The sequence below is a fragment of the Zea mays genome, chromosome 9 (genome assembly GCF_902167145.1).
Source record: "Zea mays cultivar B73 chromosome 9, Zm-B73-REFERENCE-NAM-5.0, whole genome shotgun sequence".
NCBI classification, from domain to species: Eukaryota; Viridiplantae; Streptophyta; class Magnoliopsida; order Poales; family Poaceae; genus Zea; species Zea mays.
The window spans coordinates 41,776,694-41,848,782 of NC_050104.1; the positions used below are offsets into that span (position 1 = coordinate 41,776,694).

At 42.5% G+C, this 72,089-nt stretch overlaps 1 protein-coding gene and 1 long non-coding RNA gene across 4 annotated transcripts in view; both read left to right on the top strand.

Moving 5' to 3' along the window:
• The first annotated feature begins 46,327 nt into the window (after positions 1–46,327).
• LOC103638293 (C2 and GRAM domain-containing protein) lies at positions 46,328–56,660 on the top strand. 3 transcript variants are annotated; one of them, XR_002265046.2, is made up of 10 exons: positions 46,500–47,039; positions 47,203–48,474; positions 48,808–48,987; positions 49,212–49,498; positions 49,585–49,701; positions 50,089–50,351; positions 50,526–50,694; positions 50,798–51,070; positions 55,461–55,910; positions 56,260–56,660. XR_002265046.2 is itself a non-coding variant. In XM_008661246.2 (9 exons), exons 1-9 carry the CDS (start codon positions 46,691–46,693, stop codon positions 55,653–55,655), a joined length of 3,105 nt encoding a protein of 1,034 aa, XP_008659468.1. In that variant the 5' UTR covers positions 46,328–46,690; the 3' UTR covers positions 55,656–56,014. The 3 variants fall into 3 exon arrangements, 1 of the variants encoding a protein (XP_008659468.1); XR_002265045.2 differs by having other exon boundaries at positions 56,018–56,283; XM_008661246.2 differs by lacking the exon at positions 56,260–56,660 and having other exon boundaries at positions 46,328–47,039; positions 55,461–56,014.
• A 14,346-nt stretch (positions 56,661–71,006) lies between these two features.
• Positions 71,007–72,089, top strand: part of LOC109942274 (uncharacterized) — a 3,460-nt gene continuing 2,377 nt past the window's right edge. Inside the window, exon 1 of the long non-coding RNA XR_004852610.1 lies at positions 71,007–71,504. This is a non-coding gene — a long non-coding RNA (uncharacterized lncRNA). The remainder of the gene's footprint in view (positions 71,505–72,089) is intronic.

Sequence of the window (72,089 nt, forward strand, 5' to 3'; positions counted from 1 at the left end):
TGATGCTTGTGCGCGATCAATAGGAGAACTAATAAAAAGCCGTATCTCAATAAATAAAATGTGCGTGTACTTGTCATATCGTATTTGTGTTGCGTAAATAAATAAAATGTGGTCATCTTGTTAATGGTGTTAATGATGAACGCCGATAACATACGAATAGCTAGCGCTTGCGTATAGTCGTTGCGGTGTCTTACAATTAAATGTTAGTTTGCTACCATGTATTTATATAGCTTGTGATATTTTTCATTGTATTCATACATATGCATCCTGCATCTCATTTAGGACCGAGAGGTGACGACCGTGCAAGTGATGTGGTGCCAACCACAAGATGCAGTTGGTGGATGTACTGAAGGATGGTGGACTTAACCAGTGGATGCTCGCCAAGCGAGTACCTCCCCCAGCAAACACTATATAAGTGTTAAACTAAAGGCAAGCCCCGGTTTATGCATAACCTGTTATTTATGCTATTTTACTACACTTATTGATTGTAGGATTGAATGTGCACTTAAGTGTAGGAGTTGTTTGAAACCCTAGTTGCATGATCTCAGGAATCCTGTTGAGATGAATACTAGTATGCTAGGTCGAGTAGCTGCTTTATTAATTAGGATCTCGGTAGAAGTCGAGTGATTTTTCTAGCACTCGCGCGAGGTCAGGAAATTGATTGTATCCACTTTCTTATCATAATGATGCTGGTTTGTGGACAACATTCCATGGGGATTGGTTGTCCACGGGATAAAAATTGGAATAAGGATTAAGGTGTGGTACCGTGAGTCAAGCGTTTGAACGTACTAAACACATACCGAGAAATATGGTAAATCGGTAAGCCTAGTACCTGAGTTAACCTACCCGCAGACATATCCCCTCACGCGACCTGAGACGTGGTCTCCCAATCCGGTTATGGTGGGTACAAGTGCGGTCACTGCACGACGGCAGTCGGGGTCAGTGAGGCATTGTACGCCAAGGCGGTGAGCCCTGATCTATTGCCAGGGAATCGATGGGGACGGTTGATGTGTGTGGGGACGGAGTGCCCCTACATGTCGTGTGTTTAGGTTTACCTTGCAAGGTTTAAAAACTCGATTCGAATCGTCTGCTTCTCGCAGCTAATGAGACTGCTTGATCCATGCTGCTACATTGAGTAATAAGTGGAAATGAGATGATTGGCAAAAGATATTGATTGATAAAATGTTTGATACCATGTATGAATAGCTAGGTACACATCTAGTTTAAAAGGATCATACTAAAACTTGAAAAGCTAAAACATGATTTTAGACTCAGCTAGTGCTTTTGGCAAACCAAACCCCTCAGCTAAACAGCTGCATGTCTAGAGGTAGAGGAGTAGACTCCTCACACCGGGTAAGTCTAGGTGAGTATTAGTATACTCAGCCTTGCTTGTGGCATAATTTTTGCAGGTACTTCTTAGGCTGATTGGTTGATGCTGTGACTTGGCCTTCATCCCTGCCACCGGGATAGACGGTCGAGTGGGTTATTGCTTCCGCAGGAGAGGACCAGGAGGAGTAGCATGGCCAGGCTTCGCCATGTTACTCGGTTTTCTCCGTTAGTTATTTCCGCTGCATTAAAATTTATGGTTATTATTTCTGAAACTCCGATAATGTAATCACTAATGATACTTATTAAATTTGTGGTATTATGTTTTATTGTATTTCTCTGTGCCTCACCCTCGAGTGAGCTAGTGGTATTCGATCCTGGTAAGTGGCTTTATCGGACTAGATCCGAGGGACTGACGGGTTATTCCTGGTTAAGTGTGTTGCTGCCCTTAAGGGTGCGACTTGGGCACTTAAGCTGGAATAATTCGGGCGGTTCCGCCACAGCTGGTATCGGAGCGAATACCACCACAGAGGAATCAATAAGTCATGATTACCAACCTTTTCTAAAGTAAAACTTGTTAGAAACCAAAGTTGGATAGATCGTCAGGACGATAAGGATAGACTTAGGACGTGAAGCCTTAGGAAATAGATGGGTAGCTAGGTGGCTATATTTATATAGGCCGTAAAGGCTACTATTGCTACTATTAGGATGCTGTAGAAGCATCCGAGAAAAGTAGCTAGGTCTGAGAAGACGACTAGAATGAGCATGCATCATGATTGTCGCATTATAATTGTCTCTTGTGCACCAACCTGCTTCTCTCACCTTTATTCCAATAATAAAAACTTGTGAATAATGTGATGTCCTGCTATGTTAGAAATGCCTTACCCCGTGTCAGATTGGTAAGTCTTGTTAGTTCGTGCTATGTGTTTGTCTTGTCTTGCTAGCTAGGTGGTATTGTAATTGTTCAACCCTCTTTGCCAATAAAAAAAATTGTTGCCTATTTTGCCCATAAAAGACCCCCCTCTCCAAACAACCTTGATTTAGCAAGTGAAATCTCTTAAAAAGAAATCATGCTTGTGTTGATGTTTTCTAACCCTTGCGTGTTTTACCCTTGAATTTACACCTGTACAACTTATAAAACCCCCATGACTTGACCGTTAGACCAACCCAAGTCCCCTTGTGCACTTGTTGTGTCAAAAAAAAATTGTTGTTGGTGTCTAGTTGCGCAAACCCTATCAAGGCCATGTTTCTTTCCATAAATCCTTGCCCCTAAAACTTCATAGCATTCCTGTTGATCATCCAGCTGATCTTGTTGCCTACCTCTCCTTTCGCATGGACCTGGTGATCTCTTTCCTTGTGAATCATGTTGTGGCTTTATCATCCGAATCTCTGGATCCCTTAATGATTCTGCCCCGTCACCTGGTTATCTGCTATAACCTGTTCTCAAGTATCGAATGTTGATCTGCCTAAATCTCTCAATTCTAATAATGCTCATACTCGTTCTCCAAGGATCACGACGCTTGTTTTATCAACTTATCTCTAAATGGCATATCCATTTGGTTCAATGGATTTGATTCTTGTCTTTAGTTCTCTCATGTCTCTACAAGCTCTTCAATCTTGATCTCATGGTTGGTTTGTCCTCATATCAAATCTCGTGCTAATATCTGATCTGATAATCTCCATGTTGATCATCAAATGGTTCTCTGAGTTGAAGAAAATTCTCATGTGATGCTCTTTTGCCAACAATCTTTGCCTCAACTTCAGTCACATTTTCTGAGCCATATTCTCATGGGCTCCATCTAATTTAAGCCACATAAATTTTTCATTGGTTATGTTTGGTAATGGTGTCATGACTAACGATTGATGGTGCCGCGACGAAACCGAGAGCCTACTATGGTGCACACATGGTTCAGCTGCTCGGTACGCGCTGGTATCACGGTTAATAGTTGTGATCCATTATAAGACTACACCGATGTGCTATCTTTTGTGGACACTCTTAGAATGATCGTTGCATTTTGTCTCGATATGTCGCGATATTCTAACCAAATCTGTCTTCAGTATCTTGTCAGATACCCTCTCATGAATTTGCATCTATCTTCAGTCTGGGAGTTACATGCTTCTCCACCCTTAAATATCCTCATTCGAATCTCGGGACGAGATTCTTTTTAAGGGGGGGAGGCTGTGACACCCCAGGTGTCTATTTCGGGTTATGTCGGAAGAATTATCCTAATCTTGAATGCTCAGTAAAAATTTCTATTTCTCGATCGTTCCTATCTCTGTTTATCAGGCTTTCTCTTGGAAGTTCACCGAATTCAGAGTTAATCGATCGCGAGAAACAACCAATTTTGGAGCGTGTTAAAACTTTTAATTCTCGGAACTAATGCAGACTCGAAGATCATTCTCGAATTATAAATCTCATCTGAAGCTCTTTAAAATCAAATTCTCGACGACTGTTATCTGATCTGAGCCGAATCTAATTCCTCGAAACTTTGATCTATGTTCAACTATTTTATCCGGGTCCGTACTCTCAAACGGAATACTCAATATGTCGTCCTCTAATCAATTTTATTCGACTCGGCTAAATATCTCATGTTCGAACCGAATTCAAAACCCCGTATCGACAACAATTTTAAAATATCACGGTTCGCCTTCTCCGACTAAAAATCCAAAGCCGATCAAATCTCAGGACGGTTTATTTTCGAATCACACGTAGGGAATTATTTCCGAGCGAATTCAAGTCAAACTCTCGGCCAAATTAATTGCTCAATCGTCCGTACGCCGAAATCTATTTCGCTCTGTTCTGTGTATAGACAAATTTCGCGGGAACATTTTATTCCGGAAAATGTTTAGCGCAGCCCGATTCGTGTTTTGGGCCAGCCCAACCCAGCCCAGTTGAAACCCTAACCCTAGGGTTTCTCTATAAATACAGATCCCTCTCCCTTGCCCTTGGCTGTTTTGCACTCCCACCCCTATTCTTTTCCCAGCCGCCACTCTCTCTTCCTGTCTTCTCCTACGCGCAGCAGCAGGTGCCTCTCTTCTACACGGTAGCGCACAGGGAGCTCAGCTCCTCCCCTTCCTCCCCTCGGCCAGCCAAGGCGCTCGGCACCCTGGTGGCAGGGACAGCGCCCTTCCTCCCTCCCTTTTTCTATCCATGGCGAACAGGAGCTTTTCCCTCCCAGGGCCGACGGCTTCCATCTCCATCAGCCGCCATGGCCGAGCTCCCTTGGAGCAGGCGCTCTCCCGCCATGGCGCGACGCCCTACTCTCCTCCATGGCCGGCGCTCGAGCTCCACTCCTCCCCATGGTGCCGGCGTATCTCCAGCCGCCCCCTCGGCTCCTTCCTGCATGGACGAGCTCCATCTCTGCAGCAGCCGAGCACCTCCACAGCCATGGCGTCCCCTGCCCTTCTCCTCCCATGGGCGCGAGCTCCACTTCCCCTGCAGGTGAGCAGCAACTTCGGCCAGCAGAGGACAGCGACTCCCCTCTCCTAGCTCGGCCTCGCCATCACGCAGGGAGTGGCTGGCACCCAGAAAATCCCCCAGGGAGTGGCTGTGCACTTAAGCTGGAATAATTCGGGCGGTTCCGCCACACTATCGAAAGCAATATTGTCATGATTAAGATCTTCATACCACATATCTTCGTAATTGGGGCCTTCCTGTCGAAGATCTCTTTGGTGTTGTCGATGTTCTTAGTGCTCATTATCATGCGTGATATGACACATCTCCTCAGCTGCTTCGTCGGTCTTCTTTTGCAACTTGGATAGTCGAAGCATCTTTTCCCTTCTCTTCTCCACCTATTGGTGTATAGCTTCAAGGTTGCTGATCTCTTTATCCAGCTCCTCGTCTTGTGGGATTGGGCTAGTAGCTTTCCTTTGCTGGCTTCGGGATTATCTTAGGAGGATTCCATCTTGGTTGGTATCTAGAGGAGCAAGGACAACCCCTGTCCCCGTTGTCTTCTTCAGCGGCATGATGAAGGTGGTTGTGGTCGAAAGTGAGTTCACCGGAGGTGGGTGCCAATGTTGGTCACTAGTTCTCAATTGCTATATACATTTGAAAAACAAGGCAACACAATGTTAAAGAGATCAACACCCTTTGTCTTCAAAGTAGTTATCCCTTCGGGATAACACCTTCGAAGACGAAGGTTAAAGCAGTTGTATGAGATCGTACTTATATATAAATTTGCTGGAAATATAAAGAAGTTAAACATGTTAACTCATCTTGTAAATATCTATATCACATCTCTCCTCTTTCATATAATAGATTTACAATTGTACCTTCGGTTCTACAAAGTGGTAAGATCGAAGATGTTCTAGGAGAGAGATTACATGAGGTAATTAGTCAGTCCAGCAAAATGTACTTTATGCAGGGTATTGTTCATCTATTTATAGGGAATCGTGCAACTTCATACTAAATTACATTTACACCCACAAGGATTACACACAGGATTTACAAATAATACAAGGGCAACATTGTCTTTTGCTTTCAACATTCAAGATGACACCTTCTTACATCGCTTCATTGTGTTGTTATGACGAAGCTAGCTTCGTCACCCCTCCATGGTCCTACATTGAAGGTGTCCTGGTGCCGAAGCTCTTGCAATACTTGACAACATATTGATAACTAATGGTTAAACATGTTTTTGAGGACCTAAGACTGAGACAGTGGAAGACAATTATGTGGTGTCAAAATTCCCAGATATATTCACCAAGGAACTACCTAGAATGTCGACATAGCGAGAGATCGAGTTCTCGATCAAAGTATTTCCTAGAACGGTGCCTATCACCAAGGGAGCCTAGAATGCATCTGCAATAGAAATGGAAGAGGTCAAGAAATAGATTAACAAGTTGTTGGAGAAATGGTTCATCTGACCTAGCACTTCAAAATGGGTAGCCCCAACAATATTTATGGAGTAGAAGGACGTTACGCTACGAATGTGTATAGACTATTGAGCGCTCAATGCGGTAACTATCAAGAACAAGTACTCATTGCCATGGACCGATGATCTATTTGGCCAGATGAGAGTATAATGTGTCTTCTCCAAGATAGATTTATTTCGATATACCATCAACTAAGGATTATAACATCCGATATACCCAAGATCGCCTTCATCTTGAGGTATGGTCTCTGTGAGTATATGGTCATGTCCTTTGGGCTCAACAATTCTCCAACGTTCTTTATGTACCTGATGAAGGGTAAAAAATGGTTGAAAGCTCAAGCTCCTGAAGTGAAGAAGAGTAATATGAAGAAGATAAAGATGATGATGATGAAGATGATGATGAATATGATCAACCATCCAACTCATCCTCCAAGGATGAAGATACAATTTGATAGGTTAGAAAGGTAATGAGGATGATTTACAAGATTAATCTCATGGTTATGCCCTTGCAAGTAGAAGACACCTTTTTAACATTGACAAAAAAACAAAGAAAAAGGAGATGCTTCTTTTATGGGGAGAAGGGTCACTTTAGGGATAATTGCCCAAATAAGACTGCACCCAAGAGGAGGAGGAGCAAAGGCTAAGCCCCACCAAGGATCCATGACCATCGTTACTCTTCATCATGCTCATCGCACAAGTGCCTTATGGCATGAGGTAACACTAATGATTCATCCTCTAGTGAGTATGATAGTGATAGTGATGATGACAAACCCTCCACAGAAGAACTTGTGCACATCGTCCAATTTTTTGAGGAGGTTTGTACTAAACAAAAGGCTCAATTAAAATTGCTGAAATCTAAATTGATTAGCTCACAAAAAGATTATAAAATTTTGGTAGGAAAATTTGAAGAAAATTTTAACATTGAGCCAACAACTAAAATTGAGTAATTAGAATCAAGTGCACCATCCTCAACTACTGATGAGAGCTTAATAAAAAATAATGAAAAAATAAAGGCTAAACTAGCTGTTGAGGGCCTTTCTCTTCCGAAGGTCCTCAAAACATTAACTCAACAATTATTCTTTAGCTTGTTTTAAGTGTAATATGATGATTGTTGAAGGACACCTTCAACTAAGGTTGTCGTGCAAACATCACAACAAAGACGAAGTTACCAGCTTCGGACTAATGACGTGCGTGCATGACAAAGGAGCAAGCTGAAGCTATGCGAAGTCCCCAAACTTATTCAGCAAGACTACAAAAGGAAAAGGCAGGCTTAAGGGCATAATTGTAATTTTGACAAAGTTGTACCTGACACCTATAATAGAGGAATAGCGACATGCATTAGACCTGGTTTTTTGGCTAGAGAAATATGAATTGCTCTACCTGTGAAGCTGTATTTCCTTACCTTCGTATTGTAACTCCGAGGAGTCAAAGGTATATTTGTAATCTTTTGTTCAATAAGAAAGGAAGGGAGAAAATAATGTCCAATAAGGTTGACTTATGTGCTCTAAAAATAGATTAAAGGATGAAGATGAAGCTTAACTTAATTATGTTGCCGTATTTTTGATATCCCGAAGGAATCAAAAGCAAGTGATCAACATTGGCACCCACAATACTACCACAAGGAGCTTCATCATTCCTCCAAAGAAGACCACACAGACTGGCTCTATCCTCATTCCCTTGGATCAGAATCAAGATGAAAACACAATTTTTCAAGACGCACGAAACTAGAAGAGGAAAGTCATCGACCCCACCACATGATGATGAACTTGATCAAGAGATCCGCAACCTTAAAACCATCCATCAGCAAGTCGAGAGATGCAAAGAAATAAATGCTTAAGCAAATCAATGAAGCATCTAAGCAAATCTATAACATTATGAAGCACATTGACCAATCAAAGCACCAACACTACCAGAGGGAACTTCGGCATGATGAGCACAACCATGATGATCTTCGGCATGAGGCTCACAACTATGATGATTTCTTGTGTGATGATGTTTCTCCATTGGTCGTAAGAACTACATGCCATGCCTTGGCACCATTTTACAAGCCACCCCAGTTACCAATGTATGATGATCATTTAGATCCGAAACAATTTCTGATGGGTTATGAGGCCACAATATCATCATATGGTGGAACCACAGTAGTAATGGAAAAATCATTTGTCATGGCAGTGAGAAGTGTCGCTCAGACATGGTATTCTTCTCTTCGGCCAAGCACATTGACTTCATGGCAGAAGCTTAAGGATATGCTACTCACAAGTTTTCAAGGTTTCTAGATGAAGCCTATCACTGCCCAGGCCCTATTCCAGTGCACCCAAGACCATGATGAGTGTATTTAGGCCTTAGTCCGAAGGTTACTTTGGCTTCGAGCTCAGGCACCAGTGGTCCCAAATCAGATCGTCATTGAGTCAATGATCAAGGGGCTTCGGTTAGGACCAGGTGCCCAATACTTTGCTAGAAAGCCTTCCCAATCCTTAGAAAAGTTGCTTCAAAAGATGGATGAATACATAAGAGTATACAATGATTTTTGCCAAAGAAGGGAGGAGGCCTAAAGGTACTTAGAGATCATTAGGGGCTTCGAAGGAAGGTTTCACCCAAGACATATCAGAAGCATTCATAATTCAGAGCCAGCACAACGACAAACCTGGTGAGTCTTAAGGTCAATGTAATCAGCTTCAGGACTCAGGAACCTAATAGCAACCCTCTCAGAGCAGCTTGCACCTACTAGTACCAAGAGGGGGGACAAGAGGCCAAAGCTTTGGAGTGAGATACAACGCTCAACCAAGAAAGCATTTTTCCTCTTTGGTGGGGACAACAAGGGCCACACTGCGAAGAGTTGTCAGGTGAACATACAAAAGCAAAAGGAGCTTGTCGAAACATGGAAAAACTAGTTGGAGGAGGTTTTCAATACATCTTCGTATTATTTCCCCTATATTCTAGAACATTTCTATCATCAGCAACCAAATCCACAACCGTTCGGCTCCATTGCTTTGACAAATCCGCCACTAGATCAATGGACAATGTCTCTGCCATTCATTTCAGAACCCCACCATACGAGTAGTTGCCTATAAGTCAACCACAATTCTCGGCACAAAACATGTCACAACACGATAGGAGGGAGCCATCTAGTGAAGTGTAGCATGCATGTATTTGCATTTATGTGATTTATCTTCTGAAGGCATGTCTTTAGTAGGCATAGGCTTAATTCTTGTGTCATTTGAGACAAATAGCTTCTTTGAGTGATCTCATATAGTCTCAAGGTGGGAAAGAGGATTAAGTGAGCTACAAGGAGGAAATTCATACATGACATTCTAGGTTCACAATCGGTATCTTAGTGAGTATTATCAATTGGTAGTAGTACTCCTGTGTCTTGAGATTTATTGCATATCCATGAATGCCCTGATCGCTGCTTATTTTAATTTGAGTAGCTTCCATGATCATTAATGCTAATTAGTGTTTCCAGCTTCATGATAGATGGACAATTCTCTTTGTGTGATTTTTGTTGGGCATTCATCACTTTTCGATGCACTATCATGATAGGAAGCTCTTTAATTTGATATTTTGAGATTTAGGTGACTCATGCTTATTGCTTTAAATTGGTACTGCTACATGATCCATGCTTAATTCAATTGTTGTGTTTAATTGGTATTGCATGATGTTCACATCTAGTGTCTCACCATGTGGTATTGAGTGTCAATTAATATTTGTTTCAAATTGGTATATTAAGGTGATCACTAGCTTTAGGAATATTCTCTTGTGCCATTAATGCTATAGCTTGTTTTAGCTTGTTGGCTAAGTTACAATTATAGGTCGAGATGGAGGATCAGGCACAAAGGGAATCTCCTAAGAGAACACTCTCAATTAGTGTCATTAAAAAGGAGTCTCCACCTGGTATCAACGAAAAGGTACCAAGGGAGGTAAATCACTTGTAGCTTTTATCCTTGTAGCTAGATCCCTGGAGTATAAAATTGCTTATCTGAAGGTGTAAGGGGGAGTATGTTAGATTTTTGTATGCATTTCCCTGCTTCATACCCCACTCATCCCTTATCATTCTCATGTTGTTTTATCATGATGTATGGTGTTTTGGTGTTTGATGTCAAAGGGGGAGAAGTTATTCTTAAAGCTTACTTTGCTTGAGAGGGAAGCTTATTGTCACACCCGGTTTTGGAAGGTACACCGAATGCGAACAATGTACGTGTCAGGATCAGAAACTCACGTACACAGCGATTACATAGTTGGACATCATCACACATTGCTCAAAATAAATAGCGGAAATAGTACTTTATTACATCAAGATGTCCAAGACATCCACAATCATTAACTTGACATAGTCATTAACATAATCAAAGTGCGAAATATGAAACATAGAAGATAAGGCCGCTGACTGGGGGTTTGCCACTAAACACGACTAGAACTCATCGTAGTCCTAAAACTCTTCAAAGTCCTGCATGTTGCCTTCATCTCCTCCTGAGCACTGATTGCAATGGGAATAATCTGGGGCTAGGGGGGTTTTAAAGAAAGGGTGAGTACACATCAACGTACTCAGCAAATGTCCCGTTTGGCTGAAGTGGACTAGCTGTATGTGGAGTTTGGGTTAAAGCAGTTGCTTTGAGTTGGTCAAATATTTATTACTAGTAGTAAGCCAAGTTTTAGTAATCAACCTAGTTATTACCCAAAAGTACTCCCTCCAAGAGGAATACTAGAAACCATAGTTATAATCATCATCATTAATCATCATCATAAAGTATCCAAAGTTACAATAATCAAAGAGGATCCCAAGGCTGCTCTTAACCGTGACCACGGCTGATATATCAGTTTCTAATACTCTGCAGAGGTTGCACACTTTACCCACGAGTCATGATCCCTTCTCAGCCTGGGTTTGCAAGACCCAATCTTCACAACCGAGGTGAATGGCCAGGGATACACTATGTAGCCTTTACAAAGATTCTCCTAGTGTGCAGTTGCTCATTAGGTTTTGTCAGTCGTACAAACACAGTACTCCTCCCTAAGGTGGGTGAATTACAAAACCAAATCGAATGAACCTCGGCACCCACCCTTAGCAGAGCAAACATTATGCCCCAGCCCCCATTGATGGCCCTCGACAAAGCCAACTACACACCCAAGTTCATCTAATTAATCAGCTAAAGGTGTTCCATTCCACCCTCATGGTTGTACTATTATCACGGGTGGTCTCTCAACGAACAGGTCCTTTTGGAGAGGTACTCAGGAAATAGCCTAAGTCCCCTAAAGTATCACAAGTTCATCATCATAATCAAGATAACATCATCGTATCATAAATATTCTCATCATGTTCATCGATTAAAGTAAATCAATAGCATGAAGCTAACCATAATAACCCAAAAAGGTACTCAAGGACAAGGTAAATACAAAGCTATTCAATCCTTAGGTTTCAATTAAGTAGTGCGGGACAGTGAATTAATAAGTAACTAGGACATAATGGGTCAGAGGACACTTGCCTTCACCATGTTGCTGCTCAGGGAAGTCTCCTGCAACACACTCGGAAACCTTGGACTGCTCGTTGTCTACATAAGGCAATCATTCATTCAACACATTTGGAAAATGACAAAGAAATAGTACACCAAACATACACAATCAATTGGACACAAGTTCAAAAGAAGAGTATAAGCGCAAGAGTGAAATCTATCTTCTAAGGTGGACAATTACACTTAGGGTTTTGTGGTTCTCTAAGTACTGCCTACCTCGGGGATCACATAACTTAACTTCATTTATCTTAATGAATTATTAAAATTATACCACGGATGGGTTCATACATTACATGAGATTACTTTCACAAAGTTGACCCTCTAACTATTCATTAGGGTTTTCCTTTTACTTTCCTATTAATAAATACATCCTCAATTTAAATCAACCTATAGCCTAGACATAAAATTAATACATGCAAACATTGGAATATTATAATTTAAATAGGTAGAGAATAATATATGAACATTTTGCAACTTGAACCACCTAATTTGGAGTTTATATGCAAAAGATATGAAATAAACAAGTTTTGGAATTCAAAATACAAAGTCAGGCCTATTTCTGCGATAAAATAAAAGTTCAGGGGCTTCTCTGCAAAATCCTAGGGGTCTGCGCGCAAAACACAGGGACGACGAGTTGATATCCATAAAGTCGAGGGGGTTTTTAACAAGTTTTCCAAGCAAACGTGTATCGGATGACCTCGACCGTCCCATCGCAGATCAACACCTGAGATTAGACTTTAGCGCGAGCGCGCGCGGACGCGCAGACGAGCGCTGGCAGATGGGCCAGTGAAGTCAGCGACTGGACAGGGAACACAGGATGACCAGTCGGGCTTAGCGCTAGGGGGCATAGGCAACTGACGGGTGGGGCCTAGGGGCAGGGTGCACTCACGCGAAACAATATCTAGAGATCTAGACCGCCGGATCGAAGATGGATGACTGAGATCTAGCGTGTAGATGTTAATGGCTTGGTGGCCGGTACCGCTCTTGTCCGTGGCAGTGAGGTCGCCGGAGACAGAGCAGACAACCACCAGGGGGGTCTGGGGTCACCGAAGTTGGCTGGAACTGGTGAAGAGGGTCCGGTGAACTCACTAGCAGGACTCTGGGCGCGAGAACGGGACCGGAGGCGTGAGAACGGTGGAGGGGGCGCTCCAAGTGGGTCGGGGTAACTCCGGCGAGGAATCCTGGCCGCGGGGAGGGGGAATCGGGCTTGCTAAGGCTCGGACTAGCTACGGTGAGGTAAGGGGAATGCTATGGACCGAAGTAAGAGCTCTAGATGAGGCTGAATCGATCGATCATCGCACGAGCATGGCGAAAAGGAGCGGTCGAACTCCGGTGAGGGCAAATCAGCTAAGGCAGGGTAGAATTAAGGGAAACCGAGCACGGGAGCGAGTTTCTCACCTCGGGACAGCGCTCGGGAGGGCTTGGCGTGGCTTCTGGCGGGCTGGACGGCCGACACGGCGGGCGAGAATCACCGACGAGCATAGGAGGTGGCAGTAGAGCGCGAGAGAGGTCAAGCTTTGGCAAAATGAGGCAGGGGACGGAGAGCGGGTGAGGGCGGTGCTCAAAAAGGAGCTGGGGCACATGGGTAGGCGACGTTGCCGGTTTTCTTGGCGTACACGCGAACGTGAGTCAGCGGCGGTTGCAGGGAAGACGGGGCTAACAAGGCTGGCCCATGGCGGAGAGAGAGAGTGCAAGGTGAATGGTTCGTGGCGCTAACGGGCGGGGCCCACGGAATAGAGAGAGCGGGACGCGCGCGAGGGGAGTTGGAGCCAACAGGTCGGCCCTACCGGGCAGAGGGAGAAAGGGAGGGAGAGCGCGTGAACACAGGCTGGAGCTGACAGGTGGGTTCCACCTGTCAGGGGGAGTGAGCAAGCGCGACCGGCTGGGCCGAGCTAGGCTGTTTGGGCCAGATCAGGTTTTTCCATTTTTCTGAATTTCGAAATGCCTTTTCTTTTTATTTTCTCTATGGAATTCAATTCAAATTCAACTACAATTCAAATTTAAATAATTCAAACATGTGCATCCATCAAAAAGAATAATCTAGGCTCAGCATGATGCAAACATTCACAGATACCCTAGGTTTTGATATCCTCAAGAAAATAATACATCTCCCACATAATTAACCCAAAATCCTATTAAAGAGAATAGAAAAGAAACACTATAGAAGTGAGAAAGGAGTAACACCTGAATTTGCTGGGTATTTAGAGAAGAAATTTTATACCCCCAAATTCTAGGTGTTACAAACCTATCCCCCTTAAAAAGAATCTCGCCCTCGAGATTCAGGGTTGGCTAGCAAAGAGTTCGGGATATTTGGCTTTCAGATCATCTTCTCTTTCCCAAGTTGCTTCTTCTTCTGACTGATGGCCCCACTTGACTTTGCACATTTTGATGGTGCTTCTTCGAGTGACTCTGTCTGCTGTCTCCAGAATCTGAGTTGGCTTCACGATATAAGTCAAGTCTTATTGAACCTCGAGCTCCTTGGGTGGCAATTGCTCTTCTGGCACTCGCAAACACTTCTTCAGTTGAGACACATGAAACAAATCATGCACGGCTGACAGAATTTATGGTAGGCTAAGTTGATATGCCACTTCTCCATGTCTTGCCTGAATCTGGTATGGTCCAATGTATCGAGGTGCTAGGTTGCCCTTGACTCCGAACCTTTTGATTCCTCTGATGGGTGACACCTTCAGGTAAACATAATCTCCCACTTTGAAACTCATCTCTCTTCTTCGAGTGTCGACATAACTTCGCTGCCTGGACTGTGCTGTCTTCAGATTCTCCCGAACCATTCTGATATTCCCTTCGGCTTCAAGCAAAATGTGTGGACGGAACACCTGCCTTTCACCGGGTTGGTCCCAATGTAACAGAGTTTGACAATTCCTCCCACAGAGTGCTTGGAACGGAGATAGCTTCAAACTAGCCTGGTAACTGTTGTTGTAGGAGAATTCTGCATAAGGTAGCCTTTTATCCCAACCTAACTTGTCTTGCAAAGCACAAACTCTCAACATGTCTTCAAGGATCTGGTTGGTTCTCTCACTTTGACCATCTGTCCGTGGGTGATAAGCTGAACTGAAGTTCAAGTGCGTGCCCAAGGCTTCATGCAACTGCTACAAAAAATGAGAAGTGAATTGGGTTCCCCGATCTAATACTATCTTCTTTGGTACTCCATGCAAGCATACAATCCAGGATATATATAGCTCTACCAACATTGCACTATTATAGATGGTCTTGACTGGTATGAAATGAGCCGCCTTTATTAAGTGGTCTACTACTACTACCCAGATGGAGTCATAACCAGCTCGAGTGCGAGGCAAACCAACTATAGAAGTCCATCCCAATCTCATCCCATTTCCACTGAGGAATCTGTAACGGCTGCAACAAACCTGCAGGCCTCTAATGCTCTGCCTAGATTCTCTTACAATTGTCACATATGACAACATACTCTGCAATCTCCCTTTTCATACCATACCACCAGAATATTTTCTTCAGGTCTTGGTACATCTTCTCGCTGTCAGGGTGTATGGAATAAGCTGTCTCATGAGCCTCCTTGAGAATCTGCTCCCGAATCGATCTGATGTCAGGAACACACAACCTATCTTTGAACCATACCACGCCTTCCACGTCTTCCCGAAAGTCCTTGCCTTTCCCATCTAGGATCAGCTGCCGAATTTCATTGATCTTTTCATCATTTTTCAGTCCATCCTTGATATCTTGTTCTAGAGTGGGTTTTAGCTCAACTGTCACTCCTTGAGTGTTGTTTAGAAATCCGAGACTCGACCCGTCAAATTCCTTTGCTAGCTCATATGGCATCGGATGAGCGACCATCATGTTGACTTGCCTTTTTCTACTCAAAGCATCTGCAACCACATTAGCTTTGCCTAGGTGATAATGTATCTCTAGCTCATAATCTTTTATCAACTCCTGCCATCTTCGATGCCTTATATTTAACTCTGACTGGGTGAATATATACTTTGGACTCTTGTGGTCCGTGTAAACATCACACTTTTACCCATATAAGTAGTGCCTCTAGGTCTTCAGTGCATGAACCATTGCTACTAATTCCAGGTCATGTGTGGGGTAATTTCTCTCATGAATCTTCAACTGCCGGAATGAGTACGCCACTACTCTCCCTTCTTGCATTAGCACACATCCCAGTCTAGTGTACGAAGCATCACAATACACTGAGAATGGCTTGTGAACATCTGGCAGAATCAACACATGTGTTGTAGTCAGCTTCTTCTTCAATGTTTCAAAGGACTATTGGCATTCTGGGGTCCACTTGAATTCAACTTTCTTTGCTAGCAGGGCTATCATTGGCCTAGCAATCTTGGAGAAACCTTCAATGAAACGCCGATAGTATCCAACCATTCCAATGAAACTCTTGATTCCCTAGACATCTCTTGGTGCTTTCCAGTCCAGATTATCTGCTACCTTCTTTGGATCCATAGCTAATCCATCTCGGTTTATGATATGACCCAAGAACAGGACTTCACTGATCTAGTGTCACACACAGGTTCTAGGGGTCCAAAACTCGGGCGCGAAATAATCACCAAGTGTGCTAGGATCAAGTCTCACACATATGATGACTCATGGTACAGAAACGAATGTCACATCATTAATATATAACTGTAACACCTCAAAATTGTGTTGGTGGCATTCGTAAAAATTCTTCAAAGAGTTTGAATTTGGAATACCTTCCAACAAGGTTTTTCTTTTGTGAAAGCTACATTTCCTAGAATAAACATCAACTAAAATGATTTCTATTCAAGTATTTGTTGGATTATATATTTAAGTTAAAACATCTCTTAAAAAGATGCTACACCCTAGAAGACATTTTCTTAAACCACTATTTTGTGTGCATGAATGGGTTATGTGGAAGCATTTCTTAAATAGGATTACTAGATAAATAAATAGATGAATAAAATATTGATGCATCTCATGCTGGAATTTTTGCTTCTGCATTTCATTTTAAAGTTTGAACTTGGACTTGAATTTGAGTTTGTAAATGCAAAAGAAAATACAAAAAAGTGAAAAAAAGAAAAGAAACCCCCTCCCCGTACTAGGCCAAATGCGCTGGGTGGCCCAACGCAGTCCGCGGCCACCGCGCCCTCCATGCGTGTGTCTGTCCCTGACGTGTGGGGCCCCGCGCGCAACTTCCTCGCTATTGATCGGTTGGCTCACCGATTTGTGGGATCGGCTTGTCAGAGCTTTCTTCCCCAAATCGCTCACAACAGCCGTGATTTAATCGAGAATACCGCGGGTGTGGCAGAACCTCCCAAGTTATTGGGCCCACATGCACCTGCCCTTGTCTCAAAGACCTCAGACGACTATGCATGTGCACTAGATAACTTAACAGGATCCGTCCGAGTGTCCCAAGGACCTCGGATAAACCACTTACAACCAGGATCACAAGATTAAGTAAACACAAATCACACACCAACATTTTACAGCGAAATTTCTTTATTACAAAAATTACAAGTTACAACAAGTTTACATTATATTTATCAGAGTGATTACAAAAGTAATTCAAAGAAACAAACTTTGAAATGTTATAAATTATTTATAAGTTTGAAATATATGCTAGCTCAATGACAATCTTCAATAAGAAGTATAGAAGAGCTACTTTGACCTATAAGAAGGTTGTGCCCACCGGCGCTTAGCACAATCCACAGCAGCACAAATCTAGTACCTGCAACAACATGGGTTCGAAAACTCTGAGTACAAAGTGTACTTTCACAAGCCTTACCCGTCTAAGAAAAAAGACTCTCAAGGATATGCTGGCTTTTGGGAATCAAGGTAAAGTTTAACAAGATTCAAAGACTCTTTTGCAGAAAAGCTTACTATCAGTGGATCCTTAAGAATTCATTTTACTTGTCAGGTTAAGTAAAGTTACTTGTATCTAGAGTTCTTTCTATCCTAGATCAAACACTTGGCCTACACTAGCCGTCTTTTATCATCCCTTCAGTTCACTAGATTGCTACGTGTAGGGCAGTGACCAAGTTTTCATGTCCGAGAAGTAACGGCGATCCGAATCGATTAATACCCAGCTGGGGATCTCCAACCACATGACATATGTAGCACTTAACCCTTGCATATGTCAGCTCACCACCGGTTTTCTCAAGACTAGAATGGGTTCATGCCAACCGAGAGCACAGATACACCACCGTCCAGCCTCTTGCCACGGAGGGTACACGCTACTCTCGCCATCTCTCCACTCCCATTGTGTGGTGGCCTTTCTGGTATTGGTTCGACCGAGGCAAAGCTTACCCATGACGAGGCATGTGGCTAGTTAAAAGGTCCTCAATCATCAAGCCTACATCGGCTTGGTCCTTAAGCGACTCAGACGGAGACATTACACCGAGACTCCTTTCTTGTGCAAGTCATCCGCTCGGTCTCATCTTTATTACTTAAAAAACCCAATGCTTGGTACCTGGTACAGGTACTCTTTTCAGATGTTGAACCCATCATGGCCATGATGGATTCACCATCACAAGTCTTTTCTTTGTAAAAATTCTCATCCAGTGTAAAGCATCACTTTTTATTTTAAAACAAAACATTTTGTTTTGCTAAAGCAAGGCTAAGCATCATAAAAATCCTTTTCATAAAAGGGTATCAAGGAATAGTAATCAATTTTCCAAGGAAGGAAATGCATCAATTGTTTAGCACACAACTCCTATCACCTAATGCATCATATAAGGTGATAAAGAATTTAAAACAACAAGGAGAAGGGATAATGCACTTGGGCTTGCCTGCATAACACTAGGTTAGTGTTGTTAGATGACACTCGCTTGGCGAGTATCTCCCAATCCAGCACTCGATCAGATTATCCAGCTTCAGGTTCATTCATCAGCTTCACTTGAGATTAATCCATCCCGTGTCCTTCGTAATTCGTGATCAATTAACATACTTATACGATATGCATAATGCATATGGATGAGCATTCAGGGAAGTAACAAGACTAAATAATGACACATGGTACTGAATTAAACATCTAGGGTCATGACATTAGAAACAATAACAAGCAAGTACTAGATATATTTAACTTACTAACACAACCATTCTTACCTACTAGTTAAACAAAATTATCTCAAACACCATGCAACCATAACTATACACGAGTGTCTTCATCTAGAGCATAATATCAATAGATTACAACACTTAAACTCGCTACCTTTGAGACATTCAAAACTTAGAATAATGATAGGAGTCAGTTAACTAGCTTTCTAAATCACTATGTCCACATAACTTGAACCATACACTAGCTAAGATAAGACATCACAAGTTTTAGGCTATCAGGTAAAACATCCATCACATACATACTCATACAAGTTGCATTCTCAATGTTTATACATAATACACACTCCTAGCCTAAACTTTACTATATAAACACAAGGCACTTACATTATGTTTAACCACAAGACTACTGAATCAACTTAATAGTACTAGGTATGCTTGTTTACTACACCTTCCTCGCATTGCTAACTTCACCATATTCACATGGCAATTTCAATAAACACTTGGGATGTGACCACATGAGAAAACATCAACTTAATTAACCAAACATTATTAAAGACCTTAAACTTTTGTAGGATTACAATCAACAAGAATAGTACTAATGGTTAGACAAATGAAGCACTAAATTTACTACTTGTATTATTACTTTACTATACACACACAAGGCCTAATGGTTAATAGCCCAAATACATTCATCCAAGTATTACCTTCCTTCTCAGACTAATAAAGTTTAGAGCACACATCAAGAAAGAAAAAACTCAACCATGTGAAACAATACATTCTTACACACTTCATATGCAACAAGTTTGCATCAATCAAGGATCAAAAACTAACTAATCTTACAAAACCAAACAAGAATGACTCTAAACAATCAACTCAACGCTTGCAGAATTTCTGGACAGCAGCACAGCAGTCAACGGTTTTGCTCATAACTCACATAATATTCATACAAAAGAGGTGATTAAAGACTTTCTAGAAAGCTTAGGAAGTTCTCTACAACTTCGATATTATCATCTCAAAGTGATTCAATGCTTAGCAAGGTCAAACAGTATTAAAACGACAGCGCTGTCTAGATAGGGGCAGATTTCGACTACTCACTTCAAAAATCCATAACCAGAGATTTAGACATCCAAAACATGCGATCCTAGACTTTTTAGAAAGCTAATAAAATTTTCTACAACTCATTTATAATCATCTCAAGGTGATTCAATGTGTATCGAAGTCAGTAATACAAACAAACATTGCTGTCCAGACTTTTGACAGATTCAAACATCACATTTCAAACAGCCATAACTTGACTTCTAGACCACCAAAAGGGGTGATCCAAGACTTTTTGGAAATACTAAGAAAAGTACTACAACTTATTTATAATTAATAAGAGCTGATTCTCAGTTTTACTTAATCAAACAATACAATCTTGCAAACCTGTACAGATTTTGGACAGATTCTAATACTGAACTTGTGAAAAGCATAACTTCTAAACTACTAGACATATGACCATGAAATTTTAACACAAGTAAGATGAAGAGGTTATCTACAACGTTTCTATATAGCATCTCTTCAGAAAACAAGGTTTCCTTCACTCAACTACCTGCATACTAAAACTGGACACAGTCCAAACAGCAAACATTCAATTTACTCCTATAATTATCATGTGCTTCGCACTTTCTAATCACATATATAGATTAATTCTACTTTATAACCAAGAATCCATCCACTTCACATAACCTAGTATTTTGAATATACTCTCACATCATGTAATCAAAGAATCAATTTAAGCACACTATACATATACTTAAACAAGTTTATGAGAAGCACCACTACTACTCCCACACAATCATTTTAAATCTATGGTTTATATGGCATAACAGTTTTATAAGCATGGTCATAATCCTCCAAGTCATTCATCAAATCAACCAACAAGAGTTCAAATTAGTTCACCCATGACTAAATCCGATTTGAAAACCATGAAATGGCGAGGATCTCCGGTTCAATCCTTATATCGAACACCTAACAAACATCGCCCGGACCTCACCTGCTTATTCAAAGATAGCACCTCCATCTTCCTAAATCGCTGCAAAGGACACGCACCAATCAACCATCATCTCGACATCACACACATCATCCACATAGGGAGCAAAACCTAGATGGCCTACCTTACCACCGGACGATCGGCGCGAGGCGTGGTGTTGACAACTAGCTGTGAGCAACGACAACACATGGTTTAGACATTTCATCGAGCAGCTAGGGCACACAAACAGCGAGAACAGCGAGGTCTCACCAAAGGTCGACGACATCGTGGGACGGGGCTGCTGCTGTTGCAGCAGAGGAAGGGCGAACACAGGGGCCATGCTCAGCCACTAGGGATGTGCTTAGCCATGGGAGACAACAAGAGAGGGGGCTGGCGTCCAGGGCACCATGGAAAAACTTGGCTAAGGTTTGAGGGAGGGCAAGCTTAGCAAGGTGAAGCTGCAGGCAGCCATGGGAAGAGGTGGAGCAAGGAGAGGCGACTGGAGGTGAGGGCGCCATGGCAGGCTTGCTGTAGGGGAGGGCGTCTGGCTGCAGCAGGGAAGGGCGGCCATGGGAGATGAGGCGAGCTCTAGGGAGGGAGGGCGTCGGCCATGGCAAGAAGGGGAGGGCGCCATGGGAGATGGATGACAGAGGAGATGGGGAGGAGGCCGAGCTAGCCTGGGTAGGATGCCGATGTGGGGGGAAGAACAGAGACAACGCTGAGTGGAAGAAATATCGCACGACTGGACGAATGAAGGAGAGGAGATGAGGACGACGCTAGGAAATATCTCGTGAAGAGGATAAGGACTGGAGAGAAAACAAAAATCAGCAGAGGAGATATTTCTCAGTTTTTCTTCAACAAAAGAATACAAACCCGAGCTCTAAAATTTGGGTTTGAACAGGGTATAAGTGGATCAGACCACAACGATACGGGTCGACGGTACTTGTGACAGGGTTTGATTTAATCGAAACCAAATAGGATTTATCTGAATCTTATTTATTTTGGCAAACACAAATTTCAGAAATCTGAGTTCTGGTATTAGGATTTGGGTGTGGTCTAATTTAGTCATACCAAAATTTTATTGGCGACGATAAATGAGACAACTCTTAACATGATTGAGATACGATAAATTCATTTGCTAACCAAATACTCGGATCAGGACCAAAAGCAAACAGACCAAACCAAACGACATCGGCTTTGATATTATAGGTCGTGTTTGAGTCGATCGAAATCAAACAAACTTCGTTCGTTAATGACCCGAATACTTTATTGCTCTGCCTGGCACAACCTGCTGGGGACCAAACTCCATTATCCCTCTCGCGCATGATTTCGCAGTTACACGCACAGTCCGAATTTATAAAATTCAAACGTTGTCCAAATTCACGTTCGCCCACTCAAACAATCCAACCGCCACAGAACTTGCCATGCCAAGGGATTGCTAAAGTATGATCTTGGTGAATTATTTTTTTAATCTTGAGAGACAAAAGCGCACTGAATAAAGAGATCATTATTTACACTGGCATTCCATGCTTAGGTCCATACATGTTGTTTAACATAAGGCAAACACCTAGGGTGTTACAGCGGGCGCCAGCTCGGTTTGTTACGAGATCATCGGGTTGTTGTGATCCGATTCAGGGTATAAAACCGAGACCGCGCCCCCATTGTTCATCGCGTACTGGGTGCATCATCGGAGCACGGATTGAAGATGCGGCCGGGTACTAGAGAAAGAAAGAAAGAAGGTGTCATGGCTATAGAAGATGGGATACCGAGGCCATATGGTCCTCAGAATCAGTCCTAGGCGTGACGCTGTGTCCCCAGGAAGGTCTTGGTGACCGCGCCCGGGAGGATCTTTTGCTGGAGCACTGGCAATTGCTCACCATGGTCGGTCTTCCACCACTGCGCATGGACGGAAGTCGTCGTGATGCCGATTAGCGGTAAGAGCTCCCTTGATCAATTCAATCCATTTTCCTCTCCATGTAGGTCTTACCCATGCTACAGTTGGGTTACTGGGTCGCCTCCTCGCTGGCTTTGCCCGCCGCGGTGGTGAACGCCGCCATGGGCTGGGTACGGCGCTGCTGGTGGGGAAGAAGTCTGGTGGCCATTGGATCCCTAGCCAATGGCTAAGATTAGACGTGGACCTATCCCTTCGCCACATTAAACCAGAGTCGCCGATTCCTAGTTGGACGACCATGATTAGAAGCCTAGATATCGGTTAGTCTGGGTGAGTGTATACCATTAGATGATAATCTGTTGGCCTCGGACGCATACCGCTTCACGATCTGTTCTGGGCTCTTGGATTTGATCGAACGGCAAGGATCACGCGCTGAACATTCCCATCGGCTAGCCCTAATTTGGACCGTAGACATTTGATCGTGTGGATCACGAATGTCGATACCCCTTCGGCCAGCCCTTATTGCAAAAGAGTCCCTCGAGAAGTCCTAAACTAACCCGCCATCCCTCTCTGGTTGATAACAACTATGGTTAGGCCCTGGAAATTTGCAAATTTGAACCTAGACTTCTCTTGAATTGTGGTCGTAGCCTAGAGGTTAAATAAAATAGGTAAATTAATAGATAAAATGATTATAGTATAAAAATAAATCTAGAAACCTGTTTAATTCATATTTAATTTGTTTTAACTCCAAATTAATTTATTCCAGTTGCATTAGACTCATATTAATATTGTTTATCATCCAGTAACTTTATTTTGTTATGAAATTGGGATTAAAAATATGCACTTAGTTCCTTTTAATCCAACACTTAAAACTTCGGAAATCCATAACTTCTTCGTTTTAATTGCGATTTGGTCTGTTCAAGTCACGTTAGCTTCATATGAATATTTACTATGCAGCAACATCATCAATTATACCATATCGCATAATTTTACAGTTTGATATTTATTTAACCTATGCCTACTAGATTAACTCTTCTAATCAAAGCTAACATGTCCATAATTATAATTTGGTTAAAATATGATCTCTAGTCAAGTTATAATTAATATTAAAGTTGAATTAATTATTTCTTTAGATTATCTATATAAAATTGAAACAAGACCTAGTTTTAATCTCTTAATCACGTGGGTCTTCCGTAAACTATACCTCCTTAACCGTAACTCCGAATTTAGTGATTCTCGAGCCTGCTATCTTGTAGCGACGCGTAGAATATTATTATGCAGTTTGTTCTTATGTTTGGTGTATTGTTAATTTTTCCTATGCCATGTTTGTCTGTATTTCTACGACTAGCAGCGAGGTTACGAGTCACCTAAAGAGCAAGTTGGTACCTGGAATCTCAAGTCCCAAGCAAGTTGTGCCCTTGATCATTTCTTTTTACCCAATCATGTTCTTATTAATCATAATGATCTGCATAGGTTAATTTTGATGGGACCCAATAGATTACCCTAGTTTGGCTATCTTTATACCTTGTTTACCACTGAATTTTTGGGTAGTACCTGCTATTTCTTTATGTGGTTTTGGGTATGGAGATACACATTATTCATGATCATACTTTTATTATCAGTTTGTTATTTACTGTTCATGATAAGATCATTATGTTAATCGGAACATGGAGAACCACCCGGGAAAATAGTGCTACCACAAGGGTGGTATGGGATGCCCTTGGCTAACTAACTAGGAAAGCTAGTGGATGACTACCTTACCCGAAAGGGGCAAGGGCACTAGAGGAGTGGTCAGTGTAGGGAGGTCCTTGGGTTGATTTTGTTGCGATGGCGGTCAGGCGAGGGATCCCTGCATTGGAGCTTCCTAGAAACTGTAGCGGGTTTTCTGAAGCTAGTGGAACTTTGTAAAGGCCTCGTAGTGTTATCCTGCCTCGCTTCCTTGGTAGAGTTGAATGGGAAGTCGTGATCCCTTGGTAGATGGGTAACATGACTTGTGGGTAAAGATGCGCAACCTCTGCAGAGTGTAAAACTGGTATATTAGTCGTGCTCACGGTCATGAGCGGCTCGGACACTCACATGATTAACTTATGGAACTAAATTCAATTCTTCATATGCATTGCATCGCAGGTGTTGTTATCGAATTTTGATCTTTTACTTATTTGGGTTGGTATTTACTTATACTTAGTAACTGCTAATAAAATTTTGACCAACTTTAAAAGCAATGCTCAGCTTTAACCATCATCTTTGTTAAGCCTTACACTTCACATGAGGTCCCACCTTTGGTGAGTTCATGCACATTATTCCCCACAACTTGTTGAGAGATGAACATATGTGAGCTCACTCTTGCTGTCTCACACCCCCCACAGGTCAAGAACAGGTACTGCAGTACACACATCAGTTCATGCACGTTATTCCCCATATGATGTAATTATTTATTTATTTTGTACAAAACTCCTATTATATAGTAAAGATGTGACATTCGATTCTGTACCATGTGTCATCATATGTGTGAGACTTGGTCCCAGCACACTTGGTGATTATGCTCGCGTCCGGGTCTTGGTGCCCCTGAAACCCGGGTGTGACAGAAGTGGTATCAGAGTGATGTTGACTGTAGGACGAAACCTAGATAGAACTGGACAACCCTTACTTACTTACCTTTGCTACTCTGATTCTTTCTAAACTTTTCTTAATCTTTTCTCAACTATTGCTGCTTTACTCTGATTACTCTTACCTTTTCACTTCTAAAGACAAAAGTGGATTTCACACTTTGAAATCATGTACCTAAAGTGACCTTTAGGAATAAGAGACCCAATTTTAGGAACCAAAACAAACTATTTTTATAAGTATCTATATGCTTGAATTCTTGTTCTTATGATATTTTTCTGATTTGGATCTTTGATTGAGTGTGATGAGTTGTAGAGTAATGTCCACAATTGCTTTTGCATATACATAAAGCATAAAAAAAATTCATAAGCCAACTAGATCAACTAATAATATCCCCCATTAAAAATATATCTAGCTTCATAAGATCCATCTTATCTTAAAAGATATTCTCTATCCTTAATAAATTCATCTTATCTTGAAAAGATTTTTATCTTATCCTAATAGATCTAATTGACCTCAAAAGATTCTACCTTATCCCTATGGATTATCTTGCCCTAATAAACATATTTATCCCACACTAGTGTAACAACCATGATCTAATCCAAAGTAATTAGATATTATCTAGTCTAACCTAATTATACCGATCTAATCTAGACCCTATCTAATCTAATATGATCTAATCTAGTGTGAGTTACTCAATGCTAGAACAAAGGATAAGACCATACTCCTAAATCATTTAAGCCTAAATTTGTGACTTAGATCAACTAGGCTATACACGACAACTTGACCTACATAACAAGTTACATAACCTATCCCACCAATCTAGTAGCAAACAACCAAACTAGATTCTGACTAATCTCATTCAATTTATAGCTACCTACTAAACTAGCTACACTACCTACGTGTTACCTACAGATCTATCTTAACCTCTTGTCCCAAACCCGAATGGAGACACCAAAGAGCAAGAAGGAAGAGATCAACCTTTTTGAGGAAGAATAGGAGTCAAGCTAGACCCCCAAAGGAAGCTAGATTATGCCATAGTACATTCATTCTATGCCACCTACCCACTAACCATCTGTCCTTATCTACAAGTCAACCTAACTGTATGACCTCCAATCGGATGGCGATTCCAAGGCCAAAGGTTGAAGATGATCGCCCTCATCAAATCAAGGAAGGATAAGATTCAAGCCGGATCTTCAAATGAATCAAGATCCACTATCCATGATGGAGTCTTTCATTACCATAATCCTGGTTATCCCAACCTGTCTATTCATTATCCCACATAATAAGTGGCTAGATATCTATACTCTCTTGATCACCCATTAAGGATTATTATAAAAAGTGGACTCTTAATTTTGAACTCATGGGAAACTAAAAGCTAATTTACATACTAATCTCTCTATATCCCTTTTGTAACTAATCTCGAGAACGAGATTATTTTTAAGGGGGTAGGATTTGTAACACCTCAAAATTGTGTTGGTGGCATTCGTAAAAATTCTTCAAAGAGTTTGAATTTGGAATGCCTTCTAATAAGGTTTTTCTTTTGTGAAAGCTACATTTCCTAGAATAAACATCAACTAAAATGATTTCTATTCAAGTATGGATTATATATTTAAGTTAAAACATCTCTTAAAAAAGATACTACACCACAGAATACATTTTCTTAAACCACTAATTTGTGTGCATGAATGGGTTATGTGGAAGCATTTCTTAAATATGATTAATAGACAAATAAATAGATGAATAAAATATTGATGCATCTCATGCTGGAATTTTCGCTTCTGCATGTCATTTTAAAGTTTGAACTTTGCCTTGAATTTCAGTTTGTAAATGCAAAAGAAAATAGTAAAAAAGAGAAAAAAAATAAAAGAAACCCCCTCCCCGTACTGGGCCAAATGCGCTGGGCGGCCCAACGCAATCCGCGGCCACCGCGCCCTCCATGCGTGTGTCTGTCCCTGACGTGTGGGGCCCCACGCGCAACTTCCTCGCTATGGACCGGGTGGCTCACCGATTTGTGGGACCAGCTTGCTAGTGCTTTCTTCCCAAAATCGCTCGCAACAGCCGCGATTTCATCGCAAATACCGCGGGCGCCAGCTCGGTTTGTTACGAGATCATCGGGTTGTTGTGATCCGATTCAGGGTATAAAAACCAAGGCCGCACCCCCATTGTTCATCTCGTATTGGGTGCATGATCGGAGCAAGGATTGAAGATGCGGCCAGGTAACAGAGAAAGAAAGATGGTGTCATGGTTGTAGAAGATGGGATACCGTGGCCATCTGGTCCTCAGCATCAGTCCTAGGCGCGACGCTGCGTCCCTAGGAAGGTCTTGGTGACCGCGCCCGAGAGGATCTTTGGGTGGTGCACTGCCAATTGCTCACCATGGTCGGTCTTCCACCACTACGCATGGACGGAAGTCATCGTGATGCTGATTAGCGGTAAGAGCCCCCTTGATCAATTCAATCCATTTTCCTCTCCATGTAGGTCTTACCCATGCTACAGTTGGGTTACTAGGTCGCCTCCTCACTGGCGTTGCTCGCCGCGGTGGTGAACGCCGCCATGGGCTGGGTACGGCGTTGCTGGTGGGGAAGAAGTCTGGTGGCCATTGGATCCCTAGCCAATGGTTGGGTACGACCATGATTAGAAGCCTAGATATCGGTTGGTCCGGGTGAGTGTATACCGTTAGATGATAATCCGATGGCCTGTAGACCTTTGATCGTGTGGATCACGAATGCCGATACCCCTTCAGCCAGCCCTTATTGCAAAAGAGTCCCTTGAGAAGTCCTAAACTAACCCGCCATCCCTCTCTGGTTGGTAACAACTACGGTTAGGCCGTGGAAATTTGCAAACTTGACCCTAGACTGCTCTGGAATTGTGGCCGCAGCCCAGAGGTTAAATAAAATAGGTAAATTAATAAAGAAAACGATTTTATTATAAAAATAAATTCAGAAACCTGTTTAATTCATATTTAATTCGTTTTAACTCCAAATTAATTCATTCCAGTTGCATTAGACTCATATTAATATTGTTTATCATCCAGTAACTTTATTTTGTTATGAAATTAGGATTAAAAATTATGCACTTAGTTCCTTTCAATTCAACACTTAAAACTTCGGAAATCCATAACTTCTTCGTTTTAATTCCGATTTGGTCCGTTCAAGTCGTATTAGCTTCATATGAATATTTACTATGCAGTAACAACATCAATTATACCATATCGCATAATTTTATAGTTATATATTTATTTAACATATGTCTACTAGATTAACTCTTCTAATCAAAGCTAACATGTCCATAATTATAATTGGGTTAAAATATGATCTCTAGTCAAGTTATAATTAATACTAAAGTTGAATTAATTATTTCTTTAGATTATCTTTATAAAATCAAAACAAGATCTAGTTTTAATCACTTAATCACGTGGGTCTTCCGTAAACTATACCTCCTTAACCGTAACTTCGAATTTAGTGATTCTCGAGCCTGTGATCTCGTAGCGACGCGTAGAATATTATTATGTAGTTTGTTCTTATTTTTGGTGTAATGTTAATTTTGCCTATACCATGTTTGTCTGTATTGCTATGACTAGCCGCGAGGTTACGAGTCACTTGAAGAGCAAGTTGGTACCTGGAATCTCAAGTCCCAGGCAAGTTGTGCCCTTGATCACTTCTTTTTACCCAATCATGTTCTTATTAATCATAATGATTTGCCTATGTTAATTTTGATGGGACCTAATATGTTACCCTAGTTTGGCTATCTTTATACCTTGTTTACCACTGAATTTTTTGGTAGTACCTGCTATTGTTTTATGTGGTTTTGGGTATGGAGATACACATTATTCATGATCATACTTTTATTATCAGTTTGTTATTTACTATTCATGATAAGATCATTATGTTATTTGGAACATGGAGAATCACCCGGGAAAACAGTGCTACCACAAGGGTGGTGGGACACCCTTGGCTGACTAACTAGGAAAGCTAGTGGATGAGTACCTTACCCGAAAGGGGCAAGGGCACTAGAGGAGTGGTCAGTGTAGGGAGGTCCTTGGGTTGATTTTGCTGCGATGGCGGTCAGGCGAGGGATCCCTGCATTGAAGCTTCCTAGAAATTGTAGCGAGTTTTCTGAAGCTAGTGGAACTTTGTAAAGGCCTCGTAGTGTTATCCTGCCTCGCTTCCTTGGTAGAGGTGTATGGGAAGTCGCAATCCCTTGGCAGATGGGTAACATGACTTGTAGGTAAAGATGTGCAACCTCTGCAGAGTGTAAAACCGGTATATCAGTCGTGCTCACGGTCATGAGCGGCTCGGACACTCACATGATTAACTTATGGAACTAAATTCAATTTGTCATATGCATTGCATCGCAGGTGTTGTTATCGAATTTTGATATATTACTTATTTGGGTTGGTATTTACTTATACTTAGTAACTGCTAATAAAATTTTGACCAACTTTAAAAGCAATGCTCAGCTTTAACCATCCTCTTTGGTAAGTCTTACACTTCACATGAGCTCCCACATTTGGTGAGTTCATGCACATTATTCCCCACAACTTGTTGAGCGATGAACGTATGTGAGCTCAATCTTGCTGTCTCACCCCGCCACAGGTCAAGAACAGGTACCACAGGATGAGGCACGTGGAGGATGTTGTGATGAGTTCGTGAGAGGTCTAGGTCGTCGTCTCCCAGTCAACTTTGGGTTGCTGGATCGTTGTCCCCATATGATGTAATTATTTATTTATTTTGTACAAAACTCCTATTATATAGTAAAGATGTGACATTCAAATTCTATACCATGTGCCATCATATGTGCGAGACTTGGTCCCAGCACACTTGGTGATTATGCTCGCGTCCGGGTCTTGGTGCCCCTGAAACACGGGTGTGACAATAATAGAGTTTTATACAAAATAGATAAATAATTACATCATATGAAGACAACGATCCAACAACCATAGTTGAATGGGAGACGACGGCCTAGACCTCTCACGATCTCATCACATCATCCTCCATGCGCCTCATCCTGTGGTACATGTCTTTGACCTAGGGGATGTGAGTACACCAAGGGTGAGCTCACATACGTTCATCGCTCAGCAAGTTGTGGGGAATAATGTGCATGAACTCACCAAAGGTGGAAGCTCATGTGAAGTGTAAGGCTTACCAAAGGATATGGTTAAAGCTGAGCATTGCTTTTAAAGTTGGTCAAAATTTTATTAGCAGTTACTAAGTATAAGTAGATACTAACCCAATTAAGTAAGAGATCAAAATTGATAATAACACCCACGATGCAATGCATATGACAGATTAAGTTTAGTTCCATAAATTAATCATGCGAGAGTGCTAAGCTGCTCATGACCGCGAGCACGACTGATATACCAATTTTACACTCTGCAGAGGTTGCGCCCTTTACCCACAAGTCGTTTATCCCGTCTAGCCATGGTTAGCTAGACCCTTGGACACTTTAGAAGTGAATGGCTAGGGATCCACTACGAGGCCTTTACAAAGTACCACTAGCTTCAGAAAACCCACTATAGTTTCTATGAAGGGCAATATAGGAATCCCTCGTCCGAAAAGCCATTGCAGCATGATCGACCTGAGAACCTCCGTATACGCAACTCCCCTACTGCCCTTGCCCCTTTCGGGTAAGGTAGTCCTCTACTGGCTTTCCTAATTAGTCAGCCAAGGGCATCCCATTCCACCCTTATGGTAGCACGTGTTTCTCAAGTTAAGCTGCATGTTCCAATTAACACAATGACCTTGTCATGAACAATAATTAAACAACAGTATAACTGGAACATGATCATAATGTAATATTAATCCCAAAACCAGGTAGAGCAATAGCAAATCTACCCAAAAGTTCAGTGATAAACAAGGTGTGGGATAAGCAAATCTAGGGAAACCTATTAGGCCCCATCAGATTAACCTGTGCATGTCACAGTGATTAACAGAAACATTATTAGGTAAAGAAAAGTGATCAAGGGCACAACTTGCCTTAGACTTGGGATTCCCAGGTACCAGGATGATCTTCAGATTCTCGTAACCTCGCTGCTAATCATAGCAATACAAAAAAATATAGTATGGCAAAAATTAATATCACACCAAACATAAGAACAAATTGCATAATAATGTTCTACGCGTTGCTACGAGATCGTGGGTTCGGGAACTACTAAGATCGGAGTTACGGTTAAAGAGTTATGGAAGATCTATGTGATTTAAATATTAAACTACATTATAAATTAATTAGTGTATATCATATGGTAGAATATTCTATAAATAATTAACTCAACTTTAATCTAAGTTATTACTAGGTTAAAGATTATCTTTTAATCAAATTATAACTATAAGACCAGAATACTATATTAATATTAGAAAAGCTAATCCAATAGACAGATTAATCAAATTAGTTACCTAATTATAAAAGTATGTGATAACGTATAATTAATGTTGCTACTGTGTAGTAAATATTTCTATGAGGCTAACACAATTCGAATGGATCAAATCGGAGTTAAGGTGTAATAGTTATGATTTTCTGAAGATTTCAGTGTTAGAAATAAAACATACTAAGTGTATAAATTAACCTATGTTTCATAACAAAATAATATTACTAGATGATATACAACATGATTATGAATTTAATGCAACTGGAATGGATCAAAACGGAGCTAGAATGAATTAATTATTAATTAACCAAGTTCCTGGAATTATTTTTATACTAAAAATCATTTTCTTTATTAATTTTACTCATTTCTTTAACTCTTGGACTGCGGGCATTAATTCCCGAGACTGCAGGGGCTAAATCATAATTTCCAAGGCCCAATTTTAAACATTCTACCATAGCACGTGGACGGCGGGTTTATTCTGCAAAAAGTTGAGGGCTCTTTACGAAAAGTGCCACGACTGAGTGAACTCAGGTGCGCCTGGGCCATCCATCCAGGGATCTAGGTCCCTGATTAAACAGCGAACCAATATGCGCTATCAACCGCAAGATCGGAGATCGACGCCTATAACTTAATGGAACACGATCTGTTTCGAGCCGTAGGATACCGATCCAACGGTCTCAGCAATCCCATAGCCGAAATGGTGCGTGGTTCAAATCCAAGCCCTCAATCATCCGATCGACGCTTCACGTGCGTCCTCCCCTCCACCCAGCCGACCAAGGAGGCGCCTCCCCCGAACCGCGGCGGAGGTTCACCGGCGTCCATCGACCCGGCTCCTAGGTGCCCTAATCAGACATCGAAGAGGTGCTATCTACAGTTGAGGCTCGGGCGAAGGTCTGAGGTGGGCTTACCAGTTTATCGAGGAGGGGTAATGGCCGGCGGCGGTCCTAGCGGTAGCCCCAAATACGACGAGCAATTCCGGTCTACAGATGGGCAAATAAAGAGGCCAGGGTCATGATACACGACCCCATGATGAGGACGAACGTGTGGGAGGGTAGCTCACCTGCGGCAGAAGTCTAGGCTATACTGACCACGGTGGTCGGCGGAATCGGGTGACTCTCCCTTCACAAGGTGGCAAAATTCTCCACACCCAACTGAGCCGAGCTTTGGTGCCCAAAGCAGCAACACAGGCATGACTCGACGATCCGAAATCCTGATTCGCGTGGGAGCTCCTTGGCGCAGGCGACGCAGTCCGAGTTCCCCCACTGCCCGCCTCTTTCTCACTCCCGATGGCGGACGAACCCTGTTGACTAGGTGGATAGATAGGTCCAATGGATTGCGGCGCGCTGGGGCTTCATACTCCGGACGAGGCTACCAGAACCGGAGGGATCGCGGCCGAGAGTTATGCCGGCGCCGTTGGTTGCCCCGTACGGGCTTGTTCGGCTAGGAGTGGATTGAAGAGGATTGGAGGGGATTAAATCCCTTGCTAGTCAAAATTGAATAGGAGGGGATTTAATCCACCTCAATCCCCTCTGATCCGAGTGCAACCGAACACAGCCTAATGCGGAGAGGTCTATTGGGGAGAATGACCCCTGACCACGCGGCCCCACAGGTCAGCGACCACATGCGCGCGTGTTATGTGCGGCTGACAGGGGCGGATGAGTCTGCTTGTGCCGGGAGGCTGAGCAAAGGGGCCCGACTACCAGTGGAGATGAGGTGCGCGTGTGACACAAGGAGGCCGACCAGCGGGCCCACCAGTCATTCTCACAGAGGCTGCTATGTGTGTGTATGGTTTGAGCTGACGAGCGGGGACCCACACGTATGACACATGGCGCGCACGGGCTAAACACTAACGTGGTTAGGCTGGGCCGGTCGTTCGGCCTAGGCAGCTGAGGCAGGGAGGCTGCCCAGTGGCCCCCACCTACCATTCAGCGCACGGGAGTGTCCACACTCGCGCAGGTGCAGAAGACTTAGCTTGGCCGAAATGGGGTAGCAGGCCCAGCTAGGTCGAGTTTTCCTTTTTTTCATTTTCTTTTGTATTTCATAATTCAAGTATTCAAACTAAATTTAATCCCTTTTTATTTTAAGTTTCAAATCTTCAAATTTAAATCTGCTTTGAAATCAAGCATAAGTTAAATGCACAAATCAAAATCCAACATGAATGCATTATATTTATTTATTGATCATCCCATTTAATCAAAATGCTTTCAAATATGACATTCACACACAAAGATATATCTTATGTAGAAAATATATCATTTTGGTCATGAAGCTTTAAATTTAAGGTTAATTCATTTGTTTTAAGGAGCGTTATTTTCTAATGTAAATCTTTATTAGGAGATGCCTTTTAGAAAGAGTTCTAAACATATGATCCTTAGAGTATGTTTATTAATTAAATAATCAAGGAATTTTTCTATTCTATCTTATGTTTTTAACTCAAATTATTTGGAGAAACCTTTATAAACCCTGGAATAGAATTTTGGGTGTTACATCTAGAACTCACATTTGCTAAGCTTGGCATACAACTGACAATCACGTAACCTCTGCAATACTTTCCTCAAATGCTCTTCATGTTCCTCCTCATTCTGGGAATATATGAGGATATCATCAATGAACACCACTATGAACTTGTCGAGGTAGTCCATGAACACACTATTCATCTAGTACATGAAAAAAGCTGGCGCATTCATCAATCCGAATGACATGATTGTGTACTCATAAAGCCCATACTTGGTGATGAATGATGTCTTTGGTATGTCTGAAGGCTAGATCCTGAGCTGATGATAACCTGACCTTAGATCTATCTTCGAGAACACACTGACTCCTCTCAGTTGATCAAACAGATCTTCAATTCTGGACAGGGGGTACTTGTTCTTGATAGTGACTTCATTCAAAGCTTGGTAATCTATGCACATCCTCTTCATACCATCTTTCTTCTCCACAAACAACATTGGGCGACCCAAGGTGAGGTGTTGGGTCTGATGTAACCCTTCTCCAACAACTTGTCTATTTGCTTCTTGAGTTCCACCAATTCTGGTCGAACACTCTATAGGCTCTCTTAGAAATAGGGGCAGTGCCAGGGATAAACTCTATGGCAAATTCAACTTTTCTCTCAGGTGGCATGCCTGGTAAATCCTCGGAAAACACATCTGGAAATTCTGATGTTACTTTGATGGCTTCTATTGGATTGACTTCCTCACTATGGGCAGTGATCTGGTGACAACTTCCTTTCCTTGGTCCAGACAAAACCAACTCCACCAACACTTCCTCCCCTGACAAGGACACTAACTTCACAGTCCTCTTATCACAGCTAAGGCTTGCTTGATATTTGGTTAGCCAATTCATCCCTAGGATGACATATATGTCTACATCCTAGGTACCCATTACTATCAGATCAACGGGAAACTCTATCCCCCTTATTTGAACTCTTGCACTAGGGTAAAATTTATTTGTTTGGGTCCTCCCACCAATTAAACTAACCCTCATAGGTGGGTACATGGGTGCTACTGGTAAGTTGTGTGTTTCTACCCATGATGTAGTCATAAAAGAATGCGTTGCTCCAATGTCAACTAACACATTTGCAGAATCTCTTCGACAGAGAACGTACCTAGTGCCACTCCTGGGGTCTTCTAAACTGTGTCGGGCTCTAGGTGGTTCACCTTTCAAAACTGGGTATGAGGTTGTCCATGGTTGTTGGCTCCTTGCTGAGGTGTATTCTGTCTTGCAGGGGCATTAGGAGCTGACTGCTGTTGAGCTGCTTTCTTTGGGCAATGAGTTGCCTATTGACTTTGTTCCCCACAGTGGAAACATCTGCGGCCTTCTCCTTGCGCTGGAGCTGCTTGGTTGCTTTGATTGGTTGTTGAGGCAGGAAGGCGAGGTGTCTGGTTGTTCTGTCGCTGATACTGGTTTCGTCCCTGTTGGTTATTCTGGCGGTACTGCTGCTACTGAGGGAACTGCCTCTGGAACTGTTGTTGATGCTGACGTTGATTCTGGTGCTGGTGCCCTTAAGGGTGACTCTACTTGAACTGCTAGGGTGGATTGCCTAAGAAACGGGGATGACTGCTGCTTCCAGCTTGCGGTCCACCGATCTTGCGCTTCTGGTCTTCCATCTCTCGGTGCTTCCTCTCAGTCATTATAGCTCTATCGATCAGATGCTGAAAGGTAGGGAAGATATGGTTCATCAGCTGGTAGTGAAGGAGGTCAACCAAACCTCTCAAGACCTGTATTGCATCTTGGCATCAATATTGACATCCTCAGGTGCATATCGAGATAGCTGCAGAAATTTGTCCCTATAATCACTGACGGATAGGGGACCCTGCTTCAATGCCAGGAATTCTTCCTTCCTCACTATCATCAAACCTTCAGGCACATGGTACCGATGGAAGTTGTCTCTGAACTCCTCCCAGGTGATAGCTTCAGCGTCGGCATGGGTGGCGAGGTAAGACTCCCACCAGGATTGTGTTGCTCCCCTTAGCAGACAGGGACCATATAGAACCTTCTCACGGTCATTGCACTGAGCGGTATGCAGCTCCTGCTCCACTGTGCGCAACCAGTCTTCGGCGTCCATGGGGTCTGCAGAATGGGCAAACACAGGGGGATGACCCCTTATGAACTCCGCATGCTTGTCTCTAGGCATCTGCGGCATCTGCACTTGCAGTTGAGGTTGAGGTGGAGGTTGTTGTTGCTGCACCTGTTGCATAGCTGCTAGAGTTTGGCCAATCGCTTGGACTGCCTGGGTTTGCATCAGAAACATTTGCTCGATTGTCATTGGGGGTGGTGGTGGCAACTATTACTGAGGTGACTCATCCTGTGGTGCTTGCTGCTCTTGCTGGGCACACCTTCCACCTCGGCGCCTATTGTCATACATCCGTAGAAAGCATACACACATCATATCTGACCCTGCAGTCTTTCAGCATAAGAAAAGATATATAGACGTCTTCATAACGCAGAACAAAGGAGCATCTTCACTGACTCTCAACACAGCCAAACATAGCTTCTTAGATAAAGAGGAAAGTGGAAATAAAAGGTTGCCCAACTAAATGACTAACTTTATTAATAACTACACCAAGTTGTAGGGGATACCCCCACCTTGGTGACAATCATCACAAAGAGACAACTTCATCACGAGTTCATCACGACAAACATAGAAACACATGATCATCATTAATCATCATCATAAAGTATCCAAAGTTACTCTAATCAAAGAGGATCCCAAGGCTGCTCTTAACCGTGAGCACGATTGATATACCAGTTTCTAACACTCTGCAGAGGTTGCACACTTTACCCACGAGTCGTGATCCCTTCCCAACTTGGGTTTGCAAGACCCGATCTTCACTACCGAGGTGAATGGCCAGGGATACGCTACACAACCTTTACAAAGATTCTCCTGGTGTGCAGTTGCTCATTAGGTTTCGCCAGTCGTACAAACACAATACTTCTCTCTAAGGTGGGTGACTAACAAAACCAAATCGAATGAACCTCGACACCCACCCTTAGTAGAGCAAGCACTATGCCCTAGCCCCCATTAACGGCCCTCCGGTAAAGCCAACTACACCCCCCAATTTCATCTAATTAATCAGATAAGGGCGTCCCATTCCACCCTCATGGTTATACAGTTATCTCGGGTGGTCTCTCAATGAACAGATCCTTACAGAGAGGTAGTCAGGAAACAGCCTGAGTCCCCTAAAGTATCACAAGTTCATCATCATAATCAAGATAACATCATCGTACCATAAATATTCTCATCATGTTCGTTGATTAAAGTAAAGCAATAGCATGAAGCTAACCATAATAACCAAAGAAGGTAATAAAGGATAAGGTAAATACAAAGCTAGTCAATCCTTATGTTTCAATTAAGTAGTGCGGGACAATGAATTAATAAGTAACTAGGACATAATGGGTCAGAGGACACTTGCCTTCACCAGGTTATTGCTCGTTGTCTACGCAAAGCAATCATTCATTCAACACATTTGGAAAATGACAAATAAACAGTACACCAAACATACACAATCAATTTAACACAAGTTCAAAAGAAGAGTATAAACGCAAGAGTGAAATCTATGTTCTAAGGTGGACAATTACACTTAGGGTTTTGTGGTTCTCTAAGTACTGCCTACCTCGAGGATCACATAACTTAACTTTATTTATCTTAATGAATTATTAAAATTATACCAGGGATGGGTTCATACATTACATGAGATTACTTTCACAAAGTTGACCTCTAACTATTCATTAGGGTTTTCCTTTTATTTTCCTATTAATAAATACACCCTCACTTTAAATCAACCTATAGCCTAGACATAAAATTAATACATACAGACATTGAGATATTATAATTTAAACAGGTAGAGAATAATATTATGAACATTTTACAACTTGAACCACCTAATTTGGAGTTTATATGCAAAAGATATGAAATAAACAAGTTTTGGAATTCAAAATACAAAGTTAGGCCTATTTCTGTGATAAAATAAAAGGTCAGGGGCTTCTCTGCAAAATCCTAGGGGTCTGCGCAAAACATAGGGACAACAGGTTGATATCTAGAAAGTCGAGGGGGTTTTTAACAAGTTTTCCAAGCGAACGGGTATCGGATGATCTCGACCGCCCGATCGTAGATCAACGGCTGAGATTAGACTTGAGCGCGAATGCGCGTGCGGACGCGCAGACGAGCGCTGGCAGGTGGGCCAGGAAGGTTAGTGACTAGGAAGGGAAGACAGACTGACCAGTTGGGCCTAGCGCTAGGGGGCGCAGGCCAGGGCACGCTCGCGCGAAATGATATCCAGAGATCTAGACCGCCGAATCGGAGATGGAAGGATGAGATCTAGCGTGTAGAGGTTAAGGGCTTGGTGGCTGGTGCCGCTCCTCTCCGTGGCGGCGAGGTCGCTGGAGACAGAGCATACGACCACGGGGGGGGGGGGGGGTCTGGGATCGCCGGGGTTGGCTGGAACTGGTGACGAGGGTCCAGTGAACTCACCGACAGGACTTCGACCGTGAGAACTGGACCAGAGACGTGAGTACGGTGGAGGGGGCGCTCCAGGCGGGTCGAGGTAACTCCAGCGAGGAATCTCGGCCGTGGGGAGGGGCAATCGGGTGTGCTAAGGCTCAGACTAGCTCCAGCGAGGTAAGGGGAACACTCTGGACCAAAGTAAGGGCTTGAGGCGAGGCTGAATCGACCGATCATCGCGCGGGCGTGGCGAACCAGCATGGCCAAACTCCGGCGAGGGCAAATCAGCTAAGGAAGGACAAAATTAAGGGAAACCGAGCACGAGAGCGAGTTTCTCACCTCAGGACGGTGCTCGAGAGGGCTTGGCACGGCTTCTGGCGGGCTGGACGGCCGACGTGGTGGGCGCGGATCACCGGCGAGCTCTGGCGGCGACGGCAGAGCGCGAGAGAGGGCGAGCGTGGGCGAAATGAGGCAGGGGAGGGAGAGCGGGTGTGGGCGGGGCTCAAAAAGGAGATGGGGCGCATGGGTAGGCGACATGGCCGGTCTTCTCGGCGTGCGCACGGACGTGGGTCAGCGACAGTTGCAAGGAAGACGGAGCTGACAAGGCTGGCCCATGGCGCAGAGAGAGAGTGTGGGGTTAACGGTTCGCGGCGCTGACGGGCGGGGCCCACAGAACAGAGAGAGAGAGAGAGAGAGCGAGGCACGTGTGAAGGGAGTTGGCACCGATAGGTCGGTCCCACTGGGCAGAGGGAGGGAGGGAGAGCGCTCGGACACGGGCTGTCGCTGACAGGGCGGGTCCCACCTGTCAGGGGGAGCGGACGCGCGCGCGGCCGACTGGGCTGAGCTGAGCTATTTGGGTTGAATTAGGTTTTTCCATTTTTCTGAATTTCAAAATGCCTTTTCTTTTTTATTTTCTCTATGGAATTCAATTCAAATTCAACCACAATTCAAATTCAAATAATTCAAACATGTGCATCAATCAAAAAGAATAATCTAGGCTCAGCATGATGCAAACATTCACATATACCCTAGGTTTTGATATTCTCAAGAAAATAATACATCTCCCACATAATTAACCCAAAATCCTATTAAAGAGAATAGAAAAGAAACACTATAGAAGTGAGAAAAGGAGTAACACATGAATTTGCTAGGTATTTAGAGAAGACATTTTACACCCCGAAATTCAGGGTGTTACACTTATATTGAGGGGGAGAAGTTTTTTGTTGCATAAAGAGCTTAAAGCTTGTCCTTGTAGTGAGGACATGCTCCCTTTGTTCTCAAAGTAGGGGTCCCTTGAGTGTCTTTATATCTCTTAGGGAATACATTATTTATGTTGATAATTCTAATATCATGAGTTTTTGTCAATGCTCTTATTGGTAGTATGTAACATTATCTTAGTTTAATGATTATTGGTTAAATATGATGATAATTGATATCTATGTGTTGAAGTGTTATCTATTGGGTGCATATTGCTTATCTTAATGATAGATATTCATGTGGTGAATTATATTGTTCATATGGTGTAGTCATGGCAAAGCTTTGACGTTAATATTGTGATATTTTGCAAAGCTTTGATTGTGTGCATTTGTGTGTCATGAGCATCATAGTTTGATATATGACACTTTGTAGCCCATGGATGCTAAGATGTAGAATTGCTTCGCACTTTAGCTTAAGTATGTGCAATTTGGCATTTGAGGCCAAAGTTTAGAATTTTATGAAAGCACATATTTAGGGGGAGCATTCTATATCTTAGGATTCAAAAGTGTGCTTTAAAGTTCTATCTTTTGTAAGCTTTAATTATGTTGTCATCAATCACCAAAATGAGGAGATTGAAATCTCCCTTGTGGGTTTTGGTGTTTTTGATGACAACACAATTAAAGATCTAACATTGGTTTTAGGTGTTGAGCAGGTACTTAATGAAAAGTTGGTAAAAACTCAACACATAGAGAAAGATTTGATGGTCCAAAAAGGCTAAGTGACTATGGATTGTGGACATCACAAGCCAAGTTGAAGGATGGTCAATGCTTATGTGGAACTCAATGTACTTGACTTGGAGTCAGCTGATTGAACTAAGGACAAAGGCAAGAAGAACTTCGAGGTACCCAGTGCACGTGAGAAGGTCAAGGAGACCGAGGTACCCAAAGCCAGGATTGAAGAAGATGGCTGGCAGAAGTCAAGGTTGGTCAAGGTAAGAAGAGTCATGGTTGGTCGAGGATCACAACTTAAGGACATTACTTGGAATCATTGAGATAATTCTTAGGATTTATGATTCAAGTCATAAGGCTCAAGATCATAGCTCAAGAAGTTGGACATGGTCACAAGAAAGAGGAGAAGTGTCAAAGTCAGAACCTAAAAGGGACCCAAAAGAGCTAAGTTCACTTTGACTTTAGTTTGGGCCATTCTTGTGTTTGGAAATGTTCTATGTGACCATTACAGGGTGTTGGAGCTCATGGATAGCTTTAGAGATCAAGTCAAGTCGACTTGAGGCTTTGGAGTTCAACCTTGAGCTCAAACAGGCCAAAAGGAGCCAAACGATGAAAAAGGTCAAGTATGCAAGGTTTGAGTGTTTAACTAGGTTGCATACACCTTTTACTATGCATACGACACTTTGGTTTGATCTCTAACCTTGTTTGTAGAGAAAATGTCATTCGGGGCTCTGTTTGAGAAGAAACAAAAAAATCTAGGGAGAGATTGAGAAAGAGGTAACTTTCTAGAACTTAGTAAATCGGATTATAGTCTAATCCTATGTGTCTAAGTCACAGAAAAGTCCCCCAAAGAGTTGAAGTCAAATGAAAAATAAATGGAGAAATGGAGAAGAAAGGACTCGGTGTAGCCAGTCTAGGCACATCGGACCGTCCATAGTACCGATCCGGTAGGGCACCAGACCATGTCTACATGGACTTTCATCAGGCCTTGGGGCCTAGTGCATTGGACTGGGTCCGTGTGCATCGGACCACCAGTACGAATTTACATGTCGGTCTCGGGAATTTTATTATAAAATTCAATGGACCATCTATAGGAGTGGTCCGGTGGCACACCAGACCACCCAGTATCGTCTAGTATCCATAGCCATTGCTGGTCCAATGGCTAGCTGATGTGGCACCCGATCCGGAGGTGCACCGAACCGGTTCGATGCTTGTTAGCGAAGGAAGGATCCAATTAGACCCTGAACTGGGGGCTCATGGACCCGGTCCGGTGGCTCTGACTAGAGTAGATTTTCATCAAGTTATTGGAGGAAGGAGCAACAGCTATTGGGCCTTTTAGGACTCTAAAAGGACCCCTAGGCATCCTCCTTTAGAAATCAAGTGAACACCAAGCACACCCAAGTAGCATACATTGTGTAGAATCATTATGTACTCTCTCTCTCTCTCTCTCTTGTGTATTTGTCTCTAGATCTAGTGTTGGCGCAGTTATAAGCCAAAAAAGAGAGGAGAGGTGCTAGTGGAAGATAGTGTGAGAAAGATCTTGACCAAGCAAGGAGTGTTACTCTGCCGGAGCGTTGTCACAAAGATGTAAATAGTCACAACCCTGCTGTAACCTTCACCAACATATAAGGAGAAGTCTCGGTCTATCGTCTGGTGATGGATCTAAGCAAATGGAGGAAGGAGTTGAAATAGACTCCAAGACAAGTGGCTAACTGGAATGTGGATGTAGGCAAGCATTTCAGGTTTGGTCGAACCATGGGAAAAATCTCGGTGTCTCTGTCTTTGTATTCTATTTCTTGTTTGATTTCTTAGTTGCACTTCTCTACTTATCTTTGATATATAAGTTGCTTGTGGAGTGCAGGACTTCTTGAGAACGAAACTTCGACCCCGCTGCGATCTACTCGACTCGAATACATTTCGCTACATACAATGCTTCGAGTAGAGTAAGAAGTTCTAAGTTTTTAGTGTTAATTTTTATTCGCCAATTCAGCCCCCTCTAGGCGACATCTAGATCCACGTTCCCAGTCAAAGGGAACTTCCAGTAAGGAGTTGGGTAATAAATACCTAAAAAATAACAGAATGACTAAATAAAAATAATCATAAAACAAAAATACTGACATAAAAATAACACAAAATATTAGCGACTTCAAAAATAGAACTACTAAACAATGATTGCCAATGTAACCACAATGTCCGAATACAAAAAATTCGTAAAAACATAATGAGTGACACATCATAACAAAATGATTGAACACCAAATTAGAAAATGGTTGATTACAAAATTACAATTACGAACTACAAAAATAGAATGACTAACTACAAATTAGAATGACTGAACAAGTACAATGACCGAGCACACCAAAATCACATGAAACATTCACAATTTTTTGGAATCAAACAAATTGATCCTGCCATAAGTTCATGATAAACAAAGGAACGACTGACACATAAACAACATCAATTGAGCACAAAAAAGCACCAAAACACATACAAAACTTACACAAAATCTATCATAGTGCTTTGAGTTACTTGTCACAATCTCCAAATCCACTAGGAACAAATTGCACGCAAAAAGCAATAGGGAACCAAATCCACCAGAATGTTTACATTTGGAGGAAAACTCGCTAGGGTTGAAATGCTAAGATAGCAACCGAAGAATTCACCAGAGAGGATGACAGAGATGATGAATTGGATTGTAGCCTACACAATCCGCACCATAAACATCCACTGATCTCCACAACTACGAAACCCCATAATGTTTACATTGGGGGGAAACTCGCTTGGGTTCAAATGCTAAGAGAACAACAGAAGGACTCACCAAAGAGGACACCAGAGATGACAAACCGGATTACAGCCGAGACAATTCGTACCACAAACCCCTCGATCTCTACAACTACAAAAACCATGGAGGATTCCACAAAAAGCCATAAACCACCTAGGTCATTGAGGCCACCACGAGGAAGCATGGACCAAACCAATGCCGAAAAAACACCACAACTACACGCGGAAGATCAACCCCATCAATGGAGGAGAGAGCATGTGCGAAAATCAATAGAACTAAAGCGCAAGAGAGCAGAGAGGAGAGAGCACGACGAGCGGGAAAAAATGAAGCAACTACCACGTGAGAAAAAAGGTGAAGGGGAACGAACATGAGTTGGTTTGCATATAAAGAAAATTAGGCTGCCTTGGTGTCGCTGCTGGGCAAGCTTGGTTTCAGTTGGGAGCCTAGGTATGAAAGCACCGAATACCTACATTAAATTTTTAATAGAGTAATATATATATATATATATACTATACTTAAAGCACCAGTTTCAACGGTCGTCTCACGTCATCTTTTTACAAAAAAATCCCTACATTTCTTCCAAATAAACTCAGTGTAAAATGTTAAAAAACGGTGCAGCAAGTGGGTTATGTTAAAAAGCGGTGCAGGAGGTGGGGTTTGAAACCACACCTTGATGGAAGAAGGGTGGGAAACACTGGGCAAGGCTGTCTAACCAGTAGAACATCATGCTCAGATGTTTACAAACTATCCTGGACTGATCAGTCTTTTTCTCTTTAGGTTGGTGCAGCCCTTCGTCTCAAGGCATGTCACTATGCCGAAGCTCCCTAGAACGTAGCTTCGGCCTATACCTTCATGCTATGTATGCTTGTGCCAACTTGCTTAGAGGACCTTCGGCGATGAAGCAGGCCCCCAACAAATATAAATTGTACATATGTATATATGATTTTTTGTAAAATAAAAAAATAATCGTGTCAGGCTGGGCCAGCACTACGGGCCGAGGGTACGACCTAAGCACTGCACGACACTCATGCCGGGTTGGCCCAGGCAATATTAAATAGGTCGTGCCTCAGGCCGACTCGCCAGACACTTCTCATTTGGCCATCTATACCAGTTGCCACCACCTCGTTCGCCATTCTACTTCTTTTCTCTCTCTCCTCATGCCTCCACCTCCATGCCACCCCATTCTCGACAGGGGGAGTATGAGCATGCGCCTCCTCCCTGTATTTGTCCGACACCAGCCCCGACACCGGCTCGCGTAGTGGCTATTGCACATCCACGAGTACATTTCACATCATGCACGCACCATTGTTTTCGCCGTCATCGGACGTCCCGTTTGTCTTCCCGGCCTTCGCCCTGTTCTTCCTCCCCAACCTGCTGCCCCGCCCATGGCTGCAGCCGCGAGCCGACCGACGCTCGTCAACACGGGTACGAGGCGAGTTAGTCATGCTCTCGGCCTTTCTCCGTGTGTGCCGTCGAGGAGGACATGGTGACGCCTGCCACGCTTAGGTTATCTTGGCAATGAGAAGTCCAGGTCTAAGATATTGGACAACCAAGGCCCATAGTGTGGCAGCAGTCGGCATATGCTACGGAGTTGGTGATGGTGTTGTGTTGCTTCGGCAGGTCTAGGGCTAGGATGACACTCGCATTCTCTCGCTCTTCTCGAATTGACGCCTGGTGTAGGTGCCTCTCGGTTTGGAGCTGCTCCGGCTGGGCTTCTTTCTTCACTTGCGTGCTCTCTCCCTATATATCTAGCGGTATACTACCTCTGTTGCCTCGAGATGCCCAGGTCTTCGTCGTGTCCTTCTCCGGCAACGAACATATATGTCCGTCTCTTCTGTTCCCTTCTGCTCTACGAAACCTTGGAAGTGGGGGAGACGAGGGATGAAGGTCTCTAATTTGCTGCCTTTGGTATTCATGCGTTCATAACAAATATTATGCGAATAGCGGAGACAATCAATAAAAAATTTTGATATCTTTTTATGGATAATTTACGTGGGTATTATTGTGAGCCGTCACAACAAACGGGTAACCGACTAGTATATATATGGTAGAGCTATTTATAACTGAATGGTTGAATGAGTGAAACTCTCACCTTGGCTGGTTGAGACTAAATGAGCTGAGCTGACAGACTTTTAAGCTCGTTTCAATAATGAGCTAGCTCTAGCTCGTGAGCCCAACATGAAACATGCATAACAAATTTATAACAGTACAATAAAATTTTATTTAATAGAAGGTAGAACATGTTCTTAACTGCTTATTTAAACAAAAAATATTATTAGTATTTAATAATTGTATTTATTTTTATAGTAATATAGTAGACGTATATATTTTTTAAAAAATAGTATGCGTATTATTTTCTTGACTTACGAGTCTAATGAGCTGATCTGAGATACTAACAAACCGAGCTAAGCTAACTTTTTTATAACTAGACGAGGGCACGAGGCAAACGAGCCGAGCCATCTAGGTGATGTTTGGTTCGCGAAATGTAACGTAAATGGTAATGGTAACGATTCACATTCGAATACCGGTGATAACAAATTTAAATAAGGCGGTATCTATTGTAGTGTGGTATCGATTACTGTTAAAGTTAAACAAACATGATTTAATGTTATCAGTTAGTCATTCCGTTACCAATATTCCGTTACCAATATATGAACCAAACAACATCTAAGTTCGTTTGAAAGTAAAGCAGTGACGAACGGACGCCTGACGGACAAGGGCAGATCGTTTGAAAGCCAAGAAGCGACGAACGCAACGTGAGGGTGGACTAGCTCCATCGAATGCGGGCCTTCATTGCCTGAGCCGAACCTTCCATCAATACTAGTGGCGGAGAAGCCATTATAGTTTAGTATGACATTAGTCATATCTTACTTTTTAAAATTCTTATATCTTCCACTATAATCACAAAGCAAGACACAGTGTAGTGTATGTGTTGTCTTGATTCTAGTAACTGGTCTTAAGTTTGATTCAAGATTCTTGCAGATTTCGTTTTTTTTTTTCAGCCGTACTATAATTTTTGTTTGCCCTCCGCTACTGATCAGTACCAACTCCTCGACCTCCCAGCGAGTCAAACACGCGGTTCGTTCTTACTGGTTTCCCGGGAGAGAGGCCTTTTTTTTTTGTATGTGTGTGTGTCTGCGCTGCTGCTGCGTCTTCAAGAGTTCAAGTCGTCTTCTTGGACGCCATTCTCTTCTCTCCGGCTCTCCCGGATTCCTTCTCCCTCATGCATTTCTTGGCCCCGGCCAGCGGGCAGTGATATCGCTCCCTCGTCCGTCTGATACTTTGTCGTCCATTGTTTTTTTTTCAATCCCAAGTGTTCATCAGCTCCAGTTCCCAACCTGAGCAGCAGCAATCAGAAGAGAAGGCGAGAAAGGAAACCGGGTTGTTTCGGTTCCATTTTGATTCGACTGGAGGAGATATACGCACACCCAAATCGAATACATAGTAGGGGGGATGAGGCTGGTGGTGCGCGTCATCGAGGCGCGGGGCCTCCCGCCCACGGACGCCGACGGGACACGGGAGCCCTACGCCAAGGCGCAGCTCGGGAAGCAGCGGGCCAAGACCAAGGTGATGCGCAAGACGCTCTGCCCCGTCTGGGACGAGGAGTTCACCTTCCGGGTAGGGGACCTCAGTGACAACCTCCTCGTCTCCGTGCTCGACGAGGACCGCTATTTCGCCGACGACGTCCTCGGCCAGGTCAAGGTGCCCCTCACCGCCGTGCTCGACGCCGACAACCGCACGCTCGGGATGCAGTGGTACCAGCTGCAGCCCAAGAGCAAGAAGTCCAAGCTCAAGGATTGCGGTAATGACACCTAAGCAGTTATCTTAGTTTAATTCAGTTTGTGATTTTTGTTTCCCTTCTAGTTAAATGGTTGTCCCATATCCCATGATGATGATGATGATAACCCTGTGTAGGAGAGATTAACTCGCAAAACATGTTTGTTTCCTGATGATGGCTTTTGTAGGAGAGATTCATCTCAGCGTTTCTCTGGCTCAAAACTACTCCGACGAGACAACGGCACATTGGGCCTCAGATGACCATGACCTTGCATCGAATTCAGACAAATCAACTGAACTGGTGAAAGGATCTTCTTTCTCAAATATTCCTATAGAGGTACGCACACAAGTATCAGAGGTCGATGAGACAGAAGTTGCCAAGGAGGATAAATCAAACGCTGCCCCATCATTTGTCAACAAGCTATATCAAATGTTTAATAGTAAACCAAAAGATGCAGAAGCTTCTGCTCCATCTTCCTCCAAGTTGAACGACGCTTCAGATATTACCGAAGAAATGCTGTCAACCAACTCTGAAGCTCCTGATAAGCAGGATCTTGATGCCAGTGCATCTATGTCCTTCGATGAGCTACTGAAGGCCTTTGGTTCTCGAGGTGAAGGGAAAGAAATGCCTGAAAATTTGTCAGGTGGAGTTGTTCTTGATCAAGTTTATGCTGTTGCACCGAGTGATTTGAACACACTTCTTTTCTCTCCAAGTTCAGACTTTCTGCAATCACTTGCAGAGATTCAAGGAACTACAGGTCTTGAAATTCAACAGTGGCGACTTGAAAATGACGGTGAAATCCTGAGGAGGGTGGTAAGCTACACAAAAGCTCCTACCAAACTAGTTAAGGCTGTGAAAGCAACAGAAGACATGACATATTTGAAGGCAGACAGAGAGATGTTTGCAGTTTTAGCAGATGTTAGTACTCCTGACGTTCCTTTTGGCAATACTTTCAGAGTTGAGGTTTTGACCTGTATAATACCAGGACCTGAACTACCAGATGACGAAAAATCTTCACGACTTATGGTCTCTTGGCGCATAAATTTTGTCCAAAGCACCATGATGAAGAGCATGGTTGAAAATGGAGCAAAACAAGGCTTAAAGGATAACTATGTTCAATTCTCTGAGCTGCTGGCTAAAAATTTTAGGCCAGTTGATGCAAAAGATACAACATACAGTAATGAAGTCCTTTCTTCTGTGCAACCAGAGCAAGAATCTGACTGGAAGCTAGCGTTTCGAGTATTTGGAAATTTCACACTTTTTTCCTCAGTTTTTGCATTTGTTTATGTTTCTGCACACATCTTCCTTACAAGCCCTAGTATAATTCAAGGTCTTGAGTTCCCGGGCCTGGACTTGCCGGATTCTGTTGGTGAAGTTGTAGTTTGTGGAGTTCTTATTCTACAAGGACAGCGTGTGCTAAATATGGTTGCACGATTCATCCAGGCGAAGAGGCAGAGAGGTAGTGTGTATCGCTCTTCTTATGTTGTTTCTTTTTGGTGGGGAGTGTAATACATTGTTTACCCAATTGTCAATTCATCAGATTACACATGCACCAAGTGGTGACAGTCAGAACTACTGTAAGTAATGAAATTTGAATAGATAAATCCTGCAGTACATGGCATTCAATAGCCACAAGAACATGTAGCTGTAATGCCTTAATTCAAGTGCTTCCTAATAGGACTAACATGTTACTGTGTTTTTCTTTGATTCAACAAAACGTTCAGGTTTCAGTTACTGTTCTGGTTAATTACTCTTAGAATCTGCTATATTAACCTTTTGGATTGTATATTAGGTGATCATGGAGTTAAAGCACAAGGGGATGGCTGGTTATTGACTGTTGCTCTCATGGAGGGAACTAACATGGCAGCAACCAAATCATCTGATTACTCTGATCCATATGTTGTATTTACATGCAATGGGAAGACAAAGACAAGTTCGATTAAGTTTCACACCCTCGAGCCTCAGTGGAATGGTAAACCTATACCTTCCCTTTTTCTGTTATTCATCAGCCATTGAAGTGGCATAAATTGTCAAGCAGCTTCTCTTATATATATTTTTTGTTTACCAACATCTTTTAGTTTTGTGGCTCCATTACTTCTGCACCTCTGTTGGGCACTTCATATATTTATCTGTAATCTGGTCCATTACTTCTGCAAGTTCCTGAGTTGTGTGCTATAACCTTTCCAAAACTTCCAGAAATTTTTGAGTTTGACGCCATGGAAGATCCTCCATCAGTGATGGAAATACATGTGTATGATTTCGATGGACCGTTCGACAAAGTTGCCTCCCTTGGTCATACTGAAGTGAATTTCTTGAAATATAATAATATATCCAAGCTTGCTGACATTTGGATTCCTCTGAAAGGAAAGCTTGCTCAAGCATGTCAGTCAAAATTGCATCTAAGAATTTTCTTAAACAATACAAGGGGTACTGAAGTAGTGAAGGATTACCTGGACAAAATGGAGAAAGAAGTTGGCAAAAAGGTGGGAATTTTCTCTTTTGTCATCAATTGTGGCCAGTATCATCCTATCTTGGCAATGTATTGACTTACTCAGAATTCATTCTACAGATTGCTATGAGGTCCCCACACACAAACTTAGCATTCCAGAAAATATTTTCTTTGCCACCAGAAGAATTTCTTATCAATTATTTTACTTGTCACTTAAAGAGGAAAATGCTAACACAGGTAAATATCCGTTACGTTTATTTGCCTTTTGTGCTTCTTTTTTTATCGTATAATGTGGGTGAGCCTCAGATCAGTTCATAATCTTCAGCACCCTTGTTCTCATTATCCTAGAGATGACTTGTCAGATTTATGCACATGAATTGTTATGTCAGGGGTTTGCAAATCTACAGATCGTAGTCACTTTTCACCTTCTATTCCAGATCATTTATATTCACTATGATCCAGCTTCACAATCCTGTTTAAAAAATATATTTAACTTATTTGTCTACTTCTCTTGATTCAGTTGTTCTAATCAACGATTACTTAAGGGTATAACTGTTACTTTACAACAAACTCAACATAACCTTTTTATTTTATCAAACTAAATCATGTCTGCCTGTGTTGCAGGGTCGTCTTTTTCTATCTCCAAGAATATTTGGGTTTTACACAAATATTTTTGGCCACAAAACAAAATTCTTCTTACTTTGGGAAGATATTGAAGACATTTTACTGGTCCCTGCAACCCTATCCTTAATGGGAAGTCCATCTCTGGTGATTATTCTTCGAAAGGGCAGAGGAATGGATGCAAAGCATGGCGCAAAGCAACTGGACAGTCAAGGGAGACTAAACTTCCATTTCCAATCTTTTGTCTCATTCAATGTGGCACATAAGTAAGTCCATCTCTGGTGATGATCATCATATCTTTGCAACTTATCATATGTGGTTGGCCATCATAAGAGAATCTCCTTAAAAATGGTTGTCTACCTTTCTGTCTATTTACACCTCACCTGTCTGGTCCTATTTCTTCACGAGTATGTTTAAAATGCCAATGGCCTGCTCTACAGAACAATAACGGCACTGTGGAAGGCAAGGTCCTTGACCCCTGAACAAAAGGTAGAGCTTGTAGAAGAGGAATCAGAAACAGAAGAGTTCCAAAACGTGGAAGGAGAATCTTTCTTAGGGATAGAGGATGCCCAAATGTCAGGAGTGTTCTCATCCACAAAACCTTTTGATGTAAGGTTCCTTATTCTATTGAGAGATAATGTGCGATCGACCATGTTCTCCATAAAGAATGAAAGAGTTACAGCTTTACATTGTAATAACTTTGTGTCACTAGGTAACAACACTCATGGGCATATTTGAGGGTGGTCCTTTGGAGTGCCGGGTGATGGAGAAAGTTGGCTGTATGGACTACTCTGTTACAGCATGGGAACCTGTCAGAGCTGATATTTACCAGAGGCAAGTTCATTATAAATTTGACAAGAAATCAGTACGGCATGGAGGAGAAGCGATGAGCACTCAGCAGAAGTCCCCTTTGCCTAATAAGAATGGCTGGCTTGTTGAAGAAGTGATGACGCTTGAAGGTATCCCTGTTGGTGAATGTTTCAATGTAAGAGCTGATTCCCTAGTATTTTTTTATACAAATTTTAATGTCAGATATATGTTGCATTTTGTATTATACTTCCTCAATTCCAAACTATAAGTCGTTCTGACTTTTTTTACATACATAGCTTTTATTACATATCTAGACATAGACTATATCTAGATACATAGCAAAAATAATGTACCTTAAAAACCTAGAATAACTTATAAATTTAGAATGGAGCATCATATCTTCTTTTTTTATGATTGTTATTCTTTCTGTCATGTGGTTCACTTTTTATTAGCTTGATAATCTTGAATGTGTTCTTGTTCTTTCTCTACATTCATTCTCTCTTTTCCATGGGAATCCCATGGTCAGCCAGAAACACATCGGCCTGGTGTGTTTTTGTTGGATGCCACACATATACTAGTTTGGTGGATATTGGACATTTTCATTTGGGCCTCAATGATAATTACAATGGTGGTATGCTAGAGGATCACGAAAACACTGCAGTATTTACAAGTAGATGCATTTGGTAGGAAAAGAACGAAAGAGAAGTAGTTTCATTGGTCATAGACAACAATCATCTCGTTCTGTTATAGTGAGCAGAGTGCCAGATAGATTAGATTGGTTTAGTTTGATAGAAAAGAGAGATTAGATTGGTATGGTTGTTTTAGAAAAGAGATGTTAGATTGATTTGGTTAGGATAAAGATCACATGCTTAGGGGTCAAGCAAGAGATAATGATCATTTGCTTAGTTGTCAAGTAAGCCTCTCTATATAAGGAGAGGAGATGTATCTGTTGAAGTGTATAAGTGGATTATCTACCTTCTCCTAACAGTAAGCTTTTGGGTTGAATTGGTTAGTGTGTCCACTCTAACATGGTACCAGAGTCAGAGGTATCAAGTTTGAATCATAGCAGATGTTTTATTTGTGCCTCCGCTCCTTTATTTCCACCTTTGCGCCTTTCTCTCTGGCTACACGTGAGTGGGGATGATGAAGTGTACAAGTGGATTGCCTACCTTCTCCTAACAGCTTAAGCTTTTGGGTTGAATTGGTTAGTGTGTCCACTCTAACAGTATCAATCTAATCAAGCAAGAATTAAGAAGGAAGATCTTTCCCTCTTGCTCGCCCATGGAAAAGGCCCTGGCCACCCCTTGTGCTCCCTCAACACTAGCCACCACTATAACCTATACAACAATCTGGTACCGGAGATGCCAGGACATGACGACGACAACAACCTGGTGGTCTTCTCCGTTGTCGTCTCCATCGCCACAGCGACTACCATCGACTCCACTGTCTCCCCCGCCATGTATGACTCCTAGTACGCTAACTGGAACTTCCAGCGCTTGATCATGCAACAGCTCATGTCGCTCTTGGCACGACTGAGTGCAATGGAAGCACGATAGTCCATGCAGCTCGCTTTCCTGGAAGCTCGGCAGATCGCCGCCTCTTCAATCGTCTACCTGCCTGGCTTTTCTTTTGGGCCGCCTAAGTACGACGGCATACCAGTGACCTCTAGTATAACACTAGCTACGTGGCTATGCCCACACTTCTCTCTACCACCTGCTGCGCCTCCACTTCTGATTCCATTTGTTGGGAGCCATCAGGCATCCTCGTCGGTGGGCGCCATACCCTAGGACTTTCCCTATGGGATGTCTGGGTACGAAATGATGACGTTCCCATCCTTCTCCACCTCTAGGTCCCTATCGTAATGGTTAAGGCTTCCGAGTACGTCCGCGCCACCCTTTGGCTGGGCTGTTGTAGAGTGGATGGTGACGGCCCGCTAGTAATGATGGCCACGGTTCGGAGATTTTCTCGGTCAGGACCATGTTTCGATCTCTTATTAATATAATACCGGGAGAACGATCTTTCCTTCCTCGGCCGAGTTTTTTTTCTCCACCTACAACGGGAAAGAGGACCCTCTGAACTGGCTCAACTAGTGTGAACATGGATGGAAACCGTAACAAAAAAATTCTATAACAGGGGCCTCATAATCGTATCGTTTCCATAAAGACAATATCGTTTGCAAAAAAATCATATTTAAAATTTGAATTTCAAATATCTATCAACATTGTATTGTTGTCACCAATAAGTAGATTAACTATGAAACCATGTAAATTTCTGACCGTCCGACAATCGTTTTCATATAGACGATATTGTTTTCGACTGTTCCGATTGTTTTCATCCCTAATTGCGAATAGTTCCTTGTGAAGTGTTCACTCGCCGGGGCACCTGTTCTGGTTTTGAGGCAGCTTTTCCAGCCCTAGGGGCATCTCCTACGTTGGCCTCTGGGGCAACTCTTCTGGCCCTTGGGGCACATGTTCTACCCTCTGAGGCACCTGTTCCATCACTCGAGGCACCTCATGTGCTGGCCCTGGGGCATCTATTTCGGCCCTCAGAGCATCTCCTGCGTTGGCCCGTGGGGCAACTCCTCTTTTGGCACCAAGGCTACTCTTTTGGCCCCCGAGCCACTTCTTCTCCCCCCTCGAGGCACCTGTTCTGCCTCTCGAGACACCTTGTGCCCTGGCCTCTAGGGCATTTATTTTGGTCCCCAAGGCACCTCCTTCGTCAGGCCCCTTGGGTGACTCCTCGTCCAAACCCCAAGGCAACTCTTTTGACCCCAGGGCAACTCTTAGTACCTCTAGGTTAGGGTTTTAGTGGGGTTGCTTAGGGTAGAAGCAAAAGGGTTGCTTCTAGGGTAAGGATTCATTATTTACTGGAATAAAATGCTCCTGCGGAATTTATCTGTGCAGAGAAAAGAGCGAACTAGAGTTCGGACGAACGAAAGATCGAGCGATTAACTAGACCGAGAATTTGATTTGACGCTGCGTGACAAAATCTTTTGTGTCATAATTGAAAATAAAATTTGAGTCCAGGTTTGGACCGGCTTTCGGACTTACGGTCAACAAGGCGAGTTGTGATATTTAAAAATCGTTGTCAACGTTGGTTTCAAAATTGAGTCAGATACCGGGATATCGAGTTTAGTCAGATAAGAATAATTAGAAGCCAACACAACAGAGCATTCCATTTAAGAGTATGGATCTGGATAAAACATTTGAATATAGACCGAATATCAAGAAAGCGGATTCGAGCACAAGTCGGATATCAACTATCGAGAGTTCGAATACAGGAGTTTGGACGGAATTTATAAGTCGAGATTGATTTTCGAGTTTGCATTCGTTCCAAGAAATAAAAGTTTTAACACGCTTCGAATTCAGCATTTCTCGAGACTGAATAGCTCCGAATTTGGTGAAACCTTCACGAGTAACTTGATAAAAGGAGATAGACGCGATCGAGAAATAGAAATTTACACTGAGGATCCGAGCTTAGGACAAATCTCCCGACATGACACGAAATAAACACCCGGGGTGTCACAGTCTAGGGCACATTTTTGCCCCCTAAGGCACCTGTTCCGCCCCCTGAGCACCTCAACTTCGAGGGCTTTCCTGTGTGGCGTAGATTAGCAGCCATCCGGTGGGGAGAAGGCATGGGGTCTCTTGTAGGGGTGCACTACCTAGTGCCGCCGCATTGCATCACCAACCTCCTTCAATGCGTCTATGTGGGTTGTTGTGACCACTCCCAGATCTTGACACCTGCCAAACTACGAGGTGGTTGTACACATGCAACCCTATCGTTTGTATGGTGCCCATCTAAGTTCCGCATCTCTAGAGGAACATCGACATCTACAGCCATGGCCAGCAGCACAACTCGAGGACGAGGTGTCGTGGAAGGGTGTAGTGTTATGGCAAGTGAAAAGTCGAACAGATTAGATTAGTTTGGTTTGTTAGGAAAGAGAGATTAGATTAGTTTGGTTTCTTAAAATCAGATAAGTTACATTGATTTGGTTAGGATAAGGATCACTTGCTTAGGGGTCAAGTAAGAGATAAGTATCGCTTGCTTAGGAGTCAAGTAAGAGACAATGATCGCTTGCTTAAGAGTCAAGTAACAGATAAGGATCGCCTTGCTTAGGTGTCAAATAAGTCTCTTTATATGAGGAGTAAGAGACAATGACCTGCACATTTTTTCCAATGTCCATTTTTCTAAGGAAAATTAGTTCATTTTCCCTTAGAAAATGAAAATCTCTTAGAAAAATGAGGTTCTCAAACTAGCACTAAATATATAAAGGGTTACTTTCTCCATTGAATCCAATTCTCACCTCTTGAGAAGTTAAATAATTTATAGTTTGACCAAATTTGTAAAACTACTAATATTTATTATACCAAATTAATATCCTTGGATTGGTTTTGAAATTTATTTTATAGTAAACTTATTTGAAGACATAAATGTTAATATTATTTTTTATTAACTTAGTCAAACTTAAAAAATGACTAGTCCCAAACCTAGAATTGTATTCTTTTTGGGATGCATGAGTTCTTATTTCTTAATTCTGACTTATTGTGCTCCCCTTGGACCAGCTCCATATTCGATACCAACTAGAGAACAATGTATCCAAGCAGAAGACTTGCACTATCCAGGTATCTATTGGCATAGTATGGTTAAAGAACTGCAAGAACCGAAAAAAGATCACGCATGATATAGCAACCAATGCATCTTCTCGCCTGAAGAAGATATTCAGCCAATTTGAGAAGGAACCTATACCAGCAAAGTAGGAACCTTGTTTTTGTCTGCGTCCTACTTTTGCTGCTGCACATATGCTAGCACTATGTATTTTCTTGCTGCCCATGCTGAGCAAAGATCAGGGACATAGTGAGGAAGTTGCAACCCAAGGCAAAGCCCTCAAGAAGACTTTTATAAAGCAACCGTATTGCAAGATTTTAGATTAGAGAACTGTACAGCCTGGAATGTGGTTTAGCTTAACCATGTATACATAACATTCAAACATTGTTTTTGACTTCTACAAAAAGGTAAGAGGATATGAATTTCTGAATCTTGCCTACACACCCTTTTAGTTAGATTGGAAGTAAACATGTTGTTCGCTTTGGATTAAAACCATTTGTTTTGACTGCTACAGCTACAATCCATAAAGACAAAACACTATAAAAGCACAACAAGTAGGTACTGATTAAAGCTAAGTGCTAACTAATCCTTGTTAGCTTTTGGATGTACCTAAACTTGCAAAAACCTTCAAATTATCTCTTACCCTATTTTGAAGGTGGTTTTCTTTTTTAGTTAAAAATGGTGATGTTGGGGGCCTTCGGCTTCCGAAGGTCCTCAAAAACGTGATTTGACAATGTTTTCTAAGTATGCGAGCAGGTATCTTCAGAATCAGGAATTAGGTTGCGGGTATACAGAAGCATGGTCAAGACGAAGCTTGACTGGGACGGCGATCATGACGAAGGATAAGATGATCACGAAGCTATATGCAGAAGAGCTTCGGCATCACGGCGGAAAGGGGAAACCGACTTAAAGATGAAAAGCCAAACTAGACCTCGAAGAATTACTATAGGGTTATTGATAAATGTAAAGGGCATTATTGTAATTTTGCATGGGCTGCGTCCCGTGCCTATAAATAGGTGAACAGTATCCCTGTACTGTTCACGCTGACTTGGCATTCACTTTTACGCCACGCCTGTATTTTCTTTCCTTCAAGCCGAAGGTACATTTGTAATTTATCTTCGCATACATAAGTAATACAAATAGAAATATATTAATAATAATGATGTTTACAGAAATTATGCTACTTTCTATTCTTTGTTTGAATGTTTTTCATCTTTTACCACGATCATGAAGGTATATCCTTCATGACCTTCATCCTAAATTCGTTATATCCGAAGGGAAATAACGATTTGAAGGACGAAGGGCTTTTGATATTTAACATTTTATGTTGCCTTGTTCTTGATTCATAGCACTTGAGAACAAGTCCCCAACATTGGCGACAACCTCCGGTGAACTCACTTCCACTTTTTGAATCTTGAACACTTTCGGCAAGCATCACCTTTGTCATGCCGCCGAAAAAAGCTTCAGCGACAGGGGCTGGTACTTTACAGCCGCTGGATCCCAATCAGGACGTCCTTTCTCTTAGAGAGGCACGAAGCCAGAAGAGGAAGGCTGTTAGTCCAACACCTCCGGAGGATGACTTGGATCAGGAGATCCAAAACCTGGAGATCCTTCAGCAACAGGTGCAGCGCAAGAAGGAGAAGATGGCTCGTCTAGCTGACCTTCAGAGACAGATAGATGAAGCTTCTGAAGAGGTTCATCATCTTGTTCAAGATGATCAGAGCCGAAGGCCTCCACGCAGAGAGCTCCATCAGGAAGGTTTCCACAATGAGGACAACTGGTATGAAGATTTCCATCATGGAAACTTTGCTTTCGATGATGCTTCTCCTCTTTCAACAGAATTACAGGCTACACCATGGCCCCAGTCTTACAAGCCACCCCAGCTTCCCATGTATGACGGTCATACAGACCCGAAGCAATTCCTGATGAGCTATGAAGCAACCATATCTTCGTATGGTGGCAATACTGCAGTCATGGCAAAATCTTTTGTCATGGCCGTCAAGAGTGTTGCTCAGACCTGGTACTCTTCTCTTCGGTCAGGGACAATCACTTCTTGGCAAAAGCTGAAGGATATGTTGATAACCAGCTTCCAAGGATTTCAGACAAAGCCAGTCACCGCCCAGGCTCTATTCCAGTGTACTCAGGATCACGAAGAATACCTTCAGGCGTATGTCCGAAGGTTCCTGCGTCTGAGAGCACAGACGCCAACAGTGCCCAATGAAATTGTCATTGAGGCCATGATTAAGGGGCTTCGGCCGGGACCTTCAGCGCAGTACTTTGCCAGGAAGCCACCACAAACGTTTGAAAAGCTGCTCCAGAAGATGGACGAATACATTCGAGCTGACAATGACTTCCGCCAAAGAAGGGAGGAAGCATTCAGGTTCTCTGAAATGACCAGGGGCTTCGGAGGAAGATTTCACCCGAGGCACGTTAGGTCAATTCATAACTCTACTCAAACTGATGATCGAGGGAGCCAGCAGCAAAGGCCACAATACTCTTCACAAGCTTCGGGGCAGCAGCAAAGTTCTTTTCGGCCGCCAGCGCCGAGGGGCAGAGGTGCCAGGGGCTTCGGGGGAAGGTTTGGAGATCAGCCAAGAAAAATTTATTGCTTATTCTGTGGTGAAGACAAGGGCCATACCACCAGGATGTGCCATGTTACCATTCAGAAGCAGAAGGAAATAGCAGAAGCAGCAGCGCAACAAAGTCAGCCGAAGCAGGTCATGCATACTGCTTCGTATCATTCGCCTTATATTCCAGAATATGTAGGCAACCACCCCGCAGCGTCTGTTGCTTCGGCAAGCCAGCCCCAAGCATCTTGGCAGCACCCTCCACCACCACCGCCGACGCAGCGAGGACAGCAGCCAGAAGGGAGTCAACACAATCACCTTCAAAGGGATTTCAGAGAGGAGTCTGAAGCTCGCACAGTCAATAGCACTGTGCCAGAGTCGAAGCACATTTATTGATGAATATCCTACCTCAACAGCAGTTCTTTCGCATTCTTACATTCAATATTACCTTTTTGTTAGTAATGAACAATTATGAGGAGTTTAAGTGTCTTTTATCGTTTTTCGATTTCTTGTAACACTTTCGTCTATTACCATAATAAAAATATGTCTTTTCATAGACTTGATTTGCCGAAGCATACAAATTTATGGTGGCATGAAGGACCTTCGTATTATCAAACATTTGTCCTAACGGACATAGTACAAATTCCTCGAAACAGTAAAAAGTCGCTCCTAAGGGAACGCCGTGTAAGTTTTCTGAAACCACAGCGAAAAATAAACGCTGATTCCGCCGAAAGTAAAAGGCGAAGAAGCTCCTAAGGGAGGCTTACAGCGAAAAATAAACGCTGATTCCGCTGAAAGTAAAAGGCGAAGAAGCTCCTAAGGGAGGCTTACAGCGAAAAATAAACGCTGATTCCGCTGAAAGTAAAAGGCGAAGAAGCTCCTAAGGGAGGCTTACAGCGAAAAGTCAGCGCTGAGATAAAAAGTGTGTGTGCTCTATTACAGGGATATGTATCTGCGGCACAAATATCATTTTGCATAACATAACATCATCACATCATTCTGCATAACATAAGCATCATACAACATATTGCATGTGGAACAAGAAGGGGATACAGTTTTGGTCTTCGGAGAATATTTTGGAAAAGAGAAAATCGTGCTAAGGCACAAGACAAATCGAGATGAAGTGTAGCCTCATCGGAAATGCAACACAAAACTTTTTTATAGCTTCGGAAAATATTTCACGAAGCTTGGACATTTTTCATCAGAGAAGTAAGCAAATTCTTGTGATATAGAAAGGATTTTCTTCACGAAGCATGAAAAGAAGGGAAGGTGTTTTTTCGCCGAAGGCTCAAAAAATGGTATGTATGCAAAATTTCATGTATCGTAAAGAATTAAACTATAAATTATATATTACATTCAAAGTTACAATATATTACACATGTTACGTTCCAAATGTTTCTACAGTAACATTCAATCCTCCTTAAGCACTATTTCTGCAGCTTCATTCAATAACTGGTCGACAACCTTGTCCATAATGGCTTCGACCATTTTTCTAATTTCATCGTCCCCCTTCGGGTGGGGGCCCGGAGATGCCTCAGCAGGTTCTGAGGGAAGAGAAGATACGGCTATATTACTATTACAAACCGCGAATAAAGTCTGGAATTAAAAATTACAACATAATAAAAACCACTAATTAATACCTATTTGCCCTTCGGGCTCTGTACTTTTCTCCGCAGCTTCTGCTACTTTTCTGGCATCGTGGATGCCTTTTTCACTCTTTTGAATAATTTCTTGCGCCATCTCTCGGGCGCCGTTGTCCCAGATATCGGTGAAGAATTTCCCGCCGACCATGCTTGCTTCGGGCGAGGGGTCTTTAATGTCTTCAGAGGACAAGGTAGCTTCGGACTGCGCCAAGGATCTTACATGCTCGCAACCTTTCCTCTCCAAAACAGCAACAATCCCTCTAGCACCCGAAAAAGCGCAGATGTCACCGCGGCTATTCAGGATTTCATCGAAGGCCTCTGCTTCGTGACTGATCCATTCCATTGGACCTTCAGGATTGCCTCTTGAGAAATTCTCTTCACTAGAGAATGCGCCAACGCTGGCGAAGCTAGATTTTATCTTCTTAACGCACTCTATGGATTTAACATAGCATTTTCTTTGGGATGCACGAAGCTCCTTAACACTTATCTCTAAATGATTGGCCAATTGATCACTAAGCTCTTGTTTTGTTTCTTCAAGTATACGTTCTTCTTTAGCTCTAGCTAGCTGTTTCTGAAGATCTTTAATTTCACGTTTTTGGGCTTCGGCCTGGGCCTTTGAGGCAGCTTCGTCCTTTTTTACCTTGTCTACCAATGTAAGCAGAATTTTATCATTTTCTAGAGCCTCGTTTCTCGGTTTAATAACTTCTGATCGTAGGTTGTTGAACGCAATTTCATAGCTTTCGTCTTCGGCATTCTTTTGTGCTCTCAATGCGTTGCTTAGAATTAAACCCTATATGTAAAAGAGTTGGTATAAGAGTAAAAGAATGAGTTGTGAATTATAAAATTTCCAAACGCCTAATTCCCATACCTTCAGGCTATTGTATGCAAGACTATCCGCAAGATCGTCCTTCGTCATAGCGCATAATCCAGCTTCATGCTTCGGAAATCCCATACTTCTAGCCATCTTCCGATAGACGGATAATTCTTTGTTGTCTGGGAGGCAGTATAGGAAATCTTCTTCGTTCGTCCCATTGAACACTAGTGCCCCCTTCGGATATTTCAATTCTTTGGCATAGTGATTAGCTTCAAAAACTTCTTCTTCCGATAACTTTTTCCCCGAAGCATGTCGCACGATATAATCGTATATTTTGGAAGATGCTTCGGGGGCGGCGGTATCAATTTCTTCGACCAAAGTTGGCTCTGACATTTTCATTTCTTCGGTTGCCTTTGCAATTTTTGCTTCTTCTGCTTCCAAAGGTATTACCTTGGTTGGTTCTGAATGCCCGGTTTCAACTCCAGCCTGTTGCTTCAGGGCTTCAGCAACGGACACTTCAGCAAGCGCCTCAGAAGTTTCAGCAGTCTTCTTTGGGGTTGTGCTTGGAAGTTTAATAGTTTCCAAAACATCTAACACATTAACCATTCTTTTCCTTTTTGGGGTCACTGTTGGCCCCTTTTTAATTTTTGATGCTTCAATTTCTTCTGAAGGACTTAAAATTTCTGATACCTTCACTCCCTCAGCTGATGCTTTCGCTTCTTCCGTCTTTGGTTCTTCCATCTTTTCTGTCGCTGGCACGTCGACCATTTCTGTGACTTCTGGCAGCAGGGTTGGCTCTTCAGCCTCGGTGGCCGAAGAGGTCTCACCGGTGAACTTAGGCACCGTGGCTGGTTCAATATAGCGTGGCCGGTGTGTGAGAACTTTTACCCTTTTTCTCTTCGACGCTGGCTCGCTAGGAGCAGTTGCAGCTGTTTCTTTCGTAGAAGTTGTGCCTTTTCTTTTTTGCCCCCGTACTGGATAGCGATAGTCGGGGTAGACAAACCCGACCACATCAAACACTCGGTTGAGTCTTTTCCTTTTTCGGCCTCCGAAGGCCGCTGACAATGCAGTGTCTTCGGCCTTCGAATATACCCCAAGCAATTCATCACTTACAGTCTCAATGCTCTTTAACCAATCATCATCTGGTTCAACGAACTTGTCTCCGTACTTGAATGTATACTTCAGCCTGACTAGCCCACCTTCGTCAGTTTCTTTAACAGTTTCTTTCGGCATTTCCCAATTATCTGCAAGAGGCCACACTCTGAAGGCAATGTGTTCTTGTATTAAATCCCTTGTCCCAATAAAAGAGCAGACTACGCCTAAGGCCCGTTGGCATTCTTCGGCTACTTCATCCATTTCTACCTTCGGTTTCCGGAGTCCGAAGCGCTGCCAGATGGGGCACATGATGACATTCTTAATATCTTCTCGAACCTTCAAATCATTTTTTACATAGAACCATTCTTTCATCCATTCTCCGGGCCATCTCTTCCGAAAGGTGGGCACGGGACAACTTGATCCAGAGCGAGCACCGAAGTTGTAGCAACCAAAGTTGTTATGATATTGCTCTTTACCCCAGGGCTTCGTTTCGTATAACAATTCATGTATATTGCAAAAGCTTTTCGCACTTGGCTCTAGGCCCTGACTCTTCACAGCCCAGACGAAGATTCCCATTCTTATTATTGCTTCAGGGGTAAGTTGATGAAGGTAAACCTGATATATTTTCAGAACTTCTACCACAAATCTGCTTATAGGGAATCGTAGCCCAGCTTTTAAAAAGCTTCGGAAGATAACGACTTCATCATCTTCGGGAGTCGGCACAGTTCTTTCTCCGGCATCTGCTCTCACAATGGACATATCTCGAAAATATCTCCCCCTCATGTTTTCAAGGTGACTTTGCCCAATAGTTGATTTTCCGAAGACTGAATGGCTTGGTCGCCATGGTCGATCTTCGGAATCTTCACCCCCACTGTCTGCATCATAACTGTCACTATCACCAGTATCTTCAGATAAACCTTCTAAAATCTCCCTTGTAATCTTCTCCGTATTCGTCTTTGTTATTGACTCAAGAAAACCCAGATGCATCTCTTCAGAAAGACTCAACTTCATTTCGGCAGCAACCTTCTTCTCCTCAGTCATCCCTTCGGAATTCTTGCCTCTCGCTTCCGAAGCTCAAAATTAGGGAGGCAACCAAATATTTGTGGGCAGAAAACTATTTGAGCAGGCAAAACAGATGGCAAGAGAGCGTGCCAAATAAATTGTGGCGAGCCCCTATTTATACACCCATTATGTCGAAAACTAGAGGGTCCCACTTGTCAAAGACTGTTGCTATTCTAGCAAAGGGAAGGTGTTTTTTCGGACCTTCGGTTCAAAGCCTTCGTCCATGTCGCAATATAAATTTATCATTCCAGCAAATTAATATTGCGAGGGGCTACTGTTGGGGGCCTTCGGCTTCCGAAGGTCCTCAAAAACGTGATTTGACAATGTTTTCTAAGTATGCGAGCAGGTATCTTCGGAATCAGGAATCAGGTTGCAGGTATACAGAAGCATGGTCAAGACGAAGCTTGACTGGGACGGCGATCATGACGAAGGATAAGATGATCACGAAGCTATATGCAGAAGAGCTTCGGCATCACGGCAGAAAGGGGAAACCGACTTAAAGATGAAAAGCCAAACTAGACCTCGAAGAATTACTATAGGGTTATTGATAAATGTAAAGGGCATTATTGTAATTTTGCATGGGCTGCGACCCGTGCCTATAAATAGGTGAACAGTATCCCTGTACTGTTCACGCTGACTTGGCATTCACTTTTACGCCACGCTTGTATTTTCTTTCCTTCAAGCCGAAGGTACATTTGTAATTTATCTTCGCATACATAAGTAATACAAATAAAAATATATTAATAATAATGATGTTTACAGAAATTATGCTACTTTCTATTCTTTGTTTGAATGTTTTTCATCTTTTACCACGATCATGAAGGTACATCATTCATGACCTTCATCCTAAATTCGTTATATCCGAAGGGAAATAACGATTTGAAGGACGAAGGGCTTTTGATATTTAACATTTTATGTTGCCTTGTTCTTGATTCATAGCACTTGAGAACAAGTCCCCAACAGGTGAATACTTATAAAGCTATTAAACCATAGAAAACTGTCTCAGTTTCTATATAGTTTGAAAAAAAATCTAGAGAGACTAGGATATGACAATTCAAATTGAATATGTAGAGCTCATGAAAAAACCTTTAGAAGTTTTCAAAGACTATATTTAGCACTAAAATAGAAAAAATATCCTGAAAATCTAGAAATTTTTTAAAACACAACTAGCACCAATGCATATGAGTGCACTCAACACTAGCATCACATGGTACTCAAGACTGTCACTATTGTCAATTGATTCATGGAAGACACTCCGCGACAAATTCTTGCTGAATTTTCAAGGTTACAGATCCGAGACAGACGCCCTGGTAGAACTCTCGCTCTGTAGGCAGCAAGAGAAAGAAACTCTTCAAGAGTACTAAAAAAGTTTCTCTTACTAAAATCACAGCTGCATTCGGTCGATGACCATATAGCCATCCATTATGCAATCATCGGCCTTCCAACAGACGTTTTATATAGCCACTGCATAAGGGATCTACCAAAAAACTTGCAGGAATTGCACCAGCTCTTTGAAAGTATGCCTGATCAGAAGAGCTCCACCAGCGGAAAGTCGAGTCTCAGCGAAAACCTAAGGAGACCCCGCAATCCAGCAGAACATGGATCAGGCTTTCACTGCAGGACTCAGCTCGACAAGACTGTGCCCAGTCCCAGGTACACAATATTGCAAATCAGCAGCAACTAGGAGTAACCCCCCCTCATCGTCAAGATTACACCCCCCCCCCCGCAACAAGGTCACGGTAGCAATGCGACCAGGGGCAGAGGTAGAGGTCGAGGACCTTAACAACAGAGAAGATTCTATTGTCTTTTTCACAGCGAAGACTCAGCACACCAACCAAAGACTGCCCAGAGACTAAAGCAACAAAAGACCGAATGGCCAGGGCAGCGCCAGCTGACAACTAAAGAGTCGTCGCTTGTTGGGGACTTGTTCTCAAATGCTTCGAATTAAGAACAAGGCAACATAGAATGTTAAATGTTAAAGCCCTTCGTCCGCTGAAGCATTATTTCCTCAAGAATTTAATGAGCTTCGGACGAAGGTTATGAATAATATATCACGAAGGTCACACCTTCGTGATCAAAGATAAAACAATGTGAAATGAAATAAAAGGTATAAAACGTTATAAAAACATCAAGAATAAATAACATTATTCACTCATTTTATAATGTGAACTAAAATATTAAAACATAATATTTAAGTACGTTTGTACCTTCGCTTTGGCAGGAAACAATAATTCCAGAGTAATGCGTCAACAATTACAAAATTGCGTGAACAGTAAAGGAGTACTGTTCACTATTTATAGGCACATGACGTATCCTGTAAGAAATTACAATCATACCCCTTATCAAAGATTACAATTATGACTCAGACCCTTATGGACTAAAAAGTCATTCCATCTTTAAGTCGGTTCGATCCTTCGTCTTCGGATACGTTATAATATCGAAGCTTCATGAGCGATAGCTTCGGTGTCACGTATAAACAGGTTTTGCCGAAGGTGTTTCTTCCTGCAGGACCTTCGGCGACGAAGCATACCCCCAACAGTAGCCCCTTCACGGTGCTAGATCGTTTTTCATAACGAGCTTGATCCGTGAAAAAGTCCCTTAGGCTTCGGGAAGCCGAAGGTCCGAAAAACACCTTCCCTGAGCTCGTTGCCGGGAAACGATACAATTTCCGAGCGCGAGGCGGTCCCACCATGCAGGTTCACCTTCTTGGGTTTTGTGGCCCACCGTTCAGTGGGTGCGAGCGACTGTTTGTCCGGTGTAAAAGACTTGACGATTCACCTTCTTACCTGCAGCACTATATAAACAGACGGGTAGGTGTGAAGTTACCACAGCATTCATTGCTATTGCACTGTTTTGCTGCCAAAAATTTAACCATAGCCGAAGCTTGACTTTTGCATTCAAACAAAGCACCACTTTGGATTATGCTTCGTCACAAGAAGAGCTTCGGAAAAAGGTTATTAATTTCCAAAAAACTTTAAGAAATTTATTATCAAATGGCCAGAGTACGCTCCACTGCCAGGGTTGAGCGTGATGGAGGTGAGACCGAAGCCACTGAAACTGTTCCGAAATGAGGCGTTCTGGGCTGGTTTCATCAGAGGACACACCTGCTGCCGAAGCAACACAAGCTGATGTTGAAGAAGTTGGTTCCGAAGATGAGTACAGCTGCGGGGTGCCAAGTAAACCAAGTCATTTGGACTTTGGAAAGTCTACCATCTCTGAAGCTGATCTTCCTAAAATGGTGAAGCTGGGTTATTTTAGTGAGGCCAAGAAGGAATTAATTCGTTTTGGTGGAGAAGAAACTATCCCAAAGCCAGGAAAGGATGAGGTAGTAGTCTTCAAAAGTTTTCTTAAAGCTGGTTTAAGATTCCCCCTAAACAAGATGATTGCTGTTGTACTGAAGAAGTTTGGGATTTACCTTCATCAGCTGACCCCTAATGCTATCGTTAGGTTAAGTGTTTATATTTGGGCCCTTCGTAGCCAGGGAGTGGAACCGTTCGGTGAGGGTTTCTGCCGAGTTCATGAATTACACTACCAGACTAAAGCCAGAGGAGATGGTCTGCACGAGAATTTTGGCTGCTACAACTTTGCTTATCGCAAGACTACGAAGTTTCCAGTGATAAGCTACCGAAGCAAATGGCCAGCCAGATGGAAGTCTGAATGGTTTTATGTTAAAGTTGATGAAGATGAAGATAAATTGGTCCAGAGTCCGCTAGAATTGACCTTCGGAGAGACGAGGCCCCGATGCAACATGATAATGGGGAGCCCGAGTCAGATTGCTTTGGCTGAATTTCGAGTGATTTCAGATCATATTGGCACTAGAGACTTAGTGCAGGAATTTTTGGCTTTTAGAGTGTTCCCAACGCTGAGGGAGTGGGAGATGCCGAAGCTAGAGGGAGAAAAGAAGAAGGGAGAACTTGTTCGATTGCCTTATCACTACAAGTTTAAAAAACATTTTAAAGCACCATGCCAAGATTGGTTGGACACAATTGAGGTTATGTGCAACGAGATCCTCGGCAACTACTCTAAGAAAGAAGATCAGTTAAAGACCGCGACCTTCGGCACTCGTCCGAAACGAAGATTGAATTGGGTGTTGGATGCCTTGAATTTTGATTACCCTGACTATGAGCAACTGGGCAGAGATGCCGAAGGCCAGAAAAGAAAAAGGGTTGCCAGCGTCCTTGACAAAGAGGGTACCAAATTGGCTAAAAAGGATAAAGAAATTTCTGAGAAAAGAAAATCGAGCCCTGAGCCGAAGATAGCTGCTCCAAAGAAAAGAAAAGCTGCATCCCCGAAACCAAAGACTTCGGGCCAAGAGGAAGAAGCTCCTGCTACACCTTCTGCTGCCGAAGTGGAAGAGATTCTAAAGGTAATGACTGAACCTTTGCCTATCAAGCTAAGTCCGCTGACACCAGAACTGACGAAGTTTTTTCAGAAGTAAAAGGAACCTTCGGCAACAGAAAGTCCTGCTAAGCCGAAAAAATGGAGAATTATCCAAGTGGCTGATGTCATTCATCAGACACCGCCACCGACATCGGCGTCGAAAATACCATTTATTGAAAGTGCTGGCACTGCCGAAACCGCAGCCACCGGAGCCGAAGCCACCGGAGCCGAAGCCGCTAGAGCAGCCACCGAAGCCGAAGCCACCGGAGCCAAAACCGAGACCGCCGAAGATCCTAATCTAGAAACCACACTTGGTGATATTGATAACATACTTCTAAAAATGGCTGAGGAAGAAGCTGCTGCGGCCGCGGTGGACACGACAATTGAGAAAGGAAAAGAGCAAACTGAAGATACTTTGGAAGAGAAAAACTTCAATTTTTCAAGATATACTGGGACAAGAGTTATCAGAGACTGAAAAAGAAGAGCTAAAGAAATATGCTGTATCCTGTGGGTACAAACCAGGGGCTCTGCTGTTTGGTGGAGTCAATGAAGGGAAACTAAGATGCCTTCGGAATCGAACTGAGGCCAAGGTTGTTAGGACTTTTTCAAAGAACGTTGGCCTGCCGAAGATTGAAGCGGACCTCTGCAGGTATCAGCGACAGCATATCGCCGGTAGCTTGTTCTACGCTAATTTCAAGGTAAAAACTCTCAACTTTTTATTGTTTTTTGAATTAAGATGTTTTCTGACGAAGGTTGTTTTGGCAGAGTATATTACTAAGTAAAGTGCTGAGGATGCAACAAGATCTTGAGGACGAGAAAAACGAAGCTACCATCAAAGATCTAGAAAACAAAGTCGAAAATTACGAAGCTGCTTTGAAGAAAAAGGACTTCGTCATTCGAGACCTTGAAAATAAAGTTAAAGATCACGAAGCTGCCTTGGAGGAGAAAGACTTCGTTATTCACTCTATGGAAGGTTCAGTGGCTGAAGCTCAAGCCGAAATTGACAAATTAAACAGCGAATTACTCAAAAAATCAGAAAAAATTGAGCAAGAAAAGAAGAATATCGAAACAAGTCTCAAGACCGAAATTGAGAAGAATTCAAATTTGCAGAAATCATTGAAGGAGCTTCAAGAAAAATGCTTAGATTTCGGCAACCGATGTGTGCAGCGGCTGAAGGATGTGTTTTACTCAATTGGAGCCAGCTCTGATAAGTTTACACCTTCAGCTGAAAACCTGCCAAGCACCTTTGAATACATTGAGGGCGAAGTTGATGCACTTGACGAAGTTATCGCTGGGCATGCCGATTTCTGCGCCCTGTTAGCTTCTCGAGGCACGACTACTGGTTTCCTGAAGGCTGGCTGCACGCACAGGAAAATTGTTAATAGGCCAAACTTCAGTTTGTCGCCAGCAGATTTGATTGACATCCCCAGCCTAGCTCGAAGCATAGGAAACAGGTTTATGACCCAGATTTGGATAAACGGCGGGCGAAAAATGGCTGGTGACGAAGCTCGGAGCCACCTTAAGCCAGTGAGAAACTTATACTTGTTGCTTTTACCTTCTCCTTGAACTCTGCGCTTTTCTCATTCTGTTTTAATATGTACAGGATGATGAAGCTAAAGAATGACAAGCTGAAGCTTTAACAGATGTTCCGAAAGACTTTGCTGCAAGAGATTCTAGAGAGAATTTTGTAATATAATTGTAAAGAAACTTATGTAAATTTGTGCGTACCTTGTAATATATCTTTTTCCCTTTGTCCGTGTACGATCTGCTTTGCTGTGGACGAAATTTTCTTTTTTGAGCCGAAGGCGAAAAACACCTTTCCTTCTTTTTGTACACAACGAAGCATGAAAATTTCTTCTTTCAGTTTTTCTCCGAGGCTTTATCCTCATTGCCGAAGCATCTGTCTTTTCTGTATGATATGATGACAATGATCCTATGTATGTCTAAATGAATGTTTATGAATGCAAATGTCATGATGTAATGTATCGTGCAAATGAATGTCCGAATATATATTCGAAGCCATAATCATAGCCTTCACTCCCTTAGGAATGACTCAAATCGTTTTGCCGCTTATTTTTCGGCCTCACCGTTTTCTTTTCGGTGTATCAGCGCTGACTTTTCGCTGTAAGCCTCCCTTAGGAGCTTCTTCGCCTTTTACTTCGGCGGAATCAGCGTTTATTTTTCGCTGTAAGCCTCCCTTAGGAGCTTCTTCGCCTTTTACTTCGGCGGAATCAACATTTATTTTTCGCTGTAAGCTCTGCATTCCCTTAGGAACGACTTTTGAGCTTCTCCTTGTTTTCTTTTCTTTTTCCTTTGCACTCGATGGTGCGTTCCCAGCTTTTACATTTACATCTTTGGGGGATATTGCTCTTATAAAGTAGAAATAAGAAAAAGAAAAATTACATGCTGTGGCCCCATTAAAAACCTTTCTCCCCCTTTGGAAAGGAAAATGGTGCCATAAGAAAGAATAGAAAAAATTACATCAAACTAAACATAATATCGCCGAAGCTCATCCACATTCCATGATCTAGGAATGTCGTTGTCGTCCATATCCTTCAATCTGTAAGAACCGGGTCTTGACGAAGATACTACCAGAAAAGGTCCTTCCCACTTCAGCTGTAGCTTGCCTACTGTCTCTGGGTTCACTACAACACTTATGGTCTTCTATGACGAATAGTCGATGACAATAGAATAATTCGTCATTAGATCATCTTGTTTATGACAAATTTTAGAAGTTGTCTCAGTATAGTGACGAAAATTTAACCACCGTCATTAAAACTGTCATAACATACTCTAGCATCATGTTTATGACAATTTTCTATGACCAAATATGATTCATCATAAGAATAAACCGTCATAACTTTCTCAACATAATAATTATGATGATATTACATGACTATACACATATGTTATAATATATGATGTACTTTTTAAAAAATATTATTATCCATGTTAGCTCGTGTGATCCACCAAAATGGCAGGTTCCATTGCAATATAGGTTTTCTTGTTAGTCATGTTCGCAATATGGTTACCATAACATGTTTTTATAATAAATAGATAAAATATTAAATAAAAAATAAATAAAACTTAAATACGAATGACTTTAAACTATAACCTAAGGTTTGGCCAAAGCCTTTTCCACCACTAGAATTTTGACATATTTGTTGGTAAAGAAGTATCCTATTTATATTGTATCCACGAGTTTATTGTCTGGATAATTTTGTCCTAGTATTAAAGGGTATTTGGCTTGTTCTTCCGTCTGCAAGCTATTTAGTTCTAGCATGTGGACCCTAATAGTTCAAATACCGTATAGAAACCTTCAACATTAGGAAATGTCGGACGCTCGATCTGACTAGTCTAGACATGTGACCGTACGTTATGTTATTAGCTGCGTACAAAGACATATTTTACAATGGTACTTTAATATTATTCTTGTCCACTATCATGTTTTAACAAGTCTGGGATAGCCACCACAAAAATTTTATATGAGAGTTCAAGTATGCTACTTGACACACGGTTAAGTAAAACGTAGGTTGTCGGCAATCACTAAATAATCAATTTCAATTCAGTAAGAGCAAGACAAAATCTGAATGTCTGAAGTGGCTCATAGCGTAAAAATTTAAAAACACAAATAGGAAAAAAAAGTGACGATAGGAAACATGATAATTTTTATTGGCCCTAGCAACTTCCGTTAGCTTAAGGGAATGCTTATGGTAATTATTAATTTCAACCGAGAAAAGTTAGTATCAATTTCCATCCACCTTTTCATAAGCCAACAAAAGTTAGCATATTATATAGAGAACATATCCACTGCAATAAAGATTTAGTGCACATAATGCATATATTAAATCCTCATAATCCATATTACATCCATAGTCTTCCCATGCATTTCTACTGTGCACTGAATATTTTACGGAAAATAGCCTCCACCACCCTCGCCTTCTCTGTTTTCTTTTTATCATAAACCCCCCTCCTTCATCACCTTGCCTACCCGCTAAACCTATTCGACCCATCAACGAACAGATCCACCCTCACCAGCCGCCTGACGTTCGAGCCGCACCAGCCCTAAACCCTTCCACCTCCAGCCGCCATAACTGTAATCCCTTCCACCATCAGCTGCCCCTCCGTTCGAGCCGTCGACGCCCTAATCCTATCACCTTCTGGCCGCCCAAATCCCTTTCGGCTCCTGCCGCCCTCTGTTTGAGGCGCAGGCCATGGAGTCGTCGGTCTTCGAGTGCCAGGCCATGGAGTTGTCGATCTTCGAGTGCCAGGCCATGGCGGCACAGACCATGGAGTCACAGGCTATGATGGCGCAGGTCTTAGTCTTTAGGCCATGGAGTCGCAATCAGGCGTTCAAGATGCTCTGAGACTTGAGTCAGGTTTTTCCAACATGCATGATGGATTCAGTACACCAAAAAAATGAATATCCTTCTGACATCAGTGAGCTGCTCTTTGCTTTGGTTTGTTCTGCTGCCATATTGATAAATTCATGTAGTGCCTCGTTACAGCTGTCCATCTGTGTACTTGATTGTGATGATAAATTGAAGCCAGTAATTAGATAGTCATTTGGTTCTCTAGAGGAAGTGGAAGAATTGTACAAGATATATGCTCTTGAGAATTTTATTGGCTGCAACATTCCAGAACATATCGAAATCCATCCACCATCCGATGTTCACTCCCAGTAAAAACATCAAAAAATCCAAAGAACTATTTAAATCGTGTAAAGGGAAAAATAGTAAAGTGAGACGAAGGTAGTCAAACAGTCATATTGCTAAAGTATTACAGGTAGGAGAAAGAATCCAACAGCATGTTGAGGAGCTTCTACAGTGTTATTGGCATGGGAATTTTGTTAGCTTCTATAGTGCTATTGGTATGTCGAGGAGCTTCAACCAGGTATGGACTTTTTAACTCTAGCGAGAGTTTTTAGTTGTCACACACTAATGGCTGAATTGGGGAAAGTAGTAACTGAAAATGAGAGTAACCAGCATCAACAATAGTTTGCTTTCAAAATTCAGAAGGATAGAT

Bases quoted from the DNA above. Each gene is read 5' to 3' on its own strand.
- LOC103638293 (XM_008661246.2), top strand. From the start codon at position 46,691: ATGAGGCTGGTGGTGCGCGTCATCGAGGCGCGGGGCCTCCCGCCCACG. The intron at 47,040-47,202 runs GTAATGACACCT...TGGCTTTTGTAG, and splicing joins GTCCAAGCTCAAGGATTGCG to GAGAGATTCATCTCAGCGTT. The intron at 51,071-55,460 runs GTAAGAGCTGAT...CCCTTGGACCAG, and splicing joins CTGTTGGTGAATGTTTCAAT to CTCCATATTCGATACCAACT.